Source organism: Sorghum bicolor, chromosome 2 (assembly GCF_000003195.3).
Source record: "Sorghum bicolor cultivar BTx623 chromosome 2, Sorghum_bicolor_NCBIv3, whole genome shotgun sequence".
NCBI lineage: Eukaryota > Viridiplantae > Streptophyta > Magnoliopsida > Poales > Poaceae > Sorghum > Sorghum bicolor.
This window is the reverse complement of record NC_012871.2, coordinates 21,701,158-21,773,246: the sequence shown is the minus strand read 5'-3', so window position 1 is coordinate 21,773,246 and position 72,089 is coordinate 21,701,158. Positions and strand designations below refer to the sequence as shown.

The following is a 72,089-nucleotide window of genomic DNA, read 5'->3' as shown; positions in this document are numbered from 1 at the left end:
GTATATATTTTAGAGATGATTCATTTGTATCTAGCCTTTGTTTAACTTCGTCATTAGTTTTGGTTTGTTGAGCAATTATCTCTTTTAATGAAAGTTGCTTGAAAGTATTACCTGAATTCATACCTTTGCTATTGGGTTGACTCGAGGTTGGTTGATATTTGTAAGCTGTCTCAATGGCCTTTTGATCTTCTTTGAACATGGCCCTCTGGTCAATCCAATGGAGCAAATTTTCCATCTTGGTTGATAATGATTTTACTTCTTCTGGTATTTCTTCAGTTTGATGACAATGTTGAGCTTTATCTTGGAACCAACTTTGGTTTTCTGCTATCTTATCCAAAAGTATCTCTGCTTTTCCAATTGTAAGCTCCAAGAATGATCCTTTAGCAGATGCATCTAAGACTCACGAGCCTTCTAGGTTAATCCATGGTAGAAGGTCTGCATAAGTAACCATGTGGCCATTCCATGGTGAGGACAATCTGATATGTATTCTTGAAAACGCTCCCATGCTTCTGAAATGGTTTCTGTCTTCTGCTGTTGGAAACTGACAATATTTCCTCTTAAGGCAGTTGTTTTGCCTATAGGAAAAACTTTGATAGAAAGGCATCTGACAAGTTCGTCCAGTTGTTGATGTTATCTTGATGAGTGTAGAACCACTTCCTCGCTTTCCCTTCTAGTGAGAATGGGAAAAGGTGAAGCTGTATGACGTCTTTGTCAACTCCGTTGATGTGGATTGTGCTTCCAATCTCTAAGAAATTCTGCAAGTGTGCACTAGCATCTTCATGTGCCTTTCCACTGAATTATGTAGCTTGCACCAAATTGATGAGGCTTGACTTGAGCTCAAACTCGGGTACTCCTTCTTCTACTGCAAATCTTGGACCAGTTGGAATGTTCTCAAGGCTTGGAGTAGAGAATTCTTGCAAGGTCTTTTGTTCCATAGCTTCAGCAATTGGTAGCTAGCTTCTTCTTCTCTTGATTGCTTTGGTTTTGATGATGAAGAGTTGAATGTACCCAAAGTCAATCCTAATATACCCTATATAAAAATATGAACATAGAAAAACAACAGGGTGAACCTGCAAAAGCAGAGGTGCCTTGTTATGATTTCTCACTTAGTAGCTGTTTTATGCAATTATTTCTCTATAGTCTAGTCTAATATTTTATATGAATAACCTTGACTGATTTCCTAACTTTCCTTACCGTTCCTATGTATTATCCTTTTGTTCCCCGGCAACGGCGCTAGAAATGCTTGTTGACACTAGCTAACACCACTTAGATACTAGGTTGTCATCCCCAACATGGTGCCAGAGTGTACAAAGGTATTTATAAATGTAAAGGCTCTCTAGAAAATAGTCTATTCTATCCGCAAGCGCACAGATAAAACACCTCATTGTAGCATTTCACCAGGATAAGTATTCCAGGTATCGTTATTTATAATTTTTCTTAAGAAAACAAAAGGGATGAAATTAAAATAAGGACAAAATCTATCAAGGCATAGACTAGAGATAAACTTGCAAGAACATGATTACTAATGAGAAACTCGTCACACAGTCACTTACTTTGGCAGGGGGTAAACCATAAAGATAATGATAATGAATTGTAGGTTCATGGATAAATAACACAGCGATTAGAAAATAGACTACTCCTCATATATGTAGGTGATGTCGGATTAGCTAGAGAATGGATTCTAAGTTATCTACTATCTACTAAGTCATAATCTACTCTAGTTATCTACAAGATCATATATAGCATAAAAGACTCTTCATTCATGTATAAGGAACATTGCTATAGAAAATCAGAACATCGCAAGACTTACTCCGCAATACAAGTTCTGCCTGTCCTATCAACGGAGGGTGGACTATATAAGAATCAACGAAGATGTCACTATCGCGAACTACCACACGACCCGGCCAATAGGATACATTTGCAGGTAAATAACATCTAAGCACCACGCCCACATGTGATCTACCACTTAACTCCCTCGCGTCAAGAGCTAAGCGCTTTGCAAACTTATACATAAACTCATTATCAATCATAACTATATCAAATATAGAACTAGAGCAAACTAAGAGCATAATAAATAGAGACATAATGTAATTAGAACAAAGTATTAGAGAAAGATATGAATAATACCAATCTTTATTACCGAAGATCCGAATCCAGAGCGTAGTGCTCTACTTCTCTAATTGCTATCTAATCAAACCTCTAAACTTGAAGGATTCTTTAGTAGCTAATTCTAATTCTCTGTGGGAGAGAAGCTCTAAACCCTAAGTTTGATGGCTACCTCTGATAATGATTTCTCCTCTTCTCTTCTCTCCCCAGGGGTGGAGAGGCCTTGGTTATATAGTCCTTTCAAGTGAATTTGGGCCGTTGGATCAAACCGACATTGATTGTATGGTTTAGATTCATCCTTTAGGTCAGTGGAGTTTAGTGCCGAAAGAGAGTCCTGATTGGACTCTAACCCTGGGCGGGCGCCCTGCCCCCGAGCCCGATCGTTTTCTTGTTCGTTCCCATGGCTTCTGGACTCTTCTAGATTGAGGAAAATTGCGCGGCACGTAATTATCTCGTTGTAAACATGACATGTGGGTCTTCTCTCCATATTTTCTGATAACCCCCTGCAGAAATAGATAAACACCAAAGCTCGTGGAATTTTGTCAGATAAAACCCTAATTCTAGATGTTTGGTGCATATTGATCCTTTTCCATGTTTATTTGATTGTTAATTTTAGTACTTAAGGACCGTCAACAACTGCCACTACTCTAGCTGCCTCGGCATGCCTGTTAGTGATTTTCCTCTTCTTACTAACCACTTTCTTGCCCTTCTCAGCAGCTGTAAGACAACGGGGTCTATCGTCACCCCATCACCTCCTGTGGCACCTCCTGAAGCACTAGCGGGGGCACCACCGATGTTTTTGCAACGTGTCATTGCCAGAACTTAGTCAAAACACTACCAAACTGCTCACACAAGATGGTGAACTAACACTCATGAGGCTTGGCCTTAATCCGTACTCGCAGGCTTGGCCCCGAGTTCAACTGCCACTAACAATTGGCCAACTGTGACTCAGCTGCTGCAATAGATGAAATAGATGGGATATATATATATAAGCATATATTACATCTAGAGAAGAGAAACCCTAATGGAAGCAAGCATTGGATAAGAGATCGAGATGAAAATGGCTTACTACCATAGGTGAGAGACGTTCCCAAAGAGAAGACAAGATCCAACGATCACGGGATGCAAAGAGACACATGTCAAGGCTCTACAAAGGTGAAACGAATGAAGAACGATGTTAGAACGCTGTTTCGATTAGTTCAGACAAAACGTCAAACACCTTGGGTGTGTGAACTGAGGCACTCACCCTAAACCCTAACTGTGCTGGCTAGCTGCTTGCAAGAAGAAAAACTCCAACCAGGGAGGGAGCGAGCAGGCAAGCGGTGGTGCGGGCGCAGGCGATCGATGGCACTAGTGGCGAGCGGCGGCGCTGGTGGCTAGGGCACGGCGGGTGGTAGCACGGCAAGAAGCGGCGTGGCTTGGCGAGATCGTGAACGTGATTGAAGGGATAGATTTGAACAACTGACCCAAGCGCATTTTGAAGGACCACGTGCAGTTACACTGGACGCGCTTAAGTGGGTACCGGTCGCATCTGGTGCTCACCGGCCCCGTACGCAGAGAGTTTACGAAACTCTCGGGACCACTGGACGCAGGCCACCGGACACGCACCTTGTGTCCGGTGCTGTAGACGTTGCACCGAGGTCACACCGGATGCGCTTAGGTTATTACACACGGGTCCAGTGTGTGCACCTCAGTAGAAACAACTCACCGGGGCACGTCCGGGGTGGCGTCCGCTGCAGAGTCCGGTGTACCACCACCCGTGGATTTTTAACGAGACTTCGCGTGACTTTCACCCAACCAAGTTCCAACACAAGGAAGACCCAAATAAACACCAATTAGAACTGGTATGAGTGACCGCTCTCAAACTCTCAAATTTTCACAAATAATTTGCCATAGGCTAAGTAGGTTTTATGAAAATAGACAAGAGAAAGCACCAAGGAGACATCATGTGGCTTGGCTAGGGGTCCTAATCAAGATGAGCATTGAATGCTCCCCCTATCAATGGACGAACACAGCAGATGCTCAAAGCTTAACTAAAAAGAAACGACTAAGGTACAAACATTCTTATGCTATGCAATGCAATACTTGAAAGTAAACTAGTGCTTGTCAAGTTTGATCCAAGGTTAAGCTTTTTCACACGCTTTAAGGGCGGTTATCTCAACCATGTTAGACAAGCCCTACACACAATCTTTTTTATTTTTTTATTTGCATGACAAAAGATGCAAAAGTTATGTACAAGAACAACACACAACCTCATTTTTTAGTGAAGTTAGAGAGATTAAGCACATTGAGTTCATTTCTTAACATACAAAACCTAGCTTCATCTAGTGCTATTGTGAAGATATCCGCTAATTGATTTTCTGTCCCCACATTCTCTAGTGATATGTCACCTTTAGCGACATGATCTCTAAGGACATGATGATGAATGTCTATGTGCTTAGTGCGGGTGCATTGTACTGGATTGTTAGCAAGTTTTATGGCACTTTCACTGTCACACAACAAAGGTACTTTTTCTAGAACTACTCCATAGTCTAGCAAAGTTTGTTTCATGTAAAGTATTTGTGCACAACAAGCACCGGCAGGTGTATTCTGCCTCAGCCATTGACAAAGCAACACTATTTTGTTTCTTTGACATCCAAGAGACTAGTGATCTACCTAGGAAGTGGCAACCTCTGGATTTGTTCTTTCTATCAATGCAGCACCCGGCATAATCCAAATCGGAATAGCCTACAAATTGGAATCTTGCACCTTTGGGATACCACAAGCCTAGATAGGGTGTGTATTTTAGATACCTAAGAATTCTCTTGACGGCAATCAAGTGAGATTCTATAGGAATAGCTTGATATCTAGCACACATACACACACTAAACATGATATTGGGCCTAGATGTGGTAAAGTAAAGTAAACTACCTATCATAGAGCGATTGAGAGTTTTGTCAACCGGGTTACCTCCCTCATCCAAGTCCAGATGCCCATTTGATGCTAAGGGAGTCTTGATTGGCTTGCAATCTTGCATCTTGAATCTCTTGAGAAGATCTTGAGTGTACTTCTCTTGAGAGATGAAGACCCCTTCCTTTATTTGCTTGACTTGAAACCCTAGGAAGAAGGATAGCTCGCCAATCATGGACATCTCAAACTCCTTGGACATCAAATCACCAAATTCCTTGCAAAAATCTTCATTAGTAGAGCCAAAAATAATATCATCAACATATACTTGGCAAATGAAGATTTCCCCATTCATCTTCTTGGTGAATAGTGTTGTGTCAACATTCCCAATCTTGAAGCCCTTTTTTTATGAGGAAGTCCCTTAGCCTCTCATACTAAGCTCTAGGAGCTCGTTTGAGACCATAGAGCACCTTGGACAATCGGTAAACATGCTTGGGGTACCTAGGATCTTCAAAACCAGGGGGTTCCTCAACAAAGACAAGTTCATTAATATAACCATTTAGAAAGGCACTTTTCACACCATTTGAAACAAATTAATATTATGGCTAGAAGCATATTCAAGTAGGATATGTATAGCTTCAAGTCTTGCAACCGGTGCAAAAGTTTCACCGAAGTCAAGACCCTCCACTTGTGAAAAGCCTTTCGCCGCAAGTCTTGCCTTGTTGTGCACCACCTTGCCTTGATCATCTTTCTTGTTCTAGAAGACCCACTTTGTTCCAATCACTCTTGCATCCTTAGGTCGCTCTTCAAGTGTCCACACTTGGTTACGAGAGAAATTATTCAACTCCTCTTGCATGGCAATGATCCAATCCGCATCCCGAAGAGCTTTCTCTATGGTTTTGGGTTCATCTTCAAGAGACACAAAAGCATGATGTTTAATAAATAAAGCATGTCTAGAACGAGTAGCAACACCACGTGATGGACTCCCGATGATGAGATCTTGGGAGTGATCTTGGAGGAGATGTGATGATCTTCTTGGCGCCACTTGAGGAGTTGGTTGGGGAACATCAACATCTTGTGCTTGTGCCACCGCTAGTTCATGAGTGACTTGAGTGTCTTCATGAGCATCCCTCACATCCTTGTCATCCTCTTGTGGCACATGTGAGGAGGATAGCACATCAATGATTTGCACATCATTGTCATCCTCTTTAGGCTTGATGTCTCCCACCGAAATGTTCTTCATGGCCTAACTCAATGGTTCACCACTTACATCATCAAGATTATCACTTGCACCTTGGGAGCTATTAGTCTCATCAAATTCAACATCAAATGTTTCTTCAACCATATTTGTGGCATGGTTAAAGACTCTATAGGCCTTTGACTTTGATGAATAGCCAACCAAGTAACCAATGTCACATCTTCTTTGGAACTTTCCCAAGTGTTGGCGCTTCTTGTAGATATAGCATTTGCACCCAAACACTCTAAAGAATGAGACATTGGGCTTCTTCCCATTGAGCAACTCATATGGTGTCTTCTATAGGAACTTGTGAGGAAAGAGCCGGTTTGATGCATAGCAAGCGGTATTGATAGCCTTAGCCCACATCTTCTCTAGAGTGTTGTACTCATCAAGCATTGTTCTTGCCAAGGTGATCAATGTCTGGTTCTTTCTTTCTACAACCCCATTTTGTTGTGGTGTGTATGTTGAGGAGAACTCATGTTCGATTCCAACTTCATCACAATATTCTTTAATGTTGGTGTTGTCAAACTCTTTGTCATTGTCACTCTTAATCTTCTTCATTTTGACCTCAAATTGATTTTGGGCATTCTTTGCAAACTTCTTGAAAATTGATGCAACTTCAGCCTTGTCTTGTAAAAAGAATGTCCATGTATACCGATAGTAGTCATCCACTATGACCAAGCTATATTAGTTGCCACCAAGACTAGCATATGTAGTTGGTCCAAATAGATCCATGTGCAATAGCTCAAGAACTCTAGAAGTAGAGAGAAAGTTCTTGTTTAGATGAGTATTTGCCACTTGCTTGCCGGCTTGACATGCACTACACAATTTGTCCTTCTCAAATGTGACATCCTTCAAGCCTCTTATCAATTCCTTCTTCATCAACTTCTTGAGTGTGACCATTCCAACATGAGCTAACCTTCTATGCCATAACCAACCAAGTGAGGTCTTGGTGAATAAGCATGTCTTGATGTCTACTTCATTCGAGGAGAAATCAATAAGATATAAGTTGTTGTGTCAGAAGCCTTTGAATACCATCTCATTGTCATTCTCCTTGGTCACTATCACTTCTTTCTTGTTGAATAGGCATTGGAAGCCAAGATCACAAAGTTGTCCAACCGAAAGCAAGTTGAAACTAAGAGATGACACATAGAGCACATTGGTGATTGAGTTGTCATTGGATATTGCAATCTTTCCTAGACCTTTGACCTTGCCTTTTGAATTGTCACCAAATGTGATCTTCTCTTGATTGTCCACATCTTCATTGAGTAAGGTGAACATCCAGGGATCTCCGGTCATATGTTGAGTGCAACCACTATCAATTACTCTTGATGGTTGATAACGTCAACTTTTATTAGAACTTTAAACCCAAAGGAGAACATGAAAACACACTAGTCTAGGGTTTAAACTAATAATTTCCATGAGTTTTGCATATTTTGTATTTTTTAGGGTCTATTTCTAGAAAAGCTGAAAAGAGGGATTCAAGTACATATTTACCACAAAACTTATCTGCCACAAAAAAGATCACGAACAGGACATGGGAAGACTCTGGAAGACACCGGAAGAAACCGGGGGCCAGAGGCCACCCACCATGGCGCCGGCCGGCGCCCCCTGTTAGGGTTTCGGCCCCCCTTCTGGAAGCTTCCTCCAGCGCCTCCGAGGAGTCATCTTGGCCCTTGGTTAAGTCGGTTTGATCCTATGGCGCACATCGATCCCACCGGGCTATAAATTAAGGGGCAGACCTCCCTCCCTAGAGGCATCAAGTCATTTGGAGATCCATTCATCAAGAGCCTTCTTTAGTTCATCAAAGCCTCTCTAGTTCATAGTTTTAGCCTAGTTAGATTAGAAGTAGAAGAGTTCTAGTTCTTCAGCGGGATCCGGAGCCCCTACCGTATGTCTGGAGCACAGAGTTTGGTATAGCTCTAGTACCTTTCTCTTATTGTATTCAATATTATGATTCAGGTAACATTGTTCTTAATCTCTTATATATTCTTAATTGCAATAGTCTACTTTGATTATATGTCTAGGATAGTTGGTTTGATGTTATTAAATTTATGTAATTGCTCGTATAGTGTTTACCCAATCAATTGGTGGGTAGATGGTAGACAATATGTAGACGTGGTGTCTAGATATCTTGTTTATCTGCGAGGGCACCCTAACGTGTCGGGTCGTGTGGTAGTCCGCGTAGGTGACAGCTGTGTTGGTTCCTCTATAGTCCACCCCCTGTACGTAGGACTAGCTTGGGCGCGGTCAAATGGAGGTGGCGGTTGTGTCTTAAAACCCTCATTAGTTGATGCCTTTTTGCATATGATTATGATATAGGGTTGACTTAACAATGACTGCTAGATGTAATTGCACTAATTGGAGTTATTCATTGACGTAGTTATAGAATTACCTTAGTATTTCTTCCTAAGATTATCCAATGGCTAGCTACTACTATGAATAGAAGAGCTCTGATATTTATCTATTTATGATGATTGATCATTATTTATCTTATATCTTTTATCAAGTGACTTATCACTGTTATGAGTAGGATTCTAGTTAGGGTTTATCATTCACATCAATAGTTTATGTTATAGTTATAAGTACTACATATAGACCTTCCCCATGGATACGATATTTAAAACCCCTCGGGTAAAATGTGACATTGGTACGATATCTGTGCGCTTGCGGATAATCTTACTTAAATCTTATTTAAAGGAGTGCAATTAATTTATACCAACAATTACCTAATGTGATCCACCGGTCTTATAGTTCACCTAAACACACAAGAGATCAACCTTGAGTTTTGGGGACCCACATTTGCTTAGGGCCCTTAACTTTCTCCACTAATGACTTTGGCACCCAAATTTTCTTTGGCCTTTGCTTGTTGGGTAGCCCTATGAAGCTAACCTTGACTTTGCCATTCTTGTCTTGCCTTACAATGTTGTGAGTCTTGAAGACAAATGGTCTAGCATGCTTGGGCAAAGGAGGTGGTAGTGGTGCTTCACACTCATGGGCAAAGTGTCCTTCTTGTCCACACTCAAAACATCTCTTTGGCTTGGGCTTGCTTGGTTGATCATGAGTGGCTTGAGCTTTGATTAGCTTGCTTTGTTGAGCCTTGTAGCCAATTCCACTTTTGTCCATCTTCATGATGGTGTTCATGAAAAGTTCACTTTGCAAGTCCTTGCCTCTAGTGAACTTGGCTAACCCTTTAGTGAGATGTTCTTTCTCTAGCTTGAGCTTCTTGTTCTCTTGAGTTAGCCTTTTGATGATGGAATCATCCTTGCTATCAAGCTCTTCCAAGATAAAAGACTCATCTTCTTCTTCCTTGTCATACAACAATCCAACCTTGAGGTATTGGTTCTCTTCCTTAAGCTTCTTGTTTTCATATGCAAGATCTTTGTCACAATCAATTGTTTCAACCAATATGGTGTTGTGCTTTGCTTGTTCTTGCAACTCTTTCTTGAGCTTCACATTCTCACACTTGATCTTCTCATTCTCCTCCTTGATCTTGGTAGTGTCATCATAACTCTCGGCCAGTACCACATTATTGCCTTTGCAACTACCACATTTGCCAATGCTCTCCACAAGTAAGTCATCACAAGAAGTGGCTGCATCAAGCTTAGCAACATGGTTAGTAGCAACATCTATTTCATTTATAGCAAGATCATAAGCTAGCTCAAGGTTGTCATTGTTCACTTTTAGAGTTGTGAACTCTTCCTTCAACACCCTATGTCTAGCAATGAGCTCATCATGTACAATCTCAAGTTTATCATGTTTTTCTTTGAGATCTTTTAATGAGGGTTTGATCACTTTGAGTTTGCTGATCATGATTTCATTTTGATCTCTAAGCTCATCACTAGACTTAAGCTTTGCAAGAAGAGATTCATTTTCATTTTCTAGCTTTTCATTTTCACCTCTAGTCTTTCTTATGATTTTAGAGTATTTGTTTAGCAAGTTTACAAGCTCATCATAAGAGGGTGATTCAAACTCACTATCACTCTCACTACTCTCATCCTCACTTTGTACCTTCCAGTCACCCTTGGACATGAGGCATTGGTGTGTAGAGGATGAGGATGATGGCGAAGGTGGTGGAGATGAAGCATCAATAGCAATAGCAGCCACCTTCTCATCATCACTCTCATTGTCGGAGGAGTCACCACTTGAGCTTTCAATGTCAGTGAGCCAATCACCTATAATGTATGCCTTGCCATTCTTCTTCTTGTGGTACTCCTTCTTCTTGCCACCCTTATTCTTGAATGGCTTCTTGTCATTCTTCTCATCATCACTTGAGTTATCTTGGTCCTTATTCTTCTTTTTGTACTTGTCCTTCTTGGGTTTAGGACATTGATGAGCAAGATGACCAAGTTCACCACAATTGTAGCAATCCATCTTGGATATGTGCTTTCTCTTGCTACTTGTGAAGAACTTCTTCTTCTTGGAGTCAAAGTTGACTCCATTCTTGTTAAGCTTCTTAAGCATCTTGGTGGTCCTTCTCACCATGAGAGCAATGGTGGCATCAACATCACTTGAAGTTGATGATTCAACTTCAATCTTCTTGGACTTGCCCATGAGAGTGGCCTTGAGAGCCAAGTCCTTCTTTTCTTTCTTGGATGATGATGAGGAGCTATCTTGGGGGTTGATGTGCATGTACATCTCATGAGCATTGATCTTCTCCAAGATGGATGTTGGTGTGGCGGTTATCTCCTTGATGAAGCACCGTGACTATGTCCCATATTTGTCCATGGGTAGTACACATAGAATTTTCTTCGCCACATCTGTCGGACTCATCTTGTTGAGTCCAAGACTATTAAGCTCCTTTATAATCACATTCAAGTGAGAATACATTTCATTAGCATTTTCTTTGGGAAACATTTCAAATGTATTAAGCTTGAGCATGACAAGATGGAATCGCTCCTCATGCTCAATCTTGGATCCCTCATGGAGCACACAAAGTTTGGTCCATAGTTCATGGGCGTCTTTGTGCTTCCACACACCATTAAACATCTCTTTGCAAAGACCTCTAAAGATGTGGTTTTTGGCCTTTGCATTCCACTTTTCATTCTCTTGCTCAAGTGGAGTAAGAGTGGTGTGCTTAGCTGGAGAAGTAAACCCTTTGGTCGTGGCTTTTAGGCACTTGACATCACAAGCCTTGAGGTATGACTCCATTAGTATTTTCTAATACGGAAAGTCATCACCGTCGAACACAGGTGGCAGTCCATCCCCGTGAGACATCTTGCACTAGGCGGTAAAGCCTAATTTAAGAGCACTCAGCTCTGATACCAATTGAAAGGATCAAGATGCCCAAGAGGAGGGGTGAATTGGGCTTCACAAAAAATTTAAGCAACCTATAAGCCTCAATTCAACCCTTGTGCCTATGTGTGTTCTAGAGAGCTATCAGATAAAAGTTTTGCAACCTAGTTGTAATCCTATTCTAGCAAGGCAATTCTAAGAATGTAAAGTGCTCAAAGTAAATGCTAGAATGTAAAGAATGAGAGAAAGAGGAATGCGGCGATGTTTTGCCGAGGTATCGGAGAGTTGCCACTCTCCACTAGTCCTCGTTGGAGCACCCGTGCTAGGGCCTTGCTCCCCCTTGGTCCATGCAAGGACCAAGTGCTCTCTATGGGCTGATTCTTTAACACTCCATCGTAGTTAATCGCCCACGACCACTCACAAGCTTGACACAAGCCACCCGCAAGAACACCGAGTGATCTTCATGTCTCCAATCACCACCGAATCATCTAGATGATCGTGATCACCAAGAGTAACAAGCAAAGAACTCTCACTTCATCCAATCAAGGCTAAAGAGAGTGGTGGATGCACACTTGAACTCTTGGAACTCACTAGAGAAGGATCTCTCAAGAAATCACTCAAATCTCAATCCTCTCTAGGCTCTTGCTTCTCTCTTGCACCACAAGATGTTTCTCAGCTAAACAAATGGACAAGAGAGTTATCTTGGACGAGGTGGAGAAGTATAAATACTCCCCATCAATTCCAAGTGCCAGCCACATGAAATCAGCAGAAATCGTATGCATCGAACGCTCTTATATGTTGCACCGGACGCTCTCTGTAGAGAGTCTGGTGCCTCTCCAACGGCTAGTTGTACTTTGAAAACCCGCTTGCACCGGACGCACGCAAGCGTCCGATGTCCTCACCCTAGACGTGTTTGGTGAGGAAACCAGATTTACAACCTCTTTGGATAAGGGAACGAGCACACACCATAGAGTCCGGTGCATGTGTCTGGTGCATAAACCTAGACACTTGGCACGCTGGCTCGACTCATGCACACACCGGATGCACCAACAGTCACATTGCAGCGTCCGGTGCCAGCTTCCATTGTCTCTGCTCAATCAAGACTTTGTTGAATCGCGAACTTTCCAAAACAAAGTTTGATCCTCTTGATCTAAGGACTTTCTTTGAGCTGCCTAGTGCTAGATTTATCAAGTGTGCACCACACCTAAACCTAAAGCTTTATCTAGGTCAAGCTGCCCGTTCAATACCCCTCTTAACTATACGGTTAAATGAAAAACAAAGTCCTAAACTACTCTAAGCATCCTTCAACTCCAAATGGCACTTAGACCTAGTCTAGTCTTAACGATGTCCAACACCTTTGAAAACCAAAACAATTTCCACCATCAAGTAGGCACGAACTGTTGGGAATATGCCCTAGAGGTAATCATAGAGATGATGATATTACGATTGTATCCATGACATATATTATTAGTTCAGTGAATATCCATTATAGACAAACTTGTATTGATTAACAAATATGTGAATTGTTTGTGAAATTCTTTTACTTGTATGGTTATTCTGAAGTTGTCCCTGATCAGAGTTCGTGTGAGGATACACATGAACATTAGATTAGCACATGTATTAGTTGATGACTTTGTTTCACAAGTCATAGACATAGAGATGTCAAACTAATAATGTGGGCACATGTATGACATGGGGCCGGACTGACCCAACATGAGATGTTCTTATAATCTCTTTATACATCATGTACGTTATGTCCTTAGACCTGAGATTGTCGTATGTTCTCAAGATGTGAAACGACCTACTTAGGGACTATTAAACACTACTCTGTTATAGGGTAGTAATAAAGGTAGTCTTCGGGTTTGTCGGGGAACATGCTGTGAGACATAGATGATCAAGATGGAACTTGCCCCTCTCTATGTGAGAGAGATATCACTGGATCACTCAAGTGATTGGATCAACAAATGCATGGCCGTGCTTGGGTTAAGTGTTAACCCACGAGTTGGACCAAATATCGTGTGGCAAGGGAATAACATGTATATGTATGTAGTGGTTCATCTGATATGATCTTTGCGTACGTAGAGGAGTTGTCACGCCTTGCTAGAGGCCGCTGTCAACTATTAGGCGAGTAGAAGTACTCGGCTCATGTCTATATGCACGTGAACCCATAGGGTCACACGCTTAAGGGGTTAGAAACCTAATTCGGGTTGGACCCGAATTAGACAAGGCTTAGGGTTTCTAATTGGGCCCCTGACTTGGGGCTAATTGGAGGACGCCTATATAAGAGAGGGAGGGGGCGCGGCCAGGGTCAATCCCACGCCATCAGGCAGCCGGCGCCGTTCACCCACGCTCGCGCCTTTTGCTCCTCGTGGACCTAGCAGTCCGGAGGTGCAACGCTTCTTTCCCGCACGTGTGGGATACCTCGGAGGTGCTGCATCTGGAGCACAAGGACGAACTGCGGGAGAGGGATTGGTGTGGTAGACGACCACGCAACTGCACAGCACTGCTACTACGCGCACAACTACACCGAGTCGCTTCCGCTGCATCTGCGCGTCTAGTGGTGATCTCGTGATCTATAACTTGCAGTTGATCCTTGTTTATGAGGTCGAAATTTTTGTTTCCTAGCTAGCGTAGCATCCTCATAATCCTAGTCCATCGATCACCATTACCATGACCTAACTCAAATGATTTGCCGCTGCAAAACACACGTTAGTCATAGTAATCAACTTTGTCATTTATCACTAAAACTCACTAGGGGCCTAGATGCTTTCAACCCTGCCAAGTCAGCAATTTTGCTTATGTGGCACCCTATTTAATGTGCATGACACTCTCATGAAACATGAATTGAGACTGGCCTTAGGGTGTGACAGTGCGTTGGAAACGAGATCTAGAAATGGAAGGGAGGAAGGGCGCATTGACTACACGCAAAGCTTGAAGTAGAATGGGTGGCCGAGATAGTGAGTGCAGACGCAAGGTGTTGTGGTTTGGAGTTTGTGCACCACAGCCACCTACCAATTTTCCTAAGCAGTTGCCTGCCACGGCCACCGGTTGAACACGACCTGTCCGCGCTGCCAAATCGCGTGATGCATCACGGGGCGAGGCACGCGACATGCTCGTGGCCTTCTCCCACCTCCAAGCCACTATGCCTGCCAATGATAAGCGCCTCACCATCGCATGCCTCAAGCTCGGCTAGCACCTTGAGGCGTCCAACTCCGCCAACCCATCTCGTGTCCTTGCAATTGCTCTCTGATGCTCGAGGCCAGCCACCAGCCCCAATGCCTCCAGCCTGACTTCCGCTCTGTGATGTGATTGTTTCTACATTTGATGATTCCTTCTTGGAAAGAAGATATCAAGAGGAGAGGTTTTTTGGAAAGGAAAATCGAGAGGAGCAGGGGCGAAGGTACACTATTAGTAGGGGTGCAAATGCACCACCCTAAATTTAAAAAATAGTAGTTTTGGTTCAAATTTCACCATATATGCACCATCTCTTATACAAGTATATGCACCCACAAGACAAGTGCACCACCCTTCAATTTACTCTAGCTTCGTTGCTAGAGAGGAGAGGGTGTGCGGGAGCAGATCCATTGCATGCCAGCATGCGCAGGTGGGCGAGGGTGTCGGGTGGGCTGGGAAAGGAGCATTGAAGCCTGGAATTGTTGGTGCCCCTTGGATCATGGTGAAGACTTCTCAAAATAGATCTAGGTTGTTAGCTTTTTGAGAGTTTTTCTAGGTGCATAATCCAGTGTGGATGAAAGAAAGTCCTCTCTGCGTGGACAATTTCCTAAGTAGACTTAGTGTAATTTGAATTAGTCTATTGTAGTAGAGATAGATCTAGTTCGTTGGTTTTTTGTGAGAGTTTTTCTGGGTGTACAATCCGGTGTGGATGGAAGAAAATCCTCTCTGCAGGGATAATTTTCTGAGTAGACTTAGTGTAATTTGAATTGGTCCATTATAGTAGAGATTACTTAGAGCATCTCCAAGAGATTAGCTAAATCATTTTCTAAAGGTATATTTGGTTATTATTGAAGGAAAAAAACGTCTCCAACAAACTCTGTAAATGACTTCAAATTTAGTAGCCCTCCATCCCACCTTATTCGCTCTCTATTTTTAGATAGCCTACCACACTAGTAGTCATCCTTTATAGTGTCTGTTGGAGTACCGTAATATCTTTTTGTCAAACCTATTTTAGAGAGTAGCTAAATCAGTAAATTTGGCTTGACTTTTTGGCTAATCTCTTAGAGATGCTCTTAGGCTCTATTTTGATCTACTAAAATTAATATTGGTAACTAGAAAATATTAGTAGCATTCTAGTTGTTGGAACTCCTAATGATTAGCAAATCTATTAACTATTAACTATTAGCAACATGGATCAAAGGGGTTGTTTAAATTCAAGGCAAAAGTTTTGGGGTATCATATCGGGTGTCACATGGGGGTGTTCCGCGAGGATAAATTTATTAAGCTTAAATGATCTATTATTAGAACATGTTTACTGTAACACCATATTTGCAAATAATGAACTAATTAGGCTTAAAAAATTTGTCTCATCTGTTGACACCATTTTTGAGCACGTGTCCATGATTGGTAAAGTGTAGGTCGGCAAGATAAGACGGCAGTGCTTGATCTACAGGGTGAGTTGCCGATGAGGATGGTTGTCGATGGAAGGATGGTTGAACGTGGCCAAGTCCATAGGTAATGATGTGTTTGTGCCGATGGCTATGACAAGGGAGTCTGCCGATGATACGGAGGGAGAACCTGGAAGTTGCCGATCGGCTTGTGGGGGTGTTCTAGTCTGTCACGTGAGGATTGTTTTACGTTTTCCTTAGTTATTTAGGTCGTTTTGCATACGGATTCTGTTTAATTTGGAATTCGAGTTCTAGTCGTGTCTGGTTGTAGCTCTTTGAGCAGGGTATAAATGTAGACCCTAGGGCTTTGTAATAATCTATCAATCAATCAATCAAACACACATTTTTACTCATATTCCAAGCATCTACTTTTTCGACGACTTCGTCATACTTTTTCCTTTTCATTACGAGTTCTTAGGAATTCGTCGACTTAAGCTCGACGTGTTCTCAAGTTCCGCATGAATACCTCTTGGTCGTGACATCCGGGCGCATCGCTGTTGTCGGGACCAAAGTATTCGAGTTACCACCTTTGCCGATAGTAAGGTCAAATTGGCTGGCACACCTTAACGTTTAAATCGGGTATTAGCCCTTTGTGTTTGCAGATCAGCTTTTGCATCAACACATCTTTTGGCACGTCCGGTGGGACAGAGTCAAGATCAAGATCAATATGTCAACTTCTGAGTTTGATTAGGAGAACGTCATCCCCGTGACGGAAGCCAATCTCAAGGATGAGCAGAAGCAAGCTATTGCTAAAGCCATGGAGGATTACAAGCAGCAGTGCCTGAGATCCTTCAGCATAAACAGGAGCAGCGAGGTGATCCAGAAGGATGCACTGCCGACGCCTCGGTAGGTTACTTTTGAAGCCAATCCTGGTAAACTTCAAGAGATGGTTGATAGTGCTATCAACCACGCTTTAATCAACCAAGCTGGTGTGCTGTCCAATACGGTTTTCAATGCCGTGGCCAGAACCTTCAAGGAAGGACAATTGCCACCAGATTATGTGGGCCCCTCTCATCATCAGCCAGGATCACCGGTGGTCACAGCTCCATCGGCTGCTACAGCCGCTGTGGGAACACAGACTACCGTTCCTCCAAACACGTTGGGAGTCACCAATGCACAATCTACGCCGATGACAACCAATCCACCGACTTCAGATGAGAAAATTAGGCTCACTACAGATCTATTGGCGTCGGCGATGTCAGGACCGATCCCTCCTCCCAACTGGTGGGGTTATGGTATGCCCCCGGAATACTTGAAGACACCTGGAACGTCTCAGGCAACTGATATGAGAGGCAGGACCCCTATGGCATTGGCGCCTCCAAATATGCCGATGAACCAGAGTCCCCAGTATACTACGACTACTACTGCAAGACCTTACACTGGGAATTCTCAAGCTCCAACGTTCCAGGTGCCTAACGCATCGGCAGACTCAATGCTGATGCAACAGAGATTTATGACTCAACCAGGGTATGTCAATTCGATGATCATGCCCAATTACCAGTCATCGGCAGGACCTATGCTGATGAATGCTAATAGTGGATGGCTTGGGCAGCAAGTCTTTCTGCAAACACCCCAACAGAGTCATCAGGCTACAGGGTTCCAGCAAGGCCAGATCTATCCCGGGTTCCAGAATCAGGGAATGCCCAACCAGTCGGTGAATCTTGGGCAGCAGGTCGGCGGCGGACAGCAGATTGGCGGGCAACAGCTTGGTGTTCCACAGATTGGGGCCAAATGATTAACCCAATGTTTCATACAGATCGTGCGCCGCACAAACACATGGAGGCTTACCAGCAGGTGCCAGATCCGCAACCACCTCATCGGCAAGATGCCGATGCTTATTGGGCCGATAAGATTGCTGAAGTAATGAGGGATCAATTTGGGATAAAGCCCAAAGTCAACACTTACTCTTATCGGACACCGTATCCTCCCGCATATGATTTGATCCCGCTTCCAAATTGGTACAAGGTACCAGATTGGTACAAGGTACCAGTTTTCTGGGCAGGATGACACGTCAACCATGGAGCACGTCAACAGGTTCATCATTCAATGCGGGGAAGCTGGTAACAGGGACGAGTTGAGGGTTCGCTTATTCTCGTCATCGTTGTCTGGATCGGCTTTTACCTGGTTTATATCATTACCTCCCAACTCAGTGATTACTTGGGCCGATTTGGAGAAACAATTCAACAAATACTTCTTTTCTGGGGTCCATGAGAAGAAGATCACTGATTTGGTCAAGTTAAGGCAGCGCAATGATGAATCGGTTGAAAGATTTGTGCAGAGGATACGGGAGGTCAAGAACAAATGCTATAGCTTGGTTCTGGATGATCGGCAGCTAGCTGATTTGGCTTTCCAGGGTTTGTTGCCACACATCAGGGACAAGTATGCATCTCAGGAGTTTGAAAGCTTAAGTCATTTGGTGCAGAGAATTTCTGATCAAGATATCAAGCCTTTCGAGCCCAAGAGAGCATGGAACAAAAAGGTGTCGTTCGTTGATGAAGCAACAAGCTCGGACTCTGATGAAGAACCAGTCATCGGCTTGGAAGAATGGGTAAAAAATAAAAAGCTGATGTCTTGTCCTTTTGGACATAAAGAACCGGAGAAGTTTGCGTTCGACACCACCAAGGCCGATAGGATATTTGACTTTCTGCTCCAGGAAGGTCACATCAAGCTGTCACCTAATCATGTGATCCCATCGGCTGAAGAATTAAAAAGGATGAAGTATTGCAAATGGCACAATGCAACTTCTCACGACACTAATGAGTGTAAAGTTTTTAGACAGCAGCTGCAATCAGCTATAGAATCTGGGAGGATCAAATTTGACAACTCCAAAACTCAGAAGCCGATGAAAATTGATCAACACCCTTTCCCAACAAACATGTTAGATGCTAAGGGAAAGGCCAAGGTCTTGACATTGGAAGCAGCTGAAAGAAGTGCATCGGTGGATCCTCAGCATCAGATTACTACCGCCGATGCCAAGGGAAGAGGCTTAATCCAGGAAGGAGCCAACTCGGGAAGGCCTCCCCGATCTGGTATTGTAATAACTCACAGAAGACCTCGGGAAACTTGGCAGCAACGTGAGGACCGATATCAGCGCCGGCAGGAAGAGTACCATCGGGAGGAAGAAAGGCGCCGGCAAGAGTGGAATCGGCACCGAGATCACTGGAATTGCCCGTTCTTCATTCATTGTTGGGAGGAGAATATTAAGCTTCCCACTGTCAGAGATTGCCCTGAGTGCAACGGTTATGATCGGTATGATAGATCCGATCGGCGCTATCACGACGACAATCGGCGATCTAATGGGCCGATTAGAGGAAGAGCGTCCGTTCACGATCGGCTGGGGGGCAGGCCCAACGTGCACGACAGGCTTGGCGATCGTGTTCAATATTTTCCCAGGAACTAGGAAGAACTCGAAGAGATGGCTAATGCACGGGTTCCCGATGAGTTCATCTTCTGCCGAGATGCCAATACTTACCGAATGGAGTCAGGAGAAAATCACCGCCCATCGGTAAGGCAGCAGCAACTTCCTCCCTGGTATCCAGAGGGGTTGACTAGAACACAAAAGAGAAGACTGCAGCGTGAGAGGCGAGAAGGGCTAAGCAAAGGCGAGAGTTCTGGTCAGTCTGGGGATCAGCAGCAATCAGATCCCAAGGGGGAAGGTCCATCGGCAGATGTCAACATGGTATTTATGTTGCCGATGGAATTCTTGGCGCCATGTAGTGATGATGAGGTGGAGTTTTCCGACCAAATAGCTCAGTTGGCTCTGGATCCGATGACGGCTATCTTCGAGAAGCCTGCCGATGATGAAAGGCAGCACCTCAAGGCCCTGTTTGTTAAAGGAAAAGTGGATGGTCAGCCGATGACTAAGATTATGATTGATGGTGGAGCCGCTATTAATATCATGCCATATGCAGTGTATCGGAAGCTTGGAAAAGGGATCAGGATTTAACCAAGACCGATATGATGCTTAAAGACTTTGAAGGGAATGTGTCTCCGATCAAGGGGGCAATATGCGAAGAGTTGACCATCGGCAGTAAAACCTTGCCGACAACCTTCTTTGTGATCAGTGGAAAGGGTGCTTACAACTTACTGTTGGGAAGAGATTGGATTCATGCTAATTGTTGCATCCCGTCTACAATGCACCAATGCTTGGTCCAGTGGGTAGGTGACAAGATTGAAATTGTCCCAGGAGATTCTTCTTATGTCATCACATCGGCAGAGGCAGACACCTACGAAAGGACTAGGTGTATTTTAGGAGAAATTTGGGAAAAGGATTTTCTCAAAGTTGCCGATTACGAGATTCCACCGATCCAAGCAGTCGGTTCTGATGAAGGTTTTTAATGGATAGGTTCGCCGATGATGGAAAGTTAGGCCAGGGATTCACATCGGCCGATGATCTAGTAGAAGTAGATATAGGTAGTGGTGATAAGCCTAGACCCACTTTCATTAGTGCTAAGTTAGATTCTGAGTGTAAGCGACAGTTAACTGATTTGTTAAAGGAATATAAAGATTGCTTTGCTTGGGATTATACTGAGATGCCTGGTTTGGACCGATCAATTGTTGAACATCGGTTACCTATCAAGTCTGGATTTCGGCCACATCAGCAGCCGGCTCGCCGATGTAATCCTAATATTTTCCCTGATATTAAGGCTGACATAACCAAACTTATTGAAGCCAAGTTTATTCGGCAGTGTCGGTATGCCGAATGGATTTCCAATGTTGTTCCGATCTACAAGAAGAACGGGAAGCTTCGGGTCTGCATTGATTTCAGGAATCTCAACAAAGCTACACCGATGGATGGATACCCAATGCCAGTTGCCGATCTGCTAGTTGACGCTGCGGCTGGGCATCGGATTATTAGCTTTATGGATGGCAATGCAGGATACAATCAAATATTCATGGCTGAAGATGATATTCCAAAGACCGCGTTCAGGTGCCTTGGTCATGTTGGATTGTTTGAATGGATAGTCATGACCTTTGGCTTAAAGAATGCTGGTGCTACTTATCAAAGGGCCATGAATTTTATATTTCATGAGTTCATCGGCAAGCTGGTGGAGATTTATATTGATGATGTGGTGGTTAAGTCTGGAGACTTCACAAAGCATCTTGCCGATTTACGAAAGGTGTTGGAGTGCACAAGGAAGCATGGTTTGAAAATGAATCCCAATAAGTGTGCATTTGGTGTATCGGCAGGGCAATTTCTTGGTTTCATGGTGCACCAAAGGGGGATGGAAATCAGTCGAAGATCTATTGATGCCATCAATAAGATAGTGGCCCCTACCAACAAGACCGAGCTCTAGTCCTTGATCGGCAAGGTAAATTTTATCAGAAGGTTTATATCTAATTTGTCTGGTAAAATTCATGCTTTCAGTCCTCTTCTTAAGTTAAAGGCCGATCAAGAGTTTGTTTGGGGAAAGGAACAACAGTTGGCTCTGGATGAAATCAAGAATTATTTAGTGAATCCTCTAGTTCTAATTCCACCTCAGCAAGGGAAGCCCTTCAGATTGTATTTGTCTACCGATGGGATGGTCATCGGTTCGGCTTTAATTCAAGAATTTGAAGGGAAGGAGCGTGTAATTTATTACTTAAGCAGGAGGTTCATTGATGCTGAGACCAGGTATTCGGCTATTGAGAAACTATGCTTGTGCTTATATTTCTCTTGTATCAAGTTAAGGCATTACTTGTTATCGGCCGAATGCACTGTTATTTGCAAGGATGATATGGTCCGGTACATGCTGTCCTTGCCGATTATGAGTGGCGGGATCGGTAAATGGATTTTGGCGCTGTCGGAGTTCGATCTGCGTTATGAATCGGCTAAGGCAGTTAAAGGGCAGATTATGGCCGATTTTGTAACTCAACATTGCGGTACAGTGAAGGCTTTGGAAATTGTACTTTGGACGCTTTTCTTTGATGGATCTACGAGTGACCGGGGGGCAGGAATCGGCGTAGTATTAATCTCCCCTGGTGGAAGGAAGTATGAGTTTTCTTTGCCGATTGTTGCCACGTCGACGAATAATCAGGCTGAATATCAAGCTTTAATAAAGGGATTGGAATTATTAAGAGAAGTTCATGCTGATGCTGTTGAGGTTTTTGAGGATTCTATGCTAGTTATAAATCAATTAGCTAGAAGCTATGAGTGCCGAAGTGAAGTTCTCATAACTTATTACGAGCGGAGTATGCCATTGTTAAAGGAATTCAAGGATTTCCGATTAGAGTATGTTCCTCGATTGCATAATGAAGAGGCCAATCGGTTGGCTCAGCATGCCTCGGGATATCAGCCTATGATTAATGCAATATCGGCAATTGGTGCCGATGATTGGAGAAAAGAAATCATTGATTATTTGAAAGATCCATCTAAGAAAGTCGAAAGGCGAGTTCGGTTTCAAGCCACCAAGTATGTGCTCCTCGAAGATGAATTGTATTATCGAACTATTGATGGGATTCTTCTCCGATGCTTAGGTGATGATGAAGCTAAGAGTTTGATGGGAGAAATCCATGAAGGGGTATGTGGAGCACATCAGTCGGCTTTTAAGATGAAGTGGATGATTAGGAGGAACGGGTATTATTGGCCGACCATACTTGAAGATTGCTTTAAATATTTCAAGGGATGTCAAGGATGTCAGAAATTTGGCAACATTCAAAGAGCACCCGCATCGGCCATGAATCCTATTATCAAACCTTGGCCGTTCCAAGGATGGGCTAATGACTTAATCGGTCAGATTTATCCGCCATCTAGCAAAGGGCATAAGTTTATCTTGGTTGCCACCGATTATTCCACCAAATAGGTTGAGGCTATTCCTTTGAAGAAAGTTACCTCGGCCAATATGATTGATTTTGTGAAGGCGCACATTATTTATCGATTTGGGATTCCTCAAACAATTACTACTGATCAGGGTACTATGTTCACATCGGGGGAGTTTGATGAATTCACAATTGGTATGGGAATTAAGGTGTTAAACTGTTCTCCTTATTATGCTCAAGCTAATGGGCAGGCCGAGGCATCTAACAAAGGAATTATCAAGCTTATCAAACGAAAAATTGAAGAAAATCCTAAGCGGTGGCACACATTGTTAAATGAAGCTTTGTGGTCCTATCGAATGGCTTGTCATGGATCAACCAAAGTTTCACCTTATCAGTTGGTGTATGGACATGATGCAGTGTTGCCTTGGGAGATTAAGATTGGATCTAGGCGACTATCTTTTCAAGACCAATTGGTTGCCGATGATTATGCTACTTTGATGACAGATGAGTTAGATGATCTGGCAGGACATCGGCTAAAGGCTTTAATAAGTATAGAAGAGAATAAGAAGAGAGTTGCTAGATGGTATGATAAGAAAGTAAAGGCTAAGGAATTTGCCGATGGAGACTTGGTATGGAAATTGATCTTGCCGATCGGGACTAAAAGTTCAAAATTTGGGAAGTGGTCTCCCAATTGGGAGGGTCCCTATCGGATAAGTCGATCGGCTCCTGGTAATGCCTATATTCTAGCAACTCTCGAAGGAGTTGAATTTCCCAGAGCATTAAATGGCAAATATCTGAAGAAGTACTACCCAAGCATATGGGTCGATGCATAAAAGTTTAAATGCCGATAACACTCCTATCGGCTGGATTGAAATGTGTCTGGGGCTGAGCTTAATGTTTCAAAAGATGCCGATAACAGTCCTATCGGCTAGACTAAACATCAAGAAAGCTGGAAAGCAGAAAGAGGCGAGTATGTTGCCGATGAAGGGCTCATATGTTTAGCAGCGCTTGGATGGCCGATATAGCACGCAGGCGGATTTGGTTGGCTGCTTCTATCTCTTTGACGTCTTCATCGGCAGAACCTTCTACTGGCTTCAACTTCTTCTTCAGCTGCAGTGCTTTGCGACCATGGACATTTCGTTCTTGCTCAAGAAGCTTGATTGTCTCCGGCAGTTGGCTTTCTTCCTGTCTGGCTTGGGACAGGGCATCCTCTACTTGCTTGAGTTCTGCCAGCAGAGTTTCTCTTCTTGCCGATAAGTCAGAAATCTTTTGCTTCAGTGCATCTCCTGAGGATCTCAAGGTACCGATGATCTTATGCTTTTCATCGGTAAGAAGTTTTTCTTTCATCATCTCCTCAGAAAGATGAATCTGAGCGGCTCTGTCGGCAAGGCACCGGGCAGCCCTCTGGTACTGCAGTTGATGACTCTCCAGGTGTGCTGCTTGGAAGAGAACTTTTTTGGCATCGGTGGGGAGTTGGCCTCTCAGAGTCTTGAACAAAGCCTTGGCCGGATCAGAATCATCGACTAGCTGGGCTGTGTCTTGGTGGAGGAGAGCCGATAGCTCTTCCAGCTTTGCCCTGACTTCTGCCGATGTAATCCCAACTGCCCGAGAAGAACTTGCTTCTTCGCCTTCATCTTCAGAGATGTTGATGGCGAAGGAGAATAGGCTGTCGGGAGAATCTTGTTCCTGAAAAAGAGATAAAATGAGTCATTCCATGGTCAAGCATTGACAATTAGTACTGATGGAGGTTGGATGGCTTACTTGCTTCAAGGAAATCTCTCGCCTTTGTCTGGAAGATGCTGATGGAACTATAGGCTGATCGGCCGGGGTTGCCGATGGGACTATGTTAGCTGAAAATTGGCAGAAGGAATTATGAGAATAGGAAAGTAGGATTCATCGCCGATGGCTTTGTAAAGATGTATTACCTTGAGGAGGTGCAGTTCTTGTCTAGATTGAGGAGACCACCGATGCTATAATAGAACCTGCTGGATCGGTAGTTTGCTCATGCACATCAGCCGATGTGTCTTCTGGCTGAGGTACTTCTGGTTGAGGCTCTTCTACTTGGGGTTCTTCCACTTGTGGTGCTTCTTGCATTGGAGGAGGAGATGGCACTTGTTGCATCTAGGCTTCTTGAGAAGAAGAAGATTCCACCGGGATTGGAGATACCGGGGGAGGAGAAGGCGTTGCTACTCTTTGGCGCTTTGCTTGTGCCCTGGTGGTCTTAGCACCCTTTCTCTTCGGTTGACTGGATTGGGGGGCATCGGCACTTTTGCTTCTGGTCTTTGCCGATGCGCCGGTCTGCTGATGCGGAAAAGATTTATGAGTGCAAGTGCAACAGACATAAGAGTGATATCGGTGTAAAAATTGAAAGTATATCTTGAACACTTGTGCCAAGGTAGAGGCAGCTACCGATGGAGATATCTGAGTTCTCCTGGTGGTAACTTTCTTAAGGCGTACACCTCGATGCATGATGGTGGCCAGGGTGAGAGCGTTGTTGCCGATTGAAGAGATTGGACCTGATGGGAACAGGTCAATCGGCTTGCCACTCCTGCTGACCGATGGAGGGGTGCTGTCAACTGCAAAATGATACAGAAGTAAGTTACCGATGGAAATAAAATTGAAAGAATTAAAACATCGGTTCGAAGATGCTTACAGTATTATCAGGGACTTTATACTCGGGGTCGATCATGCCACGGTACGTAAGAGCCGATCTGCAGAACAAATGCTCCTTCCATTCTGCCCACCATTGCTTGTACGCCTGAGTGATGAAGGCGGCTAGAACCCACTCTGACAAGTCTGCATCTGTGTCGGCACTTGATGGCAGTTGGGCTACTCGAATCCATTCAAGGAGGCTAGTAATGGTCTCTCTGGGTTTTATTACATCGGCATAACAGAGTGCAATCGGCAGCTGGCCGAAAGCTAATTGAAGAGCTAATGCCGATGGGTTGTAAAACTCATAGGTCTGGTTGGAAGTTTTCCCACTACCAAAGAAATTTACTGGAATAGCTCTGGGAGTGATCAGTGCCATCATCACTTCGTGATCCTTGTTGAGAGCATCATTGAACGGGTTGAAAACCAGAGGAAACATGGTGTCTGGATCGTCATAAGGCAACCATGCTCGTTCCTCTCTGGTCAAGCCTTCATACAAGGTTTGGAAGAATCGGCTGACCTGATCTGCATTACCCCCTGTACCAGGCAGAGCTATGACAGCCTCACCGAAGTTTAGGGGAGGGCGTGTTGCCGATTCTTCCTCATCCAGTTCATAGTCCTCGGCTATATCCCTTGGAAAACGCTGTGCAAAAAGGTCAAACTCAAGGCGCTTGTGCATATGGAGGCTGAGCCACATGTTGATGAACCACCAGGGACCTCCCAAGTTGCCGATGGGCTGGCCGAGTAGGAGTTTTCTGGTTACTTGGTGAAGGAGGTGGTAGGATGCACCGAGCAGGTATCGGCTGAGGGGAAATCGGCCACCATTAGCTAAGCTTTCTGCTGCTGCTAGATAGACGGAGGTTGGTCCTGCTGATCGGCCGTAAAACACGAATTTGTCTAACCACATGTTCAGGAAGCTGGTCTGCTCCTTTATGTTGACAAGGCTTGTTCGTCTGTATTTTTGGATGTACCCTGACCAACCGCCGATGGCACGTGTTTCTACCTTAGCACTGGGTTTGGTATCGAAGAAATGAGTGCTATCGGCAGAAGATACATCTAGGCCAGTGAGCATAACTACATCGGCAAGTGTAGGGGAAGCAGGGCTGTAGCCAAAGATAAAGGCATTGAGCGTGTCTGACCAGAAATATGATGCAGCTATCAGCAGTGATTCATTCCTATGCATATCGGCAATAGACAACCTGATGCATTGGTCTAGTTTTCTCTCGCCCCACTGGACTTCATTTGAGTGGCTAACCCTCAAGAACCAATCCATCCATCCCACGGTAGGACTGGGCCAAGAACGGAAAGTATCCTTCCATAGATCCAAAGAGAAGTTCTCGGCTCTAAAAGGGATCCTGTTGGTTTCTGCATTAATGAGGTCGGTTGGATCTGGATTCCCTAGCGGACCAAGACATTGGAGGTGTGGTTGATCGGTGGGGATGACAATTTTGTTGGACAGATCCTAATGGTTTTGAAGGTAAAAGAGGAACAAAGAAAGAAAAAGAAAATATTCAGTAAAATGGATTGCGGATGAACAGGGATGCGAGAAGAAGCATAAAAGGTGGAGTGAAGAACTGACCTCAGGAACGATGAAGTTGATGGCCATCTTGTCGCGGAGAGGATGATCGAAGGCTTCGGAGTTGGTGAAGAAGGGGCTTCGTTGGAGATCTTGGAGCTCTCGAACAGCGCCGCCACCGGGAAAGTAAAGTTGGAGCTGTGGAATGATGTGATGGAGAAAGAGTACCCGAGAAGGAACTATTTATAGGACAAAACGGGCAAGGGTAAATCTGACTTATCTCTTCACCGTATCCGTGAAATCTAAGGGTACTCAGGTAGATATGGTAACTGTTCGCACGGTAATCAAGAGATTGTGCAGACGATTTGACAGGAAGCGGTCATTATCCATAGATATTTCATTGTGCGAGATCTCCTAGTCAGTCCATCGGCAGCGCCTTGTAACGGTCATATTGCCGATGGGCGAATAAAGTGGAGATAGCCGTTTGGGAGGATAAGATATGGACGTCCATCGGCAAGTCCCTTTAACGGTAATATTGCCGATGCGCGACTAAAGTGGAGATGTCCGTTTGGGGAGGTTGAGGATTTCAAGGAATCTGCAGAGGAATAGGATCAGAGTTGTTCAGATTAAGGCTGTCAGTTACCAGATTGGGAGCATTAATTGCGGAAAGGCATCATTACTGCAGAGAATATCGGAGCATTAATTATTTCATACTCCGAAATTGGGGGGCATGTGTTGACACCGTTTTTGAGCACGTGTCCATGATTGGTAAAGTGTAGGTCGGCAAGATAAGACGGCAGTGCTTGATCTACAGGGTGAGTTGCCGATGAGGATGGTTGCCGATGGAAGGATGGTTGAACGTGGCCAAGTCCATAGGTGATGATGTGTTTGTGCCGATGGCTATGACAAGGGAGTCTGCCGATGATACGGAGGGAGAACCTGGAAGTTGCCGATCGGCTTGTGGGGGTGTTCTAGTCTGTCACGTGAGGATTGTTTTACGTTTTCCTTAGTTATTTAGGTCATTTTGCATACGGATTCTGTTTAATTTGGAATTCGAGTTCTAGTCGTGTCTGGTTGTAGCTCTTTGAGCAGGGTATAAATGTAGACCCTAGGGCTTTGTAATAATCTATCAATCAAACACACATTTTTACTCATATTCCAAGCATCTACTTTTTCGACGACTTTGTCATACTTTTTCCTTTTCATTACGAGTTCTTAGGAATTCGTCGACTTAAGCTCGACGTGTTCTCAAGTTCCGCGTGAATACCTCTTGGTCGTGACATCCGGGCGCATCGCTGTTGTCGGGACCAAAGTATTCGAGTTACCACCTTTGCCGATAGTAAGGTCAAATCGGCTGGCACGCCTTAACGTTTAAATCGGGTATTAGCCCTTTGTGTTTGTAGATCAGCTTTTGCATCAACATCATCATAGTCATAATTTGTATAATTAATTATTTTTAGTCTATATTTAATATTTTATGTATGTATCCAAACATCCAATGTGATAGGAGGAGGAACTAAAGAAGGCCAAAGTTTCCTTCAGAAACAATGTAATCCAGGTGTAGCACATCAAAAAATCAATCCCACAACCAAGTGCGGCAACTCAGATTATGTACAGCCGCACATCACTAACCCACGCTACTCCATGCCATGACACGTGTGTACCACTAATTTAACCGACTCCTACTTGGTCTCATCCAATTTCTCGTCGTCTACCGCTGTTGACGCCGTTTTTGGGCACGTGTCCATGTTTGGTAAAGTATAGGCCAGCAAGATAAGACGGCGGTGTTTAATCTACAAGATGAGTTGCCGATGAGGATGGTTGCCGATGGAGGAGGGGTTGAACATGACTAAGTCCATAGGTGGTGATGTGTCTGTGCCGATGGCTACGACAAGGAAGTCTGCCGATGACTATGACGAGGGAGTCTGCCGATGATATGGAGGGAGAATCTAGAAGCTGTCGATCGGCTTGTGGAGGTGTTCCAGTTTGTCACGGGCGGGATAGTTTTATGTTTTCCTTAGTTATTTAAATCGTTTTGTATACAGATTCTGTGTAATTTGGAATTTGAGTTCTAGTCATGTCTGGTTGTAGCTCTTTGAGCAGGGTATAAATATAAACCCTAAGGCCTTGTAATGAGACATCTATCAATCAATCAAACACACGTTTTTACTCATATTCCAAGCATCTACTTTTTCGATGACTTCGTCATACTTTTTCCTTTTCATTACGAGTTCTTAGGAATTCGTCGACTTAAGCTCGGCGTGTTCTCAAGTTCCGCGTGGATACCTCTTGGCCGTGACATCCGGGCGCATCGCTGTTGTCGGGACCAAAGTATTCGAGTTACCACCTTTGCCGATAGTAAGGTCAAATCGGCTGGCACGCCTTAACGTTTGAATCGGGTATTAGCCCTTTATGTTTGCAGATTAGCTTTTGCACCAACACATCTTTGGCACGCCCAGTGGGACAGATTCAAAATCAAGATCAACATGTCAACTTCTGAGTTTGATCAGGAGAACGTTATCCCCGTGACGGAAGCCAATCTCAAGGATGAGCAGAAGCAAGCTATTGCTAAGGCCATGGAGGATTACAAGCAGCAATGCCTGAGGTCCTTCAGCATGAATAGGAGTGGCGAGGTGATCTAGAAGGATGCACTGCCGGCACCGCGGCAGGTTACTTTTGAAGCCAATCCTGGCAAACTTCAAGAGATGGTTGACAGCGCTATCAACCGTGCTTTGATCAACCAAGATGGTGTACTGTCTAACACGGTTTTCAATGCCGTGGAAAGAACTTTCAAAGAAGGACAGCTACCACCAGATTATGTGGGCCCCACTTATCACCAGCCAAGGTCACCAATGGTCACAGCTCCATCGGCCGCTACAGCCGCTGCGGGCACGGATATTCCTGTTCCGCCAAGCACGGTGGGAGTCACCAATGCACAATCTACGCCAATGACAACCAATCCACAAACTTCAGATGGGCAGATCAAACTTGCTACAGATCTGTTGGCATCGGCAATGTTAGGATTGACTCCTCCTCCTAACTGGTGGGGTTATGGCATGCCTCCAGAGTTAACGCCGGGTACGTCGCAGACGACTGATGTGAGGGGCAAGACTCCTATGGCATTGGCACCTCCAAGCATGCCGATGAACCAGAGTCCCTAGTATACTACAACTACTACTGCAAGACCTCACACTGGGAATTCTCAAGCTCCCACATTCCAGATGCCTAACGCATCGGCAGACTCAATGCTGATGCAACAGAGGTCTATGATCCAACCAGGGTATGTCAGTTCAATGATAATGCCCAATTACCAGTCATCGGCAGGGCCTATACCGATGAACGCTAATAGTGGATGGCTTGGGCAGCAAGTCTTTCCGCAAACGCCCCAACCGAGTCATCAGGCTACAGGGTTCTACCAAGGACAGATCTATCCCGGGTTCCAGAATTAGGGGATGCCTAACCAGCCAATGAACCTTGGGCAGCAGGTCGGCGGACAACAGATTGGCGGGCAGCAGCTTGGTGGTCCACAGATTGGGGGCCAGATGATTAATCCAATGTTTCATGCAGATCGTGCGCCGCATAGACACGTGGAAGTTTACCAGCAGGTGCCGGATCCGCAACCGCCTCATCGGCAAGATGCCGATGCTTATTGGGCCGATAAGATCGCTGAAGTAGTGAGAGACCAATTCGGGATAAAACCCAAAGTCAACACTTACTCTTATCGGACACCGTATCCTACGGCATATGATTTGATCCCGCTTCCACATCGGTACAAGGTACCGGATTTCACTAAGTTTTCTGGGCAGGATGACAGGTCAACCATGGAGCATGTCAACAGGTTCATTATTCAATGTGGTGAAGATGGTAACAGGGACGAGTTAAGGGTTCGCTTATTCTCGTCATCATTGTCTGGATCGGCTTTCACCTGGTTTATATCATTGCCTCCCAACTCAGTGATTACTTGGGCCGATCTAGAGAAACAATTCCACAAATACTTCTTTTCTGGGGTCCATGAGAAGAAGATCACCGATTTGGTTAAATTAAGGCAACGCAATGACGCGGTTGAGAGTTTTGTGCAGAGGATACGGGAGGTCAAGAACAAATGCTATAGCCTGGTTCTGGATGATCGACAGCTAGCCGATTTGGCTTTCCAGGGTTTGTTGCCACACATCAGGGACAAGTATGCATATCAGGAGTTTGAAAGCTTAAGTCATTTGGTGCAAAGAATTTCTGATCAAGATATCAAGCCTTTCGAGCCCAAGAGAGCATGGAACAAGAAGGTATCGTTCGTTGATGAAGCAGCAAGCTCGGATTCTGATGAAGAACCAGTCATCGGCTTGGCAGAATGGGTGAAAAATAAGAAGCCGATGTCTTGTCCTTTTGGACAAAAAGAACCAGAGAAGTTCGCGTTTGAAGCTAAGGCCGATAGGATATTCGACTTTCTACTTCAGTAAGGTCAGATCAAGTTGTCACCTAATCACGTGATCCCATTGGCTGAAGAATTAAAAAGGATGAAATATTGCAAGTGGCACAATGCAACTTCTCACGACACTAATGAATGCAAGGTTTTCAGACAGCAGCTGCAATCGGCTATAGAGTCTGGAAGAATCAAATTTGACAGTTCCAAGACCCCGAAGCCGATGAAGATTGATCAACATCCTTTCCCAACGAACATGTTGGATGCTAAGGGAAAGGCCAAGGTCTTAACATCAGAAGCAGCCGAAAGAAGTGAATCGGTGGATCCTCAGCATCAAGTCACTACTGCCGTTGCGAGAGGAAGGGGCTTGGTCCAGAAAGAAACCAGCTCGGGAAGGCCTCCCCGATCTGGTATCGTTATAACTCACAGAAGACCTCGGGAAACTTGGCAGCAACGTGAGGACCGATATCGGCGCCAGCAGGAAGATTATCATCGGAAAGAAGAAAGACGCCGACAGGAGTGGAATCGGCATAGGGATCACTGGAATTGTCCGTTCTTCATCCATTGCTGGGAGGAGAATATCAAGCTTCCAACTATCAGAGATTGTCCTGAGTGTAACGGTTATGACCGGTATGACAGGTCCAATCGGCACTATCGTGATAATGATCGGCGTTTCAATGGGCCGATTAGAGGGAGAGCATCTGTCCATGATCGGCTGGGGGGCAGGCTCAGTGTGCACGACAGGCTTGGCGATCGTGTTGGATATTTTCCCAGGAACCAGGAAGAACTGGAAGAGATGGCTAATGCACGGGTTCCCGACGAGTTCATATTTTGTAGGGACGCCAATGCATATTGGATGGAGTCAAGGGAAAATCGTCGCCCAGCGGCAAGGCAGCAGCAGCTTCCTCCATGGTGTCCAGAGGGGTTGACCAGGACACAGAAACGAAGGCTACAACACGAAAGGCGAGAAGAGTTAAGCAAGGGGGAGAACTCTGGACAGTCTGGGGATCAGCAACAACCAGATCCTAAGGAAGAAGGCTCATCGGCAGGTGTCAACATGGTCTTTAGGTTGCCGATGGAGTTCCTTGCGCCAACCAGTGATGATGAGGTGGAGTTTTCCGACCAAATAGCTCAGTTGGCTCTGGATCCGATGACAGCTATCTTCGAGAAGCCTGCTGATGATGAAAGACAGCATCTCAAGGCTCTGTTTGTCAAAGGAAGGGTTGACGGGCAGCCGATGACTAAGATCCTAATTGATGGAGGAGCTGCTATCAACATCATGCCATATGCAGTGTATCGGAAGCTTGGAAAAGGGGATCAGGATTTAACCAAGACCGATATGATGCTTAAAGACTTTGAAGGGAATGTGTCTCTGGTCAAGGGGGCAATATGTGTAGAGTTGACCATCGGCAGCAAAACCTTGCCGACAACCTTCTTCGTGATCAGTGGAAAGGGTGCTTACAATTTACTGTTGGGAAGAGATTGGATTCATGCTAATTGTTGCATTCCGTCCACAATGCACCAATGCTTGGTCCAGTGGGTAGGTGACACGATTGAAATTGTCCTAGGAGATTCTTCTTATGTCATTGCATCGGCAGAGGCAGACACCTATGAAAGGACTAGGTGCATTTCAGGAGAAATATGGGAAAAGGATTTTCTCAAGGTTGCCGATTACGAGATTCCACCAATCCAAGCAGTCGGTTCTGACGAAGGTTTTTAATGGATAGGTTCGCCGATGATGGAAAATTAGGCCAGGGATTCACATCGGCCGATGATTTAGTAGAAGTAGATATAGGTAGTGGTGATAAACCTAGACCTACTTTTATTAGCGCTAAGTTAAGTCCTGAGTGTAAGCAGCAGTTAATTGATTTGTTACAGGAATATAAAGATTGCTTTGCTTGGGATTATACTGAGATGCCTGGTTTGGACCGATCAATTGATGAACATCGGTTACCTATCAAGTCTGGATTTCGGCCACATCAGCAGCCAGCTCGCCGATGTAATCCTAATATCCTCCCTGATATTAAGGCCAAAATCACCAAACTTATTGAAGCTAAGTTTATTCGGCAGTGTCGATATGCCGAATGGATTTCCAATGTTGTTCCGGTCTACAAGAAGAATGGGAAGCTTCGGGTCTGCATTGATTTCAGGAATCTCAACAAGGCTACGCCGATGGATGGATATCCGATGCCAGTTGCCGATCTTTTGGTTGACGCTGCGGCAGGACATCGGATAATCAGCTTTATGGATGGCAATGCAGGATATAACCGAATATTCATGGCTGAAGAAGATATTCCAAAGACCACGTTCAGGTGCCCTGGGCATGTTGGATTGTTTGAATGGATAGTCATGACCTTCGGCTTAAAGAATGCTGGTGCTACTTATCAAAGGGCCATGAATTTTATATTTCATGAGTTCATCGGCAAGCTGGTGGAGATTTATATTGATGATGTGGTGGTTAAGTCTGGAGACTTCACAAAGCATCTTGCCGATTTACGAAAGGTGTTGGAGTGCACAAGGAAGCATGGTTTGAAGATGAATCCCAATAAGTGTGCATTTGGTGTATCGGCAGGACAATTTCTTGGTTTCATGGTGCACCAGAGGGGGATTGAAATCAGTCGAAGATCTATTGATGCCATCAATAAGATAGTGGCCCCTACCAACAAGACTGAACTCCAGTCCTTGATCGGCAAGGAAAATTTTATCAGGAGATTTATATCTAATTTGTCTGGTAAAATTCGTGCTTTCAGTCCTCTGCTTAAGTTAAAAGCCGATCAAGAATTTATTTGGGGGAAGGAACAGCAGTTGGCTCTGGATGAAATCAAGAAGTATTTAGTGAATCCTCCAGTTCTAATTCCATCTCAGCAAGGAAAGCCCTTCAGATTGTATTTGTCTACCGATGAGACGGTCATCGGTTCGGCTTTAATTCAAGAATTTGAAGGGAAGGAACGTGTAATTTATTACTTAAGCAGGAGGTTGATTGATGCTGAAACCAGGTATTCGGCTATTGAGAAACTATGCCTATGCTTATATTTCTCTTGTATCAAGTTAAGGCATTACTTGTTATCGGCCGAATGCACTGTTATTTGCAAAGATGATGTGGTCCGGTACATGCTGTCCATGCCGATTATGAGCGGCAGGATAGATAAATGGATTTTGGCGCTGTCGGAGTTCGATCTGCGTTATGAATCGGCTAAGGCAGTTAAGGGACAAATTATGGCCGATTTTGTGACTCAGCATTGCGGTACAGTGGAGGCTTTGAAAATTGTGCCTTGGACGCTTTTCTTTGATGGATCCACATGTGACCAGGGGGCAGGAATCGGCATAGTACTAGTTTCCCCTCGGGGAAGGAAATATGAGTTTTCCTTGCCGATTGTTGCCACGTCAACGAATAATCAAGCTGAGTATCAAGCTTTAATAAAGGGATTAGAGTTGTTGAGAGAAGTTCATGCTGATGCTGTTGAGGTCTTTCGGAGATTCTATGCTAGTTATAAATCAATTGGCTGGGAGCTATGAATGCCGAAGTGAAGTTCTCATAACTTATTACGAAAGGAGTATGCAACTGTTAAAGGAATTCAAAGACTTCCGATTAGAGTATGTTCCTCGATTGCATAATGAAGAAGCAAATCGGTTGGCTCAGCATGCTTCGGGATATCAGCCTATGATCAATACGATGTCGGCAATTGGTGCCGATGATTGGAGAAAAGAAATCATTGATTATTTGAAAGATCCATCTAAGAAAGTTGAAAGACGAGTTCGGTTTCAAGCAACCAAGTATGTGCTCCTCGAGGATGAATTGTATTATCGGACTATTGATGGAATTCTTCTCCGATGCTTAGGTGATGATGAAGCTAAGAGTTTGATGGGAGAAATCCATGAAGGGGTATGTGGAGCACATCAGTCGGCTTTCAAGATGAAGTGGATGATTAGGAGGAATGGATATTATTGGCTGACTATACTTGAAGATTGCTTTAAATATTTCAAAGGGTGTCAAGGATGTCAAAAGTTTGGTAATATTCAAAGGGCACCTGCATCGGCTATGAATCCTATTATAAAGCCATGGCCGTTCCGAGGATGGGCTATTGATTTGATCGGCCAGATTTATCCACCATCTAGCAAAGGGCATAAGTTTATTCTGGTTGCCACCGATTATTTCACTAAATGGGTTGAAGCTATTCCTTTGAAGAAAGTCACATCGGCCAATATGATTGATTTTGTGAAGGAGCATATCATTTACCGATTTGGAATTCCTCAAACAATTACTACCGATCAGGGTACTATGTTTACATCAGGGGAGTTCGATGAATTCGCAATCGGTATGGGGATTAAAGTATTGAATTCTTCTCCTTACTATGCTCAAGCCAATGGGCAGTCCGAGGTGTCTAACAAAGGAAATATTAAGCTTATTAAACGGAAGATTGAAGAAAATCCTAGAAGGTGGCATACATTGTTAAATGAGGCTTTATGGTCATACCGGATGGCTTGTCATGGATCGACCAAGGTCTCACCCTATCAGTTGGTGTATGGGCTGATGCAGTATTACCTTGGGAGGTTAAGGCTGGGTCTAGGCGATTATCTTTTCAAGACCAGCTGGCTGCCGATGATTATGCTACTTTGATGACAGACGAGTTGGATGATCTAGCAGGGCATCGGCTGAGAGCCTTGATGAGTATAGAAGAGAATAAGAAAAGAGTTGCTAGATGGTATGATAAGAAAGTGAAGGCTAAGGAGTTTGCCAATGGAGACTTGGTATGGAAATTAATTTTACCAATCGGGACTAAAAGTTCGAAGTTTGGAAAATGGTCTCCCAATTGGGAGGGTCCCTATCGGATAAGATGATCGGCTCCTGGTAACGCCTACATTTTAGAAACTCTCGAACGAGTTAAATTTCCCAGAGCATTAAATGGCAAATATTTAAAAAAATACTACCCCAGCATATGGGTCGATGCATAAAAGTTTAAATGCCGATAACACTCCTATCGGCTGGATTAAAATGTATCTGGGGCCGGACTTAATGTTTCGAAAGGATGCCGATAACAGTCCTATCGGCTAGACTAAACGTCAAGAAAGCTGAAGAGCAGGAAGAGGCAAGTGTGTTGCCGATGAAGAGCTCACATGCTTAGCAGCGCTTGGATGGTTGATATAGCGCGTAGGCGGATCTGGTCGGCTGCTTCTATTTCTTTGATGTCTTCATCGGCAGAGCCTTCTATCGGCTTCAATTTCTTCTTCAACTGCAGTGCTTTGCGACCATGGGCATTTCGCTCTTGCTCGAGGAGTTTGATGGTCGCCGGATGACTTCAAGGTACCGATGGTCTTGTGCTTCTCATCGGTCAGGAGCTTCTCTTTCATCATCTCCTCAGAAAGCCGGGTCTGAGCAGCTGTATCGGCAAGGCGCCGGGCGGCCCTCTGGTACTGCAGCTGACGACTCTCCAGATGTGCGGCCTGGAAGAGGGTTTCCTCGGCATCGGCAGGAATCTGGCCTCTGAGGGCCTTGAACAGAACCTTGGCTGGGTCAGAGTCATCGACCAGTTGAGCCGTGTCTTGATGAAGGAAAGCTGACAGTTCTTCTAGCTTGGCCCTGATCTCTGCCGATGTGATTCCAACTGCCTGGGAGGAACTTGCTTCCTCACCTTCGTCTTCGGAGATATCAATGGCAAAGGAGAATAGGCTGCCAGGAGAGTCCTGTTCCTGAAAAGGAGGACAAAGTGGGTCATTCCATGGTCAGAGCACCGGTAAATAATATGGATGGAGATTGGATAGCTTACTTGTTTCAAGGCAATCTCTCGCCTCTGACTGGAAGATGTCGATGGGGCCACGGGTTGATCGGCCAGAGTTGCTGATGGAGCTACGTCAGCTGAAAATTAACAGAAGGGGTTATAAGACCGAAAAGGAATAAGTTCATCGGCAGTAATAAAATGTGTTACCTTGAGGAAGGGCAGTTCTTGTCTGGATGGAAGAGACCACTGATGCTATGATGGAACCTGCTGGATCGGCAGTTGGTTCATGTACATCAGCCGATGTGTCTTCTGGCTGAGGTACTTCTTGTTGAGGTTCTTCCACCTGTGGTGCTTCTTGCATTGGTGGGGGAGACGGTACTTGTTGCGTCTGGACATCTGGAGGAGAAGGGGAAGACTCCACTGGAATTGGAGATGCCGGAGGAGGAGGGGGAGTTGCTACTCTCTGGCGCTTTGCCTGTGCTCTGGTACCTTTGGCACCCTTTCTCTTTTGCTGGCTGGATTGGGGGGCATCGGCACCTTTGCTTTTGGTTCTTGCCGATGCACTGGTTTGCTGTTACAGAAAAGAGAATTTGTCAGTACTAATATAGCCGATATAGAAGTAAGATCGGTATAAGTGAGAAGGTTTAGCAGTTACCTTAAAAGCCTGTGCTAGGGTGGAAGCAGCTACCGACGGTGATGTCTGAGTTCTCCTGGTGGTGACTTTTTTGAGGCGTATGCCTCGATACACGATGGCGGCCAGGGTAGGAGCGTTGTGGCCGATTGAGGAAATTGGACCTGATGCAAACAAGTCAATCGGCTTGTCACTCCTGCTGACTGATGGAGGGATGTTGTCAACCTGCAAGATGGCATAGAAGTGAATTACCGATGGAAATAAAATTAAAAAAAAGGAAAATTTTGAAACATCGGTTTAAAGATACTTACAGTGTCAGTGGGAACTTCGTACTCAGGATCGATCATGCCGCGATACGAAAGAGCCGATTTGCAGAATAGGTGCTCCTTCCATTTTGCCCACCACTGCTTGTATGCCTGAGTGATAAAGGCGGCCGAGACCCACTCTGACAGATCTACATCTGTATCGGCACTTGATGGCAGCTGGGCTACTCGAATCCATTCAAGGAGGCTGGTGATGGTTTCCCTGGGCTTTATCACATCGGCATAACAGAGTGCAATCGGCAGCTGGCCGAAAGCTAAGACGAGCTAGTGCCGATGGATTGTAGAATTCATAAGTCTGGGGAGAGGTTTTTCCACTGCCAAAGAAGTTCACTGGTATGGCTCTGGGAGTCACCAATGCCATCATTACTTCACTCTCCTTGTCAAGAGCATCGTCGAACGGGTTGAAAACCAGAGGAAACACGGTGTCTGGGTCATCATAAGCTAACCATGCTCGCTCATCTCTAGCCAAACCTTCGTACAAGGTTTGGAAGAATCGGCTAACCTGATCTGGATTACCCCCTGTGCCAGGCAGAACTATGACAGCTTCACCGAAGTTCAAGGGAGGGCGTGTTGCCGATTCTTCTTCACCCAGCACATGGTTCTCTGCTATGTCCCTTGGAAAGCGCTGTGCAAAGAGATTGAACTCCAGACGCTTGTGCATGTGGAGGCTGAGCCACATGTTGATGAACCACCAAGGGCCTCCCAAGTTACCGATGGACTGGCCGAGTAGGAGCTTCCTGGTTACTTGGCGGAGGAGGTGATAGGCTGCCCTAAGCAGGTATCGGCCGAGGGGAAATCGGCCACCATTGGCCAGATTTTCTGCTGCTGCTAGGTAGACGGAAGTTGGTCCTGCCGATCGGCCACAAAATACGAATTTGTCTAGCCACATGTTCAAGAAGCAGGTCTGTTCTTTTGTGTCAACAGAGCCTGTTTTGCGGTATTTTTGGATATACCCCGACCAGCCGCCGATGGTGCGGGTTTCTACCTTAGCACTGGGTTTGGTATCGAAGAAGTGGGTGCTATCGGCAGAAGATACATCCAGGCCAGTGAGCATAGCTACATCGGCAAGTGTAGGGGAAGCAGGGCCATGGCCAAAGACAAAGGCATTGAGGGTGTCTGACCAGAAATAAGATGCAGCTATCAACAGTGATTCATTCTTATGCATATCGGCAATGGACAACCTAATGCATTGGTCTAGCTTTCTCTCGCCCCACTGGACTTCATTGGAGTTGCTGACCCTCAAGAACCAATCCTTCCACCCCACGGTAGGGCTGGGCCAGGAACAAAAAGTATCCTTCCACAGATCCAAAGAAAATTCTCTGCTCTAAAAGGGATCCTGTTGGTTTCTGCGTTTATGAGGTTGGTTGGATCTGGATCCCCTAGCGGGCCAAGGCATTGGAGGTGTGGTTGATCGGTGGGGATGACAATTTTGTTAGCCAATTTCTAGTGGTTTTGGAGATGGAAAAGAAAAACACAAAGAAAAAAAAGAGAAAATGTTCAGTAAGATGGATTGCGGATGAACAGGGGTGCGAGGAAAAGTACAACAGATGGCGCGAAGGACTGACCTCAAGAACGATGAAGTTGACGGCCATTTTACCACGGAGAAGATGTTTGAGAGCCTCGGAGATGGTGAAGAAGGGACTTCGTCGAAGATCTTGGAGCTTTTGGACAGCGCCGCCGCCGGGAAAGTGAAGTTGGAGTTGTGGAATGATGTGATGGAGAAGGAGTACCCGAGAAGGAACTATTAATAGGACAAAACGGGCAAGGGCAAATCTGACTTATCTCTTTGCCGCATCCGTGAAATCTGAGGGTGCTCAGGTAGATATGGTAACTGTTCGCACGGTAATCAAGGGATTGTGCAGGTGATTTGACAGGAGGCGGTCATTATCCAGAGATATTTTACTGTGCGGGATCTCCTGGTCGGTCCATCGGCAGCGTCTTGTAACGGTCATATTGCCGATGAGCGAATAAAGTGGAGATAGCCGTTTGGAAAGATAAGGTATGAACGTCCTGATCAGTCCATCGGCAAGTCTTTGTAACGGTAATATTGCCGATGTGCGACTAAAATGGAAATGCCCGTTTGGGAAGTTGAGGATTTCGAGGAATCTGCAAAAGAATAGGATCAGAGTTGTTCAGATTGAGGTTGTCGGTTACCAGGTTAGGAGCATTAATTGCGGAAAAGGGCATCATTACTGCAGAGAATTTCGGAGCATTAATGATTTCATACTCCGAAATTGGGGGGCATGTGTTGACGCCGTTTTTGGGCACGTGTCCATGTTTGGTAAAGTATAGGCCGGCAAGATAAGACGGCGGTGTTTAATCTACAGGATGAGTTGCCGATGAGGATGGTTGCCGATGGAGGAGGGGTTGAACATGACTAAGTCCATAGGTGGTGATGTGTCTGTGCCGATGGCTACGACAAGGAAGTCTGCCGATGACTATGACGAGGGAGTCTGCCGATGATATGGAGGGAGAGTCTGGAAGCTGCCGATCGGCTTGTGGAGGTGTTCCAGTTTGTCACGGGGGGATAGTTTTATGTTTTCCTTAGTTATTTAAATCGTTTTGTATACGGATTCTGTGTAATTTAGAATTCGAGTTCTAGTCATGTCTGGTTGTAGCTCTTTGTGCAGGGTATAAATATAAACCCTAGGGCCTTGTAATGAGACATCTATCAATCAATCAAACACACGTTTTTACTCATATTCCAAGCATCTACTTTTTTGACGACTTCGTCATACTTTTTCCTTTTCATTACGAGTTCTTAGGAATTCGTCGACTTAAGCTCGGCGTGTTCTCAAGTTCCGCGTGGATACCTCTTGGCCGTGACATCCGGGCGCATCGCTGTTGTCGGGACCAAAGTATTCGAGTTACCACCTTTGCCGATAGTAAGGTCAAATCGGCTGGCACGCCTTAACGTTTGAATCGGGTATTAGCCTTTTGTGTTTGCAGATTAGCTTTTGCACCAACAACCGCTTGTATCGTCATATCGGTGTATGGCTTCCAAAGTAGTCCTGTCGCTCGTATCGTCATATCAACGTGTGGCTTCCAAATACAAATTCTTCTCCGCACCCCCCTCTGGCTGTCCTCATGTCTTTTGAGCTCGCTTTCCAACAATGGAGCCCCTGTCTTCCACATCTCTCTCATCCTTTCACCGTCGCCCTACATTTGCTTGAGTAATCAAGAGTTGAGCACTCCCGGCTAAGCTTGAGTAGTCAAGCACTCTTGTTGCCCGTGATTTAGGGTTTAGGGTTTCGCCTCACTGCGCCCTTTGCCATCTCCAGATGCCCTCGTTGCCGGTCCACAACCTCCAGGCTCCCTACCGAGGCAGCACGACAAGCTGATCTGCAACATACTCAGCCACCATATCTAGATTGTATTGCCACCGTCTCCTTACTCGATCACGAAGGCCCCGTCTGGGCACAGCCGCACAGTCCGATTCCTTCCTGCAGGTTTGCGGTCACGAAGAAAGCAGTCTGATTCTCTAAGGGGTGTTTAGTTTTCCATAGAATTCAAAATGCAAAATGCTAACTACTTTGGAGTGATGGAATACAAAATGCTAAAATTTTCAGGGTTATGTTTAGTTTCATCCAAAATGCTGAATTTATTATCCTCATGAAGCCTCTCAAGGCTCATTTTGGGTTTTTTGGCCTCTTAAGGCCAAAATTCAAAATGGAGAATAACTAACTTTTTGCTAAAATTTTTGCATGATGTTTACTTTCATTTTGTAAAATGATGGACCAAAACCCAAAAAAATTGGAAAAAATGGGAACTAAACACCCCCTAGGCCTTGTTTAGTTTCCAAAAAAATTTGCAAATTTTTTTAGATTTCCCGTCACATCGAACGTATGCATGGAGTATTAAATATAGACAAAAATAAAAACTAATTGCACAGTTAGGACGAAATTGACGAGACGAATCTTTTGAGTCTAGTTAGTCTATGATTGGATAATATTTGTCAAATACAAACGAAAGTACTACAGTGTCGATTTACCAAATTTTTTTGGAACTAAACAGGGCCCTAATTGTTTGTTGTAAAAAAAAAGGCCTGTGTTTCAAGAACAAGAATTTCCTTCCCAGTACCAGCTCCGTTCCCTTACAGCTAAACTTATGAACTTATGTTCCTGCGCTCCTCACTTCCTCCCTGCGGGCTGCAGCTGCAGGATGAGCATGATGTTTTTTTCTCCCCAATATTACAGTTATAATCTCATGGTCATTGCAAAGGTTTCATTCATAAATCACGATGCTTAATTGATTTCGGAACGATTCGACATGCTTATTACTTGACTTCGCACATCCGCAGCGCATCTACTGAAAGAACGAGATCACTCAAAGACAATAAAGTAAATCAATTAATCAAGCACAAATAACAAGCTGCTTCAATCGAATCTTTGGTTTTGTGTTGTTGTAGAAGGCAGCAGGTGCAGCTAGGATCGGAAATTCGGAATGCCAATCAGACGGTGGCGCCGAGGGCATGCGCAAAGCAGGAAGCAAATGCATCCATGGCGTCCGGCGGCAACACCACCCCGAGCTCGATGCCGCCATCTCCCTCCGGGCTCTCCGCCAGCGCTACCGTCCCGGGCGTCTTCTCCACCGACACCATCTCCACCCTCGCCGGCCGGCCCCACCCGAAGTCCGCGGTTTCGTACACGCCGTGCCTGGGGGACCCGCCCGCGGACATGGGCCGCTCCGGAAGCACCGACAGCACGCTGCCCAGCCACCCCTCCGCGCCATCCAGCACGCCCTGCTCCATCTCCCGGATCGCGCTCCCGATAGCCGCCGCCGCCGCAGCCACGCCGTCCGCTGTTTCGCCAGAGAGGAGGTCCGCCGTGGCGGCTTCCACGAAGCAGGGGCGCAGGCAGTTGCCGAAGTATTCGGCCTGCAGTGGCGGCGTCAGCCTGGACCGGCACTCGGCAGAGAAGAGCATGTGACTGCGCTGGGCGCCCGCGACGCCAGCGGAACCGCACTTGAGGAGGCACACCCACGCCAAGGCCGACGCCGCCACGAAAGACGACGCCTTTGCCGCCGCGCCCTCCTTGATCCGGTCGATCTGCTCGCGTGGCAGCAGGAACGACGCCATCACCATCGGCGTCTTCTCCTCCTGCTGCGGCGGCGGAGGTGTCGGGGGAGGGGGAGGGGCGAGGCGCGCCATCCCGGCGAGCGTCTTCCCGCGCAGGTCGTCGGGGTCAGCGACGACGGACCGGTCCAGAACCGGCGGCGGCGGCAGCACGGCGTCCTCGGATCCTTCGTCGTTCTCGAGGCCTAGGCGGCAGGCCGCGGCCCAGGTGCGGACGAAATGCATGGTGGAGGCATCGTCGCAAGCAGCGTGGTGGACGGAGACGCCGAGGCAGAGGCCGCGGCCGGGGAAGACGGTGACCTGCACGGCGGCGAGCGCGAACGCTCCGTCGTTCCCCGGCGGCGGCAGCTGCGGCACGAGGGGGCGAATCAGGGCCAGGTCCCTGGGCGACCTGGCGACGAGGCGGTCGAAATCCTCGGGGCTGTCCGACTCGGCGACGACCATGGTGAGGGCATCGGTGCCACGGGTGTACGAGCAGAGGAAGGGCGCGTGGGGCCTGATTGTGCCGGCGAGCGGGTAGAAGCGGCGGAGCGCGAGGGAGAGCGAGGAGCGGAGGAGCGGGAGCGTGGAGGCCGGCTCCGGGTGGCGGAAGAAGAAGAGGCGCTCAACAGGGCCGGTGAAGAGCCAGGCGACATCGAAGAAGGTGAGAGGGAGCGCAGACTCTTCTTGCTCAGAATCAGATGGCTGCGGCTCGACGCGGATGCGCTCGAGGACGCGCACTCGCGGCAGGGGAGACGGAGGCGGCGCCATGTGATCTGATCCGGTGCTCTGCTCTCTATCCTTCGCTGTCCGCTCTGCTCTGCTCCGGTTTCGGAAGTTGAGAAGAGTGAGCTGTTGTAGAGAAAGGCGTGGCGAGTCAGCTGTAGCTGTTGTAGACTTGTACGTACGACTTTAGTGGCCTTCCCACTTTGATTGTTGCTTTGGGCCTTTTTGGCTAGCCAGGCATGTACCTAACCCACTAATAACGTTGAGGCTAAAATGTTGTAGAAAAAAAGTTGAGGCTAATCTAATTATTTAGTACTAGAAGAATTCCCCGCGCAGTATACATGAGAGAATTCCACGTGAGAGAATAATTGCTAGCAGTATACATGTATGGTTATGTGTAGGCATCTACTATTGAAACAATTTGTGAGTAGACACTTAATTGCATGCGGCAGCAGTAGAAGTGGATGATGACATGGCGCAAGGAGATGCAAGAGAATTGATTTAGTGGGGTTTATCTTTATAGGATATATAGATTTGATATGCTGCATACTGGACTACCTAGTTTTGCATAGTCCAAGCAATGGGTCACGCTAATCTTATTTATTCATTCCATTATTCAGCTCAACTGTACAATAATTGTTTTGTTTGGGAAAAAAAGGGACTTGCTAAATTCAGGTGCTTGTGTTTTAGTTTTATTTTCAGGCAACGGTTATTGCACATATTTTATTTTACATTAAAATTGTAGTTTTAGTTTGTTGTCATTTTTCTAGAGACAGTCTATAATTTTTGGTTCCGAGAATTTAAAAAACTGTTAGACAAAACTATAAATCCGATAAAGCCTTATTTGAATTAGCACAAAAGACAATTTATAATTTACAATTGTTTCTAGGTAAAGACTTTGTTCCAACCGGCCCAATTAAAATATGAGGAGTTTTACTATGCATGAAAGTAAGGCCTTGCTTAGTTTATTCCAAAACCCAAATTTTTTTAATATTTACCATCACATCGAATCTTATGATATATGTATGAAACATGGAAAAAAAATAGCCCGCTATTTTTGCCGCTATAGCCCGAAATAGCTTGAAAAAATTGTGCCGCTATTTGCGTTCATGCACAATTTTGCCGCTAAAGTACGCTAATTACGATTTATAAAACGCTAAACACCTTGGTTTTAGCTCGCTATTTAAATTATGGGTATGAAACATTAAATATAGATAAAAAAATAAGTAATTGTACAGTTTGTCTGTAATTTACGAGACGAATCTTTTGAACTTAGTTAATCGGATAATAGTGCCAAATAAAAATGAAATACGAAAAAACATTTTTCCTCCTCAAAAGGCCGAAGACACAAATCTATAACATGAGGAGTTTTATTATGAGTAGTTTCTAAAAAAAAAAACGTACTGGATTAATCTTTTCCCCCACGGATCAACGGCTGAGATTGACCTCAGTTGTCGGAACATAGAAGATATTCGACTCGAGTCGAGAACCCTCGTCTCCTCCTTTCTCCCGCTCACCGCCCCCGACTTGTGCCGCCTCCCATGGCGAGACGCCTTCTCTCCCGCGCCCGCCTCATTAAGCTCGACCGCCCCATCCTACCTCCCGCGCTCACCCGCCTACTTTCCCGCCGACCGCCCACTCCGACGACTAGCGAATCGGAGGACAAGGGCAAAAAAGCGGCGGCGGCGGCGGCTGTCCTGGTGGAGGCGGCCGCCACGAACCGCAGAGAGGACGCGGAGGTCGGGAGGGATGGGTCGGAGGAGGACGACGAGGACGCCGGCCTCCCGTGGAGGAGCTGGAGGCCGGACGTCGCGTGGCTCTCCAAGGCGCTCGAGCCCGCACTGGACCTCTACAAGCAATATAGCTGGAAGCCTTTCGCGTGTTCGTCTCTTCCACTTCGGTTGCTGTTCTATTCTAACATTCTTTCATTACACCTATCTTGTCTCATCATTGTGATCCTTCCATCTGACGCATTACTTTTTTTTTTACGAATTGCCACATTGGTAATATAAATTATATTATGAGAAACTCCTGCATAGAATGAATCATTGTAAAGTGGCAATTAGGGATTTTGACAATTTGCAGCCATTACTGAGAAATCAAGATGCTTTTTCAGTGCTGCTTTGGTTCAATAAGCATTAGATCCGAGAACGACCTCAAGGAAATTATTTTGTTGTTTATTTCCTTTGCTACACAATTAAAAGCTACACATCCAGATATGCCACAAAATTAGGAAGTGGTTAAAATTGTACTATCTGAATGCAGCTTCTGGTCGTGCGGAGAACATCCCTGCAAGCACTCGGACATTTAGCGAGATTCTAAGTGACCTTCAGCGAAGTAAGATAAGCATACAGGACTGGAGCCTCAGTGATCTCACCGTTGGCCTGTACCTCATTTATCTCAGCCAAGCATCCTCAAAAAACGAAACTTTCAAGGGAGTTCAGATATCCTCCAATAAGATGGTATGTCCTGCAGGCTTGTATTCACACTGAAGTTTTTAAACTGCGTGCGTTTTTGGTGGTAACAAACAAGGATTACATGGGTACGCATCAGGGGCGGATCTCCAACTACGGCCACTAGGGTGTGGACCAAAATGTCAGAGTACTCATCTTCAACTTTTGGCCTATCTAGCACCACAATGGACTGCCTTGATCATCCTCTCTCATCTCTTGCTTCAGGTGCTCGCCTGTAGTGTGTTGCTCCTTCCTTGTTCCCTCACGTTCCCAATGCCAGCTCATAGATCCTGTCCTTCCATTGTGGGGCACCGTGGCCAGCTCTGCTGTTGTTCCCCAGCTGAGCACGCCCTTCTTTGTGCCTGTTCCAGTGGTCAGCAAAGGCACAATTCTTCAGCTGCTGGCCTGTGCCCGTGTGACTCTTTCCATTGTCCTGCGCTCATGCATCCCCTGCTGCGGCTCGTGGCCAGCCCTTGCTCAAATGACTCCCTAGTACTAAAAGCACTAGGTCTAATTTCTATGTGAAGCAAGAAACTGAGCTAGGTCTAAAAGCACATGCAGCTACTGAATTGATTTTGTGAATGGCATTGCAATTTGAAATTAGCTCCTAGCTTTAAAAGGACTACAAATGAAGATGCATAGGAATTGGTGTTAGGTCCATGCCAACGAAAATTTATTTGCCTTGTTATCTACTCCCTCTGTTTAGGTGCAAAAACCTATGCAAAAAGTAGATAAAGCTATGATAGCTTTACCTGGTAGACATAACTACTCTGAGACATAATATATGTTTAGGTGCATAGATTAGATAAAACTATGCAAAATTTCAAAATGACTTATAATTTGGAACGGATGGAGTAGTAAACATTGAGTTTAGGTACCATATTGTCTGCGAATTTTTTTATCTTTGCTGCTTCTTGTTGTGTGACCTGGTATACAAAATTTTTAAGCTTTGTTCTTTGCCCTAGTCTTAGAAAAAACCTGGGTTCGCCACTGGTATGTATGATATGATATCTATATTCCAAAAGAAGAATACAAATGTTTTTTTTAAAAAAAAATGGTTATGATGATCGAGCATTTAGAGTGTCAGCCTCTTTAGACTGTTATGCTTCTCAAAGTAACGTGCACCGGTATGAACTTGCAACAGGGATTTATCTCTATTCCTTTTCCAGGTTCAAGAACTAATTTACCACCTTGAACTTGCAAGAGGCTGTTATAAAGGTAATGCAAATGGACTTGCAAGGTATAGCATGCTTCGGAAGAGAAATGTTGTAAAGTTTGTGAAAGATTCTAGTATTTTGAGACCTGGATATTACATTGGCATTGACCCGCGAGCTAAGTTGGTGATTCTTGGGATTCGCGGGACTCATACAGTCTATGATCTTGTTACTGATTTGATTGCTCTAAGCGATAAGAAAGTATCACCTAAAGGTTTCTCAACACACTTTGGAACATATGAGGCAGCTCGTTGGTACCTTCGCCATGAGTTGGGTATAATCAGAAAATGTTTGGAAAAACACAAGGTGAGGAGGTATACTTATTTGTGTTCAATTGAATCTGTCATCTTCTCCATCTTGTGCTCATTTTCTAAGTTTGAAGCAGGACTACAAGTTACGGTTGGTAGGTCACTCCCTTGGAGGAGCATCGGCGGCATTGCTTGCTATAATGCTACGGAAGAAGTCAAAGGAAGAGCTTGGTTTCAGTCCGGACATTATTTCTGCCGTTGGATTTGGAACACCACCTTGCATATCAAAGGAAGCTGCAGAAAGTTGTGCAGGCTATGTCTCTACTGTTGTGCTCCAGGTTATGCTTAATCTTTTTGTTGGATTCAGAATCCGGTTCCTGTTGTCTTCCTTTGTTGAGTTGTTTGTCATTTTGTAATTGGGTTGTTTCTTTACTTGATGCAGGATGATATTATACCTAGGCTCAGTGCAGCTTCTTTGGCAAGACTGCGAAATGAAATACTCAAAACAGATTGGTAGGTATTGAGTTTTGGACTGGCAGTAAATGACAAGAACTTGTGTTCAGGTAGCTTTATAGGAGGAAGAAAACTGATAATTTGTCTTTTATATGTTGCTTTTGGACACCATCCTAGCGCATGGACTATTTATGTGAATGCTAAATGTTAGAACACTTGGTTAACAGATGGCCCTTTATAGATGATGCCTGTACCATGTGGCCTTGCAGGGTAAGTGTTCTGGAAAAGGAAGACTTGAAGCATATAGTGGATATCGTGACTAATGCTAAGCTTGTTGTTTCGTCAATTCAAGATGTGGCGCGTAAACTTGGTGATTATGCTAAAATTGTATCAGTGTCAACAAATTATGGTAAGTTTGATTGATTTGGGAATGTGCATGTCGGAAGTAAATATGTTATGGTTTTATTTGATCTATGTGCTAGTTGTGACCTAGCTTTACCTTGACAGGTACCAAAGACCCAGCTAACTCGACGGAGATGCTGTCATCAGATAGTAGAAATGATGTGTTTGTGCCTGAGGATCTCTTCCTTCCTGGGACTCTGTATTACCTGCAGAGGGATATTGAGGATATAAACGGCGTTGAAGATGAGTCATACATGCTCTGGAAAGGTGATCCAGGGGAAAATTTTCAGAGGATATTGCTGTCTGGTAATTTGATATCTGATCACAGATGCGAAAGCATATACTACGCTCTGAGAGATGTGCTCAAGACACTGCCCCCATCCCAGGCCCAGGATGAATGATCTTATTTTCTGTTCCCTCCTGAGCTTTACTCTGTAGCGGCTGGATGTTTGGATTCTGTAGTTTTCTGTTTTCTGATGTGCACACTTACTGGCGGTTCCTTTGATCTTTTTGTATTACTCAGAGGACTGACCTGCCTGTCATGGCTTGTGTATGTTGTACAGTTTAAGCTGCTGTGCAAAGAAAGTAATAATAAGATAAAATGTCTTTGGAGTTCAAATGTGAGTATATTTTAAAAGAAGGTTTCCCCATATTTTTTTTTTCAAAAAGAAAGCTCCACATTTTGGCCTTGTTTAGTGCGCCTATTTTTTATGGCTTTGGTTACTTAGCACTTTCTTTTTTATTTGACAATTATTGTCCAATCACAGACTAACTAGGCTTAAAAAATTTATCTCACAAATTATAAATAAATTGTGCAATTAGTTTTTATTTTTATCTATATTTAATATTTTATGTATGCATCTAAAAATACGATTTGATAGAAATCTTGAAAATTTTTAAAAACTAAACTAGGCCTTTGACTTGCTTGCCATTCAAGCAAAGCCTGGCAACTCTAAAGATGTCATGTGGGGCAGCTAGGACTGGCTGCATGCCATCAGGAACTAAAACTAAGATAGTCTCAGTGGAGAGTTTTATGACGTTGTTTTCAAGATTATCATGTCATGTGAAATGAAATAAAATTCGGATGAAACACCCTCTTTCAATGAAGAGTTTTATTTCATAATTTCATAGTCATTTAATTTCAAGACTCATAAAGAGTTGGTAATCGTCCTAAGAGAGTTTCATCTAGATGAAACCTATTTATTCTCTCTTCTTAAATACACTGCTATGTCATAAAAAAAACTATGTGGCAATCTATTTAATGCAAATGAAACTCACATGAAACTTCTATTGAGACTAGCCTAAACGCACAGGACGCTTTCACAGGTTGGGATTTGAGACCAAGCCGGTGCAGGAGCTACAGACACAACAGTTACCTTTAGTTAATGGCAATTAACATGTTGTTGATTAAGAGATGAGGGTAATGAGAGGTGGAGAAACGAGGAATCAAAGGGTTGGGTGCTAGCTAGGAGGAATTAGAGGGTTGGGTGCTAGCAGAGAAGCTGAGGCTCCTCTATTTAAGTCTTGTTTAGTTCACCCTAAAAACCAAAAACTTTTTAAGATTTTCCGTCATATCAAATCTTGCGACATATGCATAGAGCACTAAATATAGACAAAAATAAAAACTAATTGCACAGTTTACCTGTAAATCACGAGATGAATTTTTTAAGCCTAGTTACTCCATGTTTGGACAATGTTTGTCAAATAAAAATAAAAGTGCTACAGTCCCCGGAACCAAAAAAATTTCGAAACTAAACAAGGTGTTATACCATATACCCAGATTGAGATAGGGTAAGCAATAAAAAAAATTCTATTACCCCAAATGTTTAGTCTCCCTCCACGCCAACAATGTCTGGCTTTCTACTTGGCAATGATTATCCTCCCTATCCCCCGTATGAACTAAGGTTTATAACATCTAGTATCAGCTCGCTTTGGTTTCATTCCATTTACATGGCTTCTGCTGTCGACGATGTCTTAAGTGCCCTTGCTGAGGGGCTCCATCATGCGTCCACAACGCTACATCGCATAATGGTGCTGCTCGAGGCGAAGGCGGCATGTGAATGCCTAGTGGCAACACGCCTATAGGAAACAACACATGGACTCTTGGCACACCGTTGGGTGCAGTCTCTCCATGGGCGTAGCGTCTCGCTATTATCTCCCGGGCCATCACATGGCCATCATCGGAAGAACGGGCAGCGGTGGACCTGTAAGCACCAGGACGAGGTTTCTCTGTGCGAAGGATGGTGCGGGAAGATGTGCATGTTGCTCAGCCTTTCGGTGCAGCAAATCACAGCCTACACGTTCAACCACTCAGGCTCGCCTCTACATTTTGCAGCTTTAACCAAAGTAGAGATTTGAGTATGTGGTGGCAAACGACGAGCACAACCCAACAACAAGCTTCGATGGCGGTGTCTGTCTTATTTGTTTCGGCACCCACCTTGGTGCTGGACAGGCCTACCGTACTAGTGGGTTGGTATATCCTCCACTCTCCTTTTATGGGATTCAAGAGGACATAGTTGTAGTTTAAATTTATTTCTATTTTAGTTTTAGATAATAAAAATAAGCTGAGATGTAAAAGGCATTGTCCTACAAGTAGGTCTGCGGCATCTTGTGGGCGAGCTGCTCCGAAAGAGGAAAAAAATGTCATGTGGGGCAGCTACGAACCGGCTACATGCCATTATGAACTAAGTAGAGAGAGGGCATTCACATGGTGGGATTTAAGAGAGATAATGGCTAGGTGCTCGAGATAGAGCTAGTGCAGAATCTTAGGGGATGTAGACACAACCAACCGTTTAGTAGTTAATGGCAATTAGTATGTTAGTTAAGAGATGAGAGTAATGAGAGGGGGAGAAATGAGGAATCAAAGGGCTAGGCGCCAGCTAGGAAGAATTAGGACACTCACAATGCAGATTCTATCATGGAGTCTAAAATTATTTATTACCTCGAACAATGTGGACTTAGAGTCTAAAAACTCAAAACTAGAAAGTTGTAGATCTCGTTGAGATCTACAATATTTAAATAAACATATTTTTATTTGATTTCATAGAATAATATAATTTTTCCAAGACATATTAATCATAGCAAATCATATTTTTTTTACAAAATTCAATGAAGACAATTATTATACATAAATTATAGATATCGTCGAGATCTACAATTTTCTATAGTTTTTTATTTGAGGTTATTAAAATATTAAAAAATATATCCAGGACTAAGGGTATTTTTGACTTTCACACTCCTGATTTGATAACGTTAGAGCTAAATCTAACGGAAATGACGTAAAGAGCAAAAGAATTTAGAGTAGTGACATCTAGAAGAATTCAACTTTTTTAATGGCTTGTGAATAATTATCAACTTTATAATGATATATAAGTAAAAACCTCTTTAATTGAGTACGAATGTATCTAACTGTATTTTTTTTTGAAAGACGCAGTAGTTGTCAAGAAAAAGTAACTCTTTTACCACACACCGATGCTTTGAAGAATTAATTTTATAGCAACAGTAGTTCCCACTTGCCACCAACTAATCATAAAAAATGCTCTCTCCCTAAAAAAAAAATAATAAATACTCTCCAGCGGCCGGAGTTCATCAGTGCGCCCTCGTTGCTTCTCACACACCAGAATCAGTCCTTCACCGGCCAGTGTCCATGGCGGCGCCATCCCTTCCCGGCTTCCCCCATCGTCTCCTGCGGCAGGTAAGCTCCCCAAACCCTACGCGCGCTGCATTCCTCTCTGGCGCGGCAGATCCGCTCACCTCCGGCTCCTTCCTTTTCTCAGCGACGCGACATGGATTGCCCCAAGACCGAGAGTGGCGAGGTCGCGGTGGCCTGCCCGCCTGACGACTCCCTCGTGGAGGTATTCTCGCGCCTCCCCGCCAAGCCTCTCTTCCGATGGAAGTGCGTCTCCAAAGATTGGTGCGGCCTCATCGCCGACCGCCTCCGGTGCCGGAAGTTCCCCCAAACCCTAGAAGGCTTTTTCGCCTGCAATGGAGTTGACAGCTACGTTGGTTTCATCTGCCCGGAGAGGCCGGTGCCTCTCGTCGACCCTTCCTTCTCATTCCTGACGAAGTTGCCAGAGATTAAGAAGATCGTCCTCTTGGATTCCTGCAACGGGCTTGTACTCTTTGGGCACAGGAAGGTTTCAGACAAGTATGACTCGCTGGGCTACATAGTGTGCAACCCCGCCACTGAGGAGTGGGTGTCCGTGCCCAGCTCCGGCTGTATGCCAATTCCATGGATTAACAGTGAGCATGAAGAGAGCCGAGATGATAATCCGGACACCTATTTGATTTTTGACCCGGCTATCTCTCCACACTTTCAGTTGATCCAGTTTACGTTTAGACATATGGTTGTTTTCGAAAAGCAAGATACGTTTGACTTGCAAAGGGATCAGGTGCACAGCTTCTCTTCTGTAACTGGGGCATGGAGGCTTGAACTCGAAGGTATACCGGGCCTACCACAGGGCATGATGGTTGACACAGGTGCCCTTGAGTCGGTATGCTCCTTCAAAGGCATGCTGCATGTGCGTGCCCACCATCCCCGCCGCCGTTCTGAAAACCTGAATATGATACTTGCAGTTGGTGGGGAAGGGAGGCCATTTAGGACCCTGCACTGGCCACAAAATGATCGTGGTGTTCTTGTTTTTATTGGTCAATCCCAAGGGCACCTACATTGCCTGAGTGGATGTACGGGAAATGGTTCCCAGATGACTGAACTGTCCATTTGGGTTCTTGAGGACTACAATGCAGAAAAATGGGTTCTGAGGGACAATGTGAGCTTCTCCAAGCTGTTTGGAAGAATGAGCGGCAGTTTCCACTTAGACTGGGATGTGGTTGCCATTCATCCAGATCGTAATTTGGTCATCTTTGCTGAGTATTGGAATTCTAAGCTGATATCATATGACATGGATGAGAAGAAAGTGCATGCTCTCTGCAGTCTACATGGCTATCCTCGGTATATTATTCCATATGTTCCTTATTTCGCAGAGTCAGCGGCGCTCGCTAAGAAGCACTGAAATTGTTGCTTATGGGATACTCCATGGGATGTCTAACAGGAATTTAATCTTCCAAGAATGGAGCAGCTAGCAGCTTCTATAGATCTACTTGAACTAGGTGATGCATTCTGCTGGTTGTTTATGTATCCCTTCTAATGCTTTAGGTTCAGTTAACACTGCAAACAAATTGATGCAAGCTAGGCTTTATGTGTGCTAGCTTATGAATGGATGTTGTTTCCTGACTTGTGATGGTATCCGTTGAAGTTGAAATGTTCTTTCCCCATGTTCGCAGAATTATAATTAACTTATATGACTGGATCTGTGTTTGTCTTACTGGCAAGCGACTAGTGATAATGGACTCTGCTTCCTTGGTCCTTTCTCTTTTTATATTTATTCTAAGGGTGGCAGAAAGATGGGTTCTGAGGGACAATGTGAGCTTCTCCTGGCTCTTTAGAAGAAAGAATGGCTGTTGCCGCTTTAATTGGGATGTGTCACGATTCATCCATAGCTGTGCCAGGTAATATTACAAATAAATTGTGTACAACTGTACAAATTAGCTCTGTGTATACTCTGCAGTATGAGTGTATGAAACTCAAGAACATGGAAAGTGCTTGACCAGAAGTTCGGGTGCCAAAAGATTCAATTCTTTTCTAAAAACCTCCTAATGTTGGATTATTCTTCTTCAGATTAAGTTGTAGATTAGAACCTATGCAGCCTGCAGGCAAAATGCTGAAAGTTCAGAAAACAAAAGAGAAATGAACTCCCATTTCATATGGTGATGAAATGATGTTGGAGACAGAATGTTGTGTTAGCTATGGAACATATCACAGAAGGTATTAAGATCATATTGCATGGCTCAAGTTTGTCATGCAGAGTTGCGCTTAGGTGGTCAGACTGCCTATAGTTTGACAAATTCTAAAGTTTACAATTTATCTGGTCACGACGACAAGAACTTTGGAAGGACTAATGAGATGAACAAGCCCAAAGGATATAGAAATTGATATTGCGTGATTGATCCTGAATGCTATTCTTTTTGAATGAGATACTTATTACATCTGATTTCTTTTTTTCTTGAAAAATGCAGGAGAGCTGCGCATCATTCTAAAATAGGGAAGTACCCAAACAACACCCCCCACACATCCACTCACGCTCACTTGCACGACCCCCCCCCCCCCCCCCCCACCCCCCCACCCCAACCAAACCTCTGATCCTTAGGATGTAAGCGCGCCCAAGAATATGTTTCAAGAGGCAACCAACAGAAGCTCAAGGATCCTAGCATTAGCATTCTAAATGGGGGGCAGTCAGGAGGGAATATACCTCCGGCCCCAACCAACGACCATAATTTATGCTCATCTCTAGCAATGATCGCAATTCTTCCAATATCAAGGGCTGCTCCATCAAAGACACACCTGTTGCGATGAGTCCATACAGTCTAGGCTCTAAGAATTATGAGAGAATTGATTCCATGTGAGATTCTATCACCGGTACCACTAGTCGCTCTATCCCACCAATCTAAAAAAGGATAGTTTAGTGGGCCGAGGAGAGGGATTGTAGGCCAACTTGTGACAAGAATTGGAACCAGAACTCTCTTGTGAAGACACATCCAATGAGGAGATGATCAATGGTTTTGGATGCTTGGTCACACAAAGGACAGCGCTCAGGATGAGGGAGACCTAGGCGAGCTAAACGATCTGCTGTCCAACATCTATTATGAGCAACCAGTCACAAAAAGAAGCGACATTTAGGTGGCACCCAAGTCTTCCAAATTTTCTCCCACGGCCTGAAAGGAATAGAACCCAACAATAGGCCCTCGTAAGCTGATTTAATGGAATACTGCCCATTTGAAGCAAGTCGCTGCACATGTTTATCTTCTACTTCAGGCTGCATCTTGAAGTCTATAAGAGGTCCCATAAGTGGAAAAACTTGGTGATAAAGCCAACCGTGCGAGCCCCTTGTAAATCTGAAATCCATGTATGGTTGGAGAGGGCTTCTTGCACCGTCCTCTTCCTGTGTCTCCTTATAGCAACAGCAGCGAAGAGGCGAGGTGCCACATCTGCAATTGATTGACCATGAAGCCATTTATCTATCCAGAAAAGGGTTGTTGCTCCGTCTCCAACCTCAGAATAAATTGCCGCTGCAAAGAAGACCCTTACTTGTTCAGGAACCTGGATTGGGAGGTCTGCCTATGGGCGATCAGGTTCTGTTTTTTGTAGCCAGAGCCAACGCATTCGCAAGGCCCAGCTAAGGGATTTGAGATCTGCAATTCCTAATCCACCCAATTCAATTGGTTGACATACTTTGACCCACGCAACCAGACAGTGCCCTCCCTGTGCATCCCTTCGACCTTTCCAAAGAAAACCATGCCTAGTTTTATCCACTGCTTTTGATGGCCCATGGTGGAAGATCAATAGCCATGAGCATATAGATAAGCATGCCAGTGAGCACCAATTGTACTAGAACTTTTCTCCCAATTTTGGTCATCAGATTCGCTTTCCAGCCCGGAAGCTGATCGGCAATGCGGTTAATAATGGGCTGCACTTGCTCCTTAGTAAGTTTATCCAGGGAGAGGGGCAAACCCAAATATTTGCATGGAAAACTAGCAAGTTCACATGGCAGCAGGTTCTGTATAGTTGACATCTCAGTTTTACCACATCTAATGGGTAGCACACTACTTTTCTGTAAGTTTTTCTTGAGCCCTGTTGCCTCTCCAAACAGATCAAGAATGATTTCTGATCTGTCGAGCCATATACTTTGTTCAGAACTAGTTAAGATCCTGCTTCTATAGGGGATTTGTGTTATCAAGGACTTAATTCAAACCTGAACTGAACTCTAAAATTTTCCCTTGTCAAAATAGGAGGATTATTTTGAAATTTTGGAGGAATCCCTCAATCCAGAGAGTGGGATTCTTTTTACAGAAAACAAATACACTGAAGACATGTGAAAAATTTGAACCTGTAGTTATCACATTTATCCTATTTGCTCCGTAGCTGATGTTTATTCACTGTGCTGCTGGGGAATAACTGGAACCTTGTAATTGGAGACTTATGGCCAGAAACAGAACTTGCTTGTAGATGCTAATTACTTGCTTTCAACATTGCTGTAGAAAACACCTGTATTATACTTAGCCACTGAAAATTATTGTTCTTTGTTATTAGCCGAGCCAGGTAGTTAAATAATAAATTGGGTACAACTGTACAAATTAGCTCTGTGTATACTGTATAAATTGGGTACAACTGTACAAATCAGCTCTTTGTATACTGTATAATCTGTAGAGTTGAGCTTATGTTTGTACTTAAAGAATCCTTGCATGGCTTATGTTTGTACTGAAAGAATCTTTGCCGCAGCGTTGAGCTTAGGACGTCAAACTGCCTATAGTTTGACAAATCCTAAAATTTAGAATTATTTGGTCATCTTATGGAAAAGAATTATCCATGTGGCAACGAGGAAGTTTGGAAGGACTAATGAGATTAGCAAGCCCCAAAGGATAGAGGAATCGATATTGCGTGAGTGAATGTTTTTTCTTTTTGAATGAGATACTTATGTCATCTGATTTCTATCTGTTGAGCCGTACACCTGGGATTTTCTTCTCACATTTCATAATATCACCCAATCTTCCTGCTACTTAGACGCAACCTAACTGGCAATGCTCTCAATAACTTCATCCCCTGCAATATGATCAAACGTTTTCCGGCTGAACTGACTATCCACATGCCTCACTATCCACATGCCGGTGTGGGCTCCATATTTTCAATCTCAGATTGATTCTGATTACCATTGCTATGATGCACCTTTTCACCTTTCCTGCTCTACCTTTTCTTCTCGTAAAGACTGATTTGCACACTGGGGTCAATAGTGCTGAATGTTGAGTGTTCCAATTAGGCCTCGTTTAGTTCGCAACTTTTTTTTAGGTTCGGCGACCGTAGCATTTTCATTTGTATTTAACAATTATTGTCCAATTATGGATTAACTAAGCTTAAAAGATTCGTCTCGTAAATTATAGCCAAACTGTATAATTAGTTATTTTTTATCTATATTTAATGCCCCATACATGTGTCTAAAGATTTGATGTGATGGCGAATGTTGAATTTTTTTTGAAACTAAACAAAGCCTTAGAAAGAGCAAACCTGATTGTAATATGCTTCGTTTCTATCCCACAACTGATATCCTTAACTGGATCAATTGAGAATGCGATCTGATCTCCAGCAATTCAACTCTTCCCAAAATGTGAGTGTAGCGCTTCCTCCGGTTCCTTTTCATCAAGATGCAAGCGGCGCGAGCCTGCTTTCAAGCCTACTTAGTCCGCACTGCAAAACAGGCCCGCTGGACAACTGTAGGCCACCTATTCTTTTTGTGGGATGGGGCAGTCCAGCTGCTAGAGTGTGCGGGCCACTCACAGAGCCCACATCTTGCTAAGGCCTGCTAAGACAACTCACAGAACCTCAGGTGTCCGACTGCGTGAGTATAGAACCTCCTCCGCCGCATCTCCCTCTGTACGTATCGCGGAATTTCCTCCCGCTGGGGTCGTCGGTTCTCCGCAATGGATGCTGCTCTTGCGTCCATGGCCGAGGTGGCTGCTGTGGCGCCCATGCGGTGCCGGAGAAGTTCATCGATGCCCCTGCCACTGCGCCAGCCAAGAAGCCGTTGTCTTCCTCCAATGACAAGAAGAGGAAGAGGAAGGGCGCGCCGAACCCTGTTCCGGTCACCGAGGCTCGTGTCGCCAAGAGGAAGGGGAAGGGGCTGCCCGCACCCTGTTACGGCCTCCGAGGTCCCCGTCGCCAAGAAGCCGAAGACCGACGATGCACCCACATCTACAATTGAGCTCCCTAGATCCGGCATAGCCGTCACTGCTTAGTGCAAACCATGCTCCAGGATGCGGATGACCCGACGCCACAACAGGTATATGTGCTCACAAATCTTGCATTCTAACCTCATGCAAAATTAAGCTATGAATCCCGCAATATATTTTTCTCTTTTCTAGGAGTGGCATCTCTTCGTTAAGATATTGTGTGACTTGCCTCATGCTCGGCCTTGCATTGCAAACTGGATGTACACTTAACAATCACATCTTTTTGTGGGGTATAAACTCCTATACCCCTACGGCTAGACTTGGGCCAGGAGGTTTGGCCTGTTACGAGACAACTTGCGGCTTGATCCATTTACTTGGAGTATTACACAAGGAAACAAGGTGTGGAAATCAAGCAAGATCCTAGTGGGTTAGAATAGGAATTGATATCGTATTATCTATGACAATTGTAACCGACTACGATTAGTTTCTAGATTTGTGACCCTGCCCTCTGGACCATATAAAGAGAGGCAAGGGACCCTCCTTAGGTCAATTCAACACATCTCATATCAATACAATCAGACGCAGGACGTAGGTATTACGCCCACTCGGCGGCTGAACCTGGATAAAAATCTTGTTTGTGTCTTGCGTCACCATCAAGTTCGTAGCTTGCGCACCTGTCTGCCGAAATACTACTACCGTGGGTATAACCCAAGGTAGACTGCCGACCAGCTTTCGTCGATAGTGGCGCGCCAGGTAGGGGGTGTGCGTACAACTTTCCAGACGAACAAGATGGTCATCATCCCCGCTTCCGCTTCCGTAGCAGAAGGCCTCACATTCGCCGTCGGCCAGATCACCTAGACGACTCGCGCTGGTGGCCTCACGACCAAGACTTTGGAAGAAACCCAGATCCAATCTGTGGCGACGTCGGTGGTGGTCCCGACCACATCAACCATGATCACTGTTGCTCCAACAACATCGCTGACCATGCCGACAACTCGCCCTCTGCTTCCCTACTATAATGGGAGACAGAATCGACAACTCTGATCTCTTTGAGGCCATTGATCGTGCTGACCACAAGCTTTCTGAAACCTTCAACCTGGTAAACACGATCTCGGGCCCGACCACCAGAATGGCGCCATCTGATTGTTACAGATCTACTCAGCCAACTCGTGTCACTACACACGAATGGTTGGAAACGGGGCTAACAATCACTGTTGCCCTAGAAGGACGGACCGCTCAGATCAAGACAAACTCCTAGAGCAGGCGCCATTCACTTTTCCCTCATGGCTTACGCAACTCAGCCAACCTGGTTTCGCGTCATACCCGGTGGTTATTCGTGAACTTCGAGCCAGTAGATCTGATACCGAATCAGCGCGTGCAACCAGCAGGGCACTTCATCAAAATGGTCTCCATTCGTACTCTGCCCGATACCGCCAGCACGCACTCTAGCACTGGCTCCGTCCCTACCGAGGTTTTACACCCCGAGGACGAGGACTACGATATGGATCTCCCCCCATATCCTCCGGGTTTCTCTCGCTTCCTAGTTTTCCCTCCCCGACGAGGAGATCTGGTCCTCAATGTTAGCATCGATAGCCAGTACTCGACGGGGAGACCGACGATCAAAGACAACAACACGAACAGCGCAACACCGACCGCTCCCAGCGGCGAGCACATGAGGAAGAACAACAGAGGCAACTGATCCCACACAATCTCGATGATGCTTTCGACATGGTGGGAGACCAACAGGTGTTCAAGACACCAAGCGCCAACGTAGCCGTTGCTATGGTGAATCTTGAACGACTACCGGAACACACCAGAGTACCAGAATATTCGGACCAACATACGAGCACACTTGATTGCTGCCATGGGTCAAACAATGGAGCTCCTCAGGAGGGCGCAAGCTATCTCCTATATAGAAGCTAATTCTGATAGGAGCCTCCGAAGTCGGTTTTCACCACTGCCTGGCGGGTTTCGCCGTGAGCATTCGCCGAACGCTCTCTGACAAGAGAACGACGACCACAACCAAGAGGGTCATCGTCACGACCATGGTCGGGATGCTGGCCACCGACGCCGAGCTTACCAACAAGGTCACGGTCACAATCAGGAAGTTGACAAAGGAGTGAACTTTTACCTCTGATGCAGCCTCCCCTCATAGAGACGTTCGTGACCACATTAACAGGCGCATCAATGACAGTGCAGCACACGAGAATATCCATCGCATCGAGTACGACGCTGTACATGGTCCTTCTGGATTAAAGCAGTTTTCTCCACATCTTTGACAAGTCATATGACCTCGCAATTTCAAGCTAGAAAAGCTCAAGAAGTACGACGGTAAGAAGAACCCCAAGAACTGGATCACTCTCTATGAAATTACCGTTCGCTCGGCCACGGGAGACGAGCATGTAATAGCGAATTATTTTCCTGTCGTCCTTGATCATGCCGATCACCAGTGGCTCCTTAGATTGCCAGAGAATTCATTCGACTCATGAGAAGAATTGCGCCAGGTGTTCATTGACAACTTCATAGCTACTTATGAGCAACCTGGCAACAAGTATGACCTCGAAAGGCCTTCATCCCATGACGAAGCAATCTCCGCATTCATCAAAGGCCTTCATTATCACGAGGCCCCACGAAGCAAGTTACTTCGTAAAAGGCCGACCACGGTCGCCGAACTCCGCGCTACCGCCAAAAACTACGCCGACGCCGACGACGCAGAGAAACTAATCAGAGAAGACGTCAGAGGGAGCCAACAACCCGACCACCCTCCTCGATGAGAAGATAATCGCGATGATCGTGGGCGATTCGATAATCGCAATCCTCATCGCAACGACAACCGAGAACACAGAGAAGAGTGGGACAGGCACCGTGATCACCATGATGATTTTAGGGGTAAAAGGCCCCGCGACAATGACCATGAAGTCAACACGGTCAAGAAGTTCACTGATCGTCGTGACTATAAGGATGATTACAACAAAACCCTGAAGGGTCCATGCCAGCTTCACCCTCGATCCAATCACACGATGGAAGAATGCCGCATCCTCAAAAGCATGTACACGCAGCAGGTCATTCAGGATGGCGCCACGAAAGCCGCAGGCAACCGCGACAAGCGCAACTACGAGGACGAGGATGAGGACCAAGACCGGGATCCGTGCTACCAGTACGTCAACCCAACCAATGTCATCCATTCCATCTTCGGTGGCAAAGTGTCAATCAAATCCAAGAGGGAGCGAAAACTCCTAAGAAGGGCGTGCCTAAACATGGACAGGTCCGACGATCTCATCGCCGATCCAAAGTTCCTTGCCTGGTCTCATCGGGAGATATCTTTCAGTAGGCAAGACCAGTGGACTGCTATTCTTGAACCAGGGAGATTTCCTTTGATCCTAGATCCATGCATCAATAGCGTTCATTTCGAGCGCGTGCTCGTAGACAACGGCAGTTTCATCGACATCCTATTCCGCAACGGTCTTCCCGCCCTAAAGTTAACTCAAGCAGAGTTGAAGCAATATGAGGCTCAGTTCTAGGGCATCCTGCCAGGCCAAAGCTCAATTCCTCTTGGCCAGATAACACTCTCCATATAGTTTGGCACTCTAGACCACTTCCGCACATAATTTGTAAACTTTGTGGTCGCCAATATCGATGGAACATACCACGCTATCCTGAGCTGTCCTTCACTTACCAAGTTTATGGCAGTTCCGCACTATTCATATTTTTTGCTCAAGATGCCAACTGAGAAAGGAGTCCTCACAGTCAGGGGCAATGTCTACACAATCTACACTTGTGAAGAAGAAAGTTTCAAGATCACCGAATGGATCCGGATGGCGGAAACCGCAACTCAAGCAGCACAGACCCCATCCGACCTGCTTGAGATTCCCAAACAGTAGGTTCCATGGAAGAACGTCAAGTCCAAGGAGCCCAAAGAAATCCAACTGGTCGACAACGATCCCAAGAAGATGGCTCTCATTGGAGCCACTCTAGATCCTAAATAGGAAGATGCGCTCATCAGGTTTATGAGGGACAACGTAAGCATTTTCGCGTGGAAACCTGCAGATGTGCCCGGTGTCCCCCGTCACGTGATCGAGCACTCCTTGAACGTCTAGAAGGCCGCAAGACCAATCAAGCAGAAATTACGACGGTTCGCTCGCGACAAAAAGGAGGCCATTAGGACAGAGGTAACATGGCTTTTAGCAGCCGGATTCATTAAAGAAGTGTATCATCCAGATTGGCTCGCCAATCCAGTTTTTGTAAGAAAAAAGAATAATGAATGAAGAATGTGCGTTGATTACACCGATCTCAACAAAGACTATCCTAAAGATCCCTTTGGTATTCCTCGTATCGATGAGGTGGTTGATTCGATGGCCGGATGCAAACTTCTCTCCTTTCTTGACTGCTACTCTAGTTATGATAGGTTACCGATATGAATCGGTACGAGAGTGGCCCGATCTTCATGATAGTAGATCAAAAGGACAAGGATAACTTGCTGCGAACAGCGGATAACTAGCTTTATACCTGACAAATGTTGGATGTGACCAAGCGACGGGGAGAGAGACACCGAAACCACGAAGACTTCGACTCGATCTCCGAACGACCGTAAAACCACAATCTGGAACTGATCCACACAATACGGCGCAACCGAATGAAAGTTGTAGAGCACGAAGTAGGGGATCCCAGAGGATTCACTTCACAAGTCCAAGAAGAACAAGGAAGAACAAAGGTTGAGTAAGGCACTCAGCAGCGTGGCTGCAATATCATGTAGTTTATCAAATGATCAAAGGTTGCTAATAGCTTAGAGGTAGGGGATATTTATACTAGGAACAACCCTCCTAGATAGGTATGAAAACAAAACAGAGTTTCTGAGGGAAGGCAATATGAAAGGTCCCCTCGGAATGGATTCCCGAACTGGCTTCGCGTGAGTGTTGGCCTCCAGAACAGTTTCTAATAAACTGAACATAACTTCTTATTGGGAAGTCCAAATGACGAACCGTTTCTTGGGTGTGAAACTAGACTCCAAGGGCTTTCCATCAATGTATGCCATGTACCATGAAACATTGTAGATTAGTACAGTTTTGCACGGCAAGTTGTTCCAACATTCTGTCACGATAGACTGTTGACCTTCTGAGCAGTCTTGACTATTCCAAGCATAACTCTTGATTGCTACATCCAAATGAGATGAGACTTGAAGCATTGGAAAGCAGACTTGACAAGATTTCCAACAAGTCCTCATAGGCCTTCATAGCTTTTGTGAGTAAAAGGTTATGAAGATTTCTTTGCACTGGTCCGTTCTTGACTTCCATTGGTTTGTTTTTGACTCTCTCGTCCGTTTTGTAGTGTCTTCTAGGACTTGCACTGGTCCGTTCTTCAGGGTCCGATTCATCCTTCTCTTCTTCTATATACCTGAGTACAATCAAGGTAGAACACTTAGGTAGTATATAATTCTCATTAATGTTAAAGTGAACCTCACAAAGTAGCGCGTGGACCTCTTGTTCTAGCTTCTTTGCACGGCTACGTGTAACCGGTCCATCGATGACTTGGGATGGTGTTGGTGTAGGTAAAACTTGAGTAGTTGTAGCTTGACTTGGAGCTTGTGACATCTTGCTTAATGGCGTGGTCATATCATCCTCCCCCTCTTGAAAAGGAGTCGTCCTCGACTCTAACTCTTCTAATCCAAAGAGTTGTGCTAGGCCATCGATTTGTAATGTTGTGATAACATCGCAATCTTCTTGTTCCATGATAGCAAGGTGTTTGAATCTATAATATTATAAACCAAGTAGTAGCCTTGTATGTGGAAACCTAAATGATTTGGAATTATATTTAGCTTTCACCTTGAGTGGATGCTTGAATATTGATTGCCTTGGTATGGTCTCATCATCCTCTCTCCCTTCAAGAAAAGTCGTCCACGACTTTTGTTTACGTGAAAACAGCTTAGACAATAGAAGATGGATGTACTTGATAATTCCAATAATCATTCCTTTTATTTTGTTCATTTGTTCCATTATGAATTATTTTTACATTATTTTCTTTTTAATGTAAGAAACATTCTCTCAACTTTGGTGAACCTGCAAACAGTTTAGAGGATGGAAGCACAAAAATTTCTTCCAATCCAATCATTTGATTCATGTTATCATGTTTTATCTTTAGAAGATCAAACTTTTCATCAAATGGATGTTGAGAGCTAATGTTATTCCAAAAATTATTGTGGCAACAAAATTTATTCAAGGGTTTAGAAGTATAATTTTTAAACTCAATGCTCCAAGGTGTGGATGAACAACTTTTCGGTGTATAGGCTTTGCTTTGCACAAGATTTCTAACTTTAAGTGGATGGTACGAACATGCTGACAACATAAATTGATCGAAACCATAAGCACCAAGCATTTGTTGCATCTTAAAAGATTTTCTCACTTTGTTTATCTCTCAACATTTTTGAGTCTAAATCAGCAAGTTTGTTATATGTTACACAAATGGCATGAACCTGGAAGGTATCTACAACATGTTCTCCAATCAAGACAAATGTAAACTGGAAGCTATGAGTAGTATTCAATGAACTCAAAGATGTTATGTTAGAAATTTTCTCAAACATTTGTTCAATATTGATAGGTATGTTAAGCATAGTATAACACAAACATTCAAGATGAGATATCCTTGTAAACAAATCAGCACAAGTAACTGACTGGATGAGGTGTTGTTTGTTGTTATATGAAGTGTTGCAAGGATCATTCAAAGCACAAAGACTCTCATCAAAAAGAAATTCAGCACTTGTATCAACACGAGTTCTAGTCAAATCAACACAAATGTTTTGGTTATGTTTTATTGCTGAAACAGTGATATCACAAGTACTCAATATGTGTTGAACAATCAGATTTGATTTATTTTTTTATGTATTTTAAATCTAATGATTCTACATGTACCAAGGTTTGAATCTCTGAATTTTTACCTTCACTAGGTGCCACACCCATATTTTAAGAACAAAATAGGATGCATAAAAGACTCATATGTGCCCCAGAAATAGTCGCACACATAAGTAGACAAATCTCAAATGTACCATTGCAGTGTTTATTACATAGCGGAATATAATATATCACATAGTCTCATACAAAAATGATAGCATAAAGTAATCAACGCTCACGACGGAAGCTCCACACAGGGACACTGTTGACTGGTTGACTCCAAACCTAGTACTCATAACGATAATCCTCATTCCAGTCATCTTCATTATCATATCCTGAGGTGTTGGGAAATTGCAAGAGTGAGCACATATCGTACTCAACAAGTATAACCAGGGGTTCATGAGGCTCAAATAGCTGACACTGGTTTGACTGCATTTAGCTTTTAATGGTGGATAGCATATTCATAATTAAATAACAAATGTCAAGGTAGCATAAATAATCCATTCATCCCATGATCAAGTGTAAGCATAATTAATTCATAGCATAAACGATAATCAAATGAACATAACAACTTAATAAGCTCATCGTCGGCGCAGCAAGAACCCCCAAGGCCGCTCATAACCGTGAGCACGGCTAGTATACCAGTTTTACACTCTGCAGAGGTTGTACATCTTTACCCATGAGTCATGATTTACCCTTTCGCCCGAGGTGATCAGCCTCTTAACCCACTTCCAAGGAAGGTCGGCAGGGATCACTATGAAGCCTTTCAAAAGTTCGTCTAACGTGTTAGGGCCGCAAGGTTTCCTTTGCGAGCAGATATAGATACCCCCCTTCCGAATGGCACAATGACGCGCAGCCTATACACATAGGGACAGGGGCTCGCACTATACCCGTGTCGGTTCAGCCCCTCCGCCCTTTCGGGTAACCTCTAACAAGCTAGAAAAGTTCTTCATACTGAGCTAAAGCCAGAGCCATTATAGCCCTCATGGTTGCACTGTTGTCCCGGTGATCACTTACAGACAAGATCTCATATAGTTATTTGTCATCTTATAACGTTCATTGCATAGCTATTAATCATCTTACAAGATCATGGATTATATTAAGCACTAGCACATCTACACCAAATGCATAACAAGTAGGTAGCAAGGAATACAGGTAACAATCATCTATGATTTTGCTAAGGTCGACAAGGTGATAGCATGCATATGACATATATGTGTAATTATAAGTGAATAGGTAACAAGGATGATCCCAAGTTATACTTGCCTTGCTCAAAGCTCTCCTGAGCCTGCTGGTCCTCAAAGACTTGGTCTTGGCCACCAACGTATGGCTCACCGTCTAATCCCAAACATCAATCAACAACACGCAATCCAATATAGACAATCATACATGGAGCAAACAAGATATAATTAGAACAATACACCAAACAGTGGTAAAATAAATATAAAAGTTTATGAAAATATTCTACGTAGCGCTACGATCACACAAACGTAAAGTTCACGAAAATCGGAATTAAAACGTGAAAGATATGAATTTTCTAAGATTTTCTATAGAGAAATAATTAATTAAATAGTACCAGAAAATTAAAAAGTTTCAAAACAGTAAACTAATATTTCTAACATGTAGAGATCGTAAATACGAATCCTACGGAATTTGAATGGACAAAAACGGAGTTAAAATGTGTATTTTATGAGCAAAACAAAATCAGTGGCATTTCTGTAATTTCTGGAAAGCGTAATTGAATGAAACAGGAGGAAATATGCTTTTAGAAAACGAAAACGTAAACTGGTGATTACGCCTTGGACTGCGGGTTGGTTATCAAGTTTTCCAAGGGCTCTTTAGCAAAACAGCAAGTGAAGGGGTATCCTTGTTTCTGAGCCCTTGATCTCGATCTGGACGGTTCAAATCCATCTATGGGGGAAGGCGGCGGCGGGCTGACCGGAGCTCAGCACCGGCTCGGTGGCGCCATGCTCGCCGGCGTTCGCGGGTTTCTCGTTTCCAAGCACCAAACTCTGAAATAAAAATACCAACGCGTGGAGGAGCTTACCCCGAACTCACTAGGATGGTTAGCTCGAGCTGAGAAGGCACCTAGAAGAGCAGCTGCGCGCGGCGGCGGTTATCTCCCTCGACGAGAGCGCGTTCAAGGCGGCTAGGGCTCGGTTTCGCGATTTAGATGCAAAATCATGACGCGGGGCATCGCGGGTACTTTATAGGGTCTCTATTCGCGACAAGGGTAAGGGAAATCCTGAGATTTCGGGATTGATTCGGTAGGAGGTTTCCTACTCGGTTACGAACAGGGAAGAGGAAGGGAAAGACGCCATTTCGGCAGGTCCCACTTGGCGGTGAGAGGAGGGAACGGGGCCCGTCTGTCAGCAGCAGAAAGAGGGGGGTAACGGAGCGCGCGCGCGGGCCGGTCTGGCTGCGCTTCGGGCCGAGGCGTGGGGGTTCGGCTGGGGTTTTTTTTTTCCTTTTTTTTATTTTATTTTCTGTTTTGTTTTATTTCTTTTTTTTAAATCTTTTTCAAAAAGGATTTTGGGGACAATTAAATACAAACCAAATACAATCAACACAAAATAAAATATGTCTCAGCATGAATGCACAAAATCATGTTACTAAGCTTATGATAATTTTTAATTTCCACAAAAATTGTTTATTTGCTACATTAAATGCTCACTAAAATTCTTAAATAATTCAAATTAAATCCTATTAATTGAAATTCAAATTTTGGATGTTACAAACTCTACCCCCCTTAAAAGAATCTCGTCCTCGAGATTGAGCAGTGCATAAACAAACCACTGTGGTTATGACTCTCTCCAATCATTCTCTCTTTCCCAAGTTGCTTGTGTCTCTAAATACCAATTCCATTGTACTAGCAAATTCAATGTCTCTAGTCGAGTAACATACCTGGTAACTTATGTGAAAATTTATTCCCTACACAGTCCTGAAGATCAACACCATCATCCAGCTGATTCACTGTAGCGGTGGGTGGAGCCTGCACTGCTACATCCACACTGATTCTCTCGCCCTTGGGTGTTGTCACCACTACTACTTTCTCTTTGCACTTAATTTCCGTAGCATATTTCTTCATCCAATCCAAACCCAATATCACATCTATGCCTGAGGTTCTCATAACCATGGGACTAACCGGGAAATCTACCCCCCTAAAAGAAAGACTTGCTGAGGGGCAACAATATGAAACTGGTATAGTCCCTCCCGGTGAGTTTACTAGCATATGGGTTTTCATGGCAACTAGTGGTATGCTATGAACTCTAACAAATGCTTGTGATATGAATGTATGCGAAGCTCCAGAATCAAATAAAACTGTAGCGGGGATGGAGTTGATACTGAACGTACCCATCATAATCTCCGGTCCCTCTTGTACTGTCTCTGCAGCCACATGGTTCACCTTTGCTCCATGAGAATTAGACTTTTGATTGTTGTTCTGCTGGTTGAATCTCTCCGGACAATCGTATGATATATGACCTTCTTTCCCACAGCGAAAACACCTAGTCGGGGTGTTGGAAGCACTTCTCTTCATAGAGGTGGCATTTGAATCTCCGGAGCGGGAAGTCTGCTGTCCACTCTGTTGATGATTAGGATTACGCTGAGATTGTTGGTTGCGATCCCATTGACTAACTGGTCCCTGGAACCTCTGTTGATTGCTCTGCTGAGAATTGAAACGTTGGCGGTTGTTGCCTCCAGACCCTTGTGCTAGCATCCTCCTCTTCTTATCCTGACCTTTGCGCATGTTATCCAACACAATGGCACGGTTCACCAGAGCCTGGAAGGTAGGGTAGGTATTTCCAGCCAGTTGCAATCTGAGTTCATAGTAAAGACCTTTCATGAAGAGACGTTGTTTGTCAGCATCTTCTCTGACCTCGTTTGGAGCATAGCGAGCCAACTGTTCGAAGGTGTCATGGTATTCTGCCACAGTCATGGAGCCCATCCGGAGTGATCTGAATTCTTCTTGTTTGAGCTCCATCATTCCCTCATTTATATGTCGAGCTCTAAAGTCTCTGCAAAATTCCAACCAAGTGACAGGAGGAGCATTGTTGGGACGAGCAGCTTGATATGACTCCCACCAGGTCTGAGCTGCTCCCTGAAGTTGACCAGAAGCATACAACACCTTCTCTAAGTCATTGCACTGTGCCATGTTCAGTTGCCTCTCCACAGCACGTAGCCAATCATCTGCCTCCATAGGATCAGCTGAATGTGTAAATACCGGAGGTCTTCCCTTCATGAATTCCCCACGCTTGTCTCTCACATGAATAGGTGGTGGTGTTGGTGGAGGTTGCTGCTGTAAATGCTGCATGAAGACGTGCATCATCTCATTTTGGGTTTGCATGAGTTCCTCCACAGTGATTGGGCCATCGCCACCATTGCCATTGCCATTGCCACGGCCTCTGCCTCTGCCTCTTCCCCTTGCTGCCATCTGCATTCCAAGGTATATAAACACTTCTTAGTAATGTCCAACATGACAATTACAAGAGTTAACTGAATCTGAAATTTTCTGGGTAACATCCAACATCAGCAGATCAGAATATCAGTCATATCTCGAGTTCCAGAATTCAAAAGGATGCATGCTATACACCGTTGGAAAGATAAAGAAATTTTCTACAACTTTCATTTAGATCATATTAGCAGATTCCAAATTTAGGTTAATCAAAAATTGGGTACAACCGAAACTGTTCCAGAATTCCAGACTGCGCAGAAACCTCAACTTTAAACAGTCATAACTCACAGTTCATAACAGATAATAATGTCATTCTTGAGGCATTGGAAAGATATGGAAGTCCACTTGTTTCCAGAAAAAATTTGATGAACATTGCACGAACAGATTTTGAGATGTACCAGATTCTTTGCGGACTGCTCCAGAAAACAGCAAAGGACAGAAACAGAATTTTAACCAACCCCAACCATTTAGTTCATTACTCCTTATGCCTTAAGCCTATAAACTAAATGAAATTGCAGAGGAAATCCACAAGATCATTACACTCATTACAAAGATCCAAATCAAGCATAAGCATAATAACAAACCAAACCAAGCATCAAAGGTTCACACTTCAAGCATTAACTTAACTTGCGGTACTATCGTTCTCTTCCTATTAAGGGCAATGATCCTAAAATTCTCTTTCAACTATGTAAGCAGGTGGTAAGAGAAGGTTCTAAAAGCATATTCAAGGCAAGGAGTGGGGATGAGAACAAGTCTTTAAGATAAGCAACAAGGTGAAGATGAATATGATATAGTGTAGAAGAAAATATCAAGGTTTATAGAACAAGGACTTTGTAGCAATTTCAAAACCTTAAGACGGCCATTTACTAACTAGGCTTGCGTCCTACAGTCAACAAAGCTTTGATACCAATTTGTCACACCCATATTTTAAGAACAAAATAGGATGCATAAAAGACTCATATGTGCCCCAGAAACAGTCGCACACATAAGTAGACAAATCTCAAATGTACCATTGCAGTGTTTATTACATAGCGGAATATAATATATCACATAGTCTCATACAAAAATGATAGCATAAAGTAATCAACGCTCACGACGGAAGCTCCACACAGGGACACTGTTGACTGGTTGACTCCAAACCTAGTACTCATAACGATAATCCTCATTCCAGTCATCTTCATTATCATATCCTGAGGTGTTGGGAAATTGCAAGAGTGAGCACATATCGTACTCAACAAGTATAACCAGAGGTTCATGAGGCTCAAATAGCTGACACTGGTTTGACTACATTTAGCTTTTAATGGTGGATAGCATATTCATAATTAAATAACAAATGTCAAGGTAGCATAAATAATCCATTCATCCCATGATCAAGTGTAAGCATAATTAATTCATAGCATAAACGATAATCAAATGAACATAACAACTTAATAAGCTCATCGTCGGCGCAGCAAGAACCCCCAAGGCCGCTCATAACCGTGAGCACGGCTAGTATACCAGTTTTACACTCTGCAGAGGTTGTACATCTTTACCCATGAGTCATGATTTACCCTTTCGCCCGAGGTGATCAGCCTCTTAACCCACTTCCAAGGAAGGTCGGCAGGGATCACTATGAAGCTTTTCAAAAGTTCGTCTAACATGTTAGGGCCGCAAGGTTTCCTTTGCGAGCAGATATAGATACCCCCCTTCCGAATGGCACAATGACGCGCAGCCTATACACATAGGGACAGGGGCTCGCACTATACCCGTGTCGGTTCAGCCCCTCCGCCCTTTCGGGTAACCTCTAACAAGCTAGAAAAGTTCTTCATACTGAGCTAAAGCCAGAGCCATTATAGCCCTCATGGTTGCACTGTTGTCCCGGTGATCACTTATAGACAAGATCTCATATAGTTATTTGTCATCTTATAACGTTCATTGCATAGCTATTAATCATCTTACAAGATCATGGATTATATTAAGCACTAGCACATCTACACCAAATGCATAACAAGTAGGTAGCAAGGAATACAGGTAACAATCATCTATGATTTTGCTAAGGTCGACAAGGTGATAGCATGCATATGACATATATGTGTAATTATAAGTGAATAGGTAACAAGGATGATCCCAAGTTATACTTGCCTTGCTCAAAGCTCTCCTGAGCCTGCTGGTCCTCAAAGACTTGGTCTTGGCCACCAACGTATGGCTCACCGTCTAATCCCAAACATCAATCAACAACACGCAATCCAATGTAGACAATCATACACGGAGCAAACAAGATATAATTAGAACAATACACCAAACAGTGGTAAAATAAATATAAAAGTTTATGAAAATATTCTACGCAGCGCTACGATCACACAAACGTAAAGT

The 72,089-nt window shown here is 44.5% G+C and overlaps 3 protein-coding genes across 3 annotated transcripts; 2 read left to right on the top strand and 1 right to left on the bottom strand.

The window, feature by feature from the left end:
* On the bottom strand, positions 42,305–44,067 carry LOC8063845 (malonyl-coenzyme:anthocyanin 5-O-glucoside-6'''-O-malonyltransferase). Its single transcript, XM_002459822.2, has one exon. The coding sequence runs from the start codon at positions 43,899–43,901 to the stop codon at positions 42,528–42,530; it is 1,374 nt and encodes a 457-aa protein (XP_002459867.1). The 5' UTR covers positions 43,902–44,067; the 3' UTR covers positions 42,305–42,527.
* On the top strand, positions 45,334–49,245 carry LOC8063844. The gene is made up of 7 exons (XM_021452458.1): positions 45,334–45,737; positions 46,122–46,318; positions 47,479–47,829; positions 47,909–48,109; positions 48,214–48,284; positions 48,494–48,633; positions 48,732–49,245. The coding sequence occupies exons 1-7, from the start codon at positions 45,398–45,400 to the stop codon at positions 49,025–49,027; spliced, it is 1,596 nt and encodes a 531-aa protein (XP_021308133.1). The 5' UTR covers positions 45,334–45,397; the 3' UTR covers positions 49,028–49,245.
* Positions 52,196–53,935, top strand: LOC8063843. The gene is made up of 2 exons (XM_002461970.2): positions 52,196–52,320; positions 52,403–53,935. The coding sequence occupies exons 1-2, from the start codon at positions 52,273–52,275 to the stop codon at positions 53,636–53,638; spliced, it is 1,284 nt and encodes a 427-aa protein (XP_002462015.1). The 5' UTR covers positions 52,196–52,272; the 3' UTR covers positions 53,639–53,935.

What these genes read in the sequence shown, in the direction of transcription:
- LOC8063845 (XM_002459822.2), bottom strand. Translation starts at nt 43,901, where the DNA reads ATGGCGCCGCCTCCGTCTCCCCTGCCGCGAGTGCGCGTCCTCGAGCGC.
- LOC8063844 (XM_021452458.1), top strand. Translation starts at nt 45,398, where the DNA reads ATGGCGAGACGCCTTCTCTCCCGCGCCCGCCTCATTAAGCTCGACCGC. An exon ending in AGATATCCTCCAATAAGATG is followed by an intron (nt 46,319 to 47,478) that starts GTATGTCCTGCA and finishes TTCCTTTTCCAG; the next exon opens with GTTCAAGAACTAATTTACCA. An exon ending in GAAATACTCAAAACAGATTG is followed by an intron (nt 48,285 to 48,493) that starts GTAGGTATTGAG and finishes GTGGCCTTGCAG; the next exon opens with GGTAAGTGTTCTGGAAAAGG.
- LOC8063843 (XM_002461970.2), top strand. Translation starts at nt 52,273, where the DNA reads ATGGCGGCGCCATCCCTTCCCGGCTTCCCCCATCGTCTCCTGCGGCAG. An exon ending in CCCATCGTCTCCTGCGGCAG is followed by an intron (nt 52,321 to 52,402) that starts GTAAGCTCCCCA and finishes TCCTTTTCTCAG; the next exon opens with CGACGCGACATGGATTGCCC.